General features: G+C 38.7%; 1 protein-coding gene and 2 long non-coding RNA genes across 12 annotated transcripts; 2 read left to right on the top strand and 1 right to left on the bottom strand.

Moving 5' to 3' along the window:
• Positions 1-14,880: 14,880 nt before the first annotated feature.
• On the bottom strand, positions 14,881-20,566 carry LOC310896131. Its single transcript, XR_014581212.1, has 4 exons — positions 20,530-20,566; positions 17,048-17,097; positions 15,340-15,401; positions 14,881-15,250 (listed from the first exon to the last, which is right to left on the bottom strand). It is a non-coding gene; the product is annotated as an uncharacterized lncRNA (long non-coding RNA).
• A 32-nt stretch (positions 20,567-20,598) lies between these two features.
• LOC310896132 lies at positions 20,599-35,686 on the top strand. The gene is made up of 3 exons (XR_014581213.1): positions 20,599-20,899; positions 26,540-26,668; positions 29,407-35,686. It is a non-coding gene; the product is annotated as an uncharacterized lncRNA (long non-coding RNA).
• An 11,187-nt stretch (positions 35,687-46,873) lies between these two features.
• LOC310896583 (uncharacterized protein) lies at positions 46,874-60,870 on the top strand. 10 transcript variants are annotated; one of them, XM_083828980.1, is made up of 6 exons: positions 46,874-49,109; positions 52,125-52,288; positions 55,148-55,240; positions 57,061-57,130; positions 57,625-57,702; positions 57,798-60,870. In XM_083828980.1, exons 2-6 carry the CDS (start codon positions 52,150-52,152, stop codon positions 57,946-57,948), a joined length of 531 nt encoding a protein of 176 aa, XP_083685106.1. In that variant the 5' UTR covers positions 46,874-49,109; positions 52,125-52,149; the 3' UTR covers positions 57,949-60,870. The 10 variants fall into 10 exon arrangements, 3 of the variants coding, with proteins under 3 accessions (XP_083685106.1, XP_083685107.1, XP_083685105.1); XR_014581635.1 differs by lacking the exons at positions 46,874-49,109; positions 57,798-60,870 and adding exons at positions 50,347-50,503; positions 54,689-54,772 and having other exon boundaries at positions 57,625-57,708; XM_083828981.1 differs by lacking the exon at positions 46,874-49,109 and adding an exon at positions 51,104-51,521 and having other exon boundaries at positions 58,382-60,870.
• The last annotated feature ends 11,219 nt before the right edge of the window (positions 60,871-72,089 follow it).

Genomic DNA, 72,089 nt, shown 5'->3' with positions numbered 1-72,089 from the left:
AGTCTGAAGACTTTGAGAAAGAGTTTGTTTAACAAAACTTAGAAGAAAGATAATATAATATTAAAATGCTGTTCTCTAATTATTTTTCTATTGCATTCTATGCCATTATATGAAGCAGCTTCAGCTATTTATCTTAATAATAATTTGTTTATTGTGTAATGCTATGAAGAGATGTGTTTTCCTGCATCCTCCTGGGCCTTTACAATTTCAACAGCAATTCCTTACCAATATCATTCTGTGGGAAGCTACCACATGACTGCTGCACCAGCACATATAACCTGAAGTATTCTTAAAAACAATCAGCCTGAGTTAGTTAAAATACTTTAGTAAGTAGTGTAAGCAACCTTGCTTAGTTTTGCCATACATGTACCACCGAGCCCTGACTGAAGTGATGAGAACAGCCTTCATCAGTGGGAATAATATGTAGCTGGTAGGTGTGGTCTTAGACTGCAGCTGCTGTTCCTATGTGAACATCTGTTTACAGACTATGTCTACTTGTGTTCAAGGAGCCCCTGTTCAGTAAATAAGTCTTATTATTGTTTTGGGGTTTTTCATTTGTTCTAGAAAACTGAGTTCAACTCATGGGTCAGTTTGTTGATGTGCCAACTCGCCAGGCTCTGGCACACTTCACTATTACAATTTTTATGGCCATGTAATGTACACTTCTAAATCAAACTAACAGTAGAGTAATTAATCATTTGTATGCCTGTTAGATCAGGACAGGATTAACATGAAAGAGTAGTGGGGGAAAAAAAAGAAAAAAAGCCTTTGTTTTTTAGTTTAGTTTTGCATCCTTTTGTATCGAATATTTCCACATTCATCTATTTTCTTCAGTCTTTTTAGTAAACTGTGCCTGATGAAGACAATGTTTTTCTCCCCTCAAATTATTTTGACTCATATTTTGCTTTTAGAAGCCTGTCCTCTGGGAAGCAAACTTGTCATTAGTAACAGTCCTGCTGCTGTATTCCACCCTGCAGAAAAGCTCAGTCCAGCATTTGTAATCAGAATCTTTGCTCCTCCTGGGTAACAGGAGAACCATCATTCTGCCTCATCAATCACAACTCGTAAAGTACATTAACTCTGATTTAAAAAATTGTTTGGCTTTTCCACGATAATATAAATACATATATATATATATATATATCAGTTTCATAGAACTCAAATAAATAAATCAGTAATGTTTGTTGGTTTTGTTTTTTATTCTACTTTATGATTAGCTTTTTGTTTAATTTTATTTTTATAGTAGATAGCATAGGTTGTTGGATATTTATTTTGTGTTTCTGTATGATGTGTTTTTACAATACAGATACTAAGCAACTGTTTCTTCTAGAATTTTATTGATATCTTGTAATAATGAATAAATTTCAAAAAATAACAATGTATATATATGTATATAAATGTGTGTGTGTATGACATCTACTGTACTAGATTAAAGATTTACCTAATCTAGTATTCTTTTGATGAAAATGACCCATACTAGTTTAGTTAAAAAATCATCATATATCATTATTTTTCATATAATCATTTCCCTACTACATCTCCTGACTTCTAACAACATGTAACTTATGGCCTTTCTTGGATAAAAAGTACATCTGGATTAGGTGCTGCACCCGGTTCAGGGCAATCCCAGACATGAGTACAGACAGGGAGAAGAACATATTGAGAGCAGCCCTGCAGAGGAGTTCTGGTGGATGAAAAGCTTGACATGAGCTGGCAGTGCGTGCTGGAATCCTAGAAGGCCAACTGCATCCTGGGCTGCATCAACAGAGGAGTGGCCAGCAGGGCGAGGGAGGTGATTGTCCCCCTCTGCTCTGCCCTGGTGAGGCCCCCCCTGGAGTCCTGCATCCAGGTCTGGGGTCAAGAAGGGCACAAGAAGGATGTGGACCTGTTAGGGCAGGTCCAGAGAGGAGAGCTACGAAGTTGATCAGAGAGATGGAGCACCTCTCCTGTGAAGAAAGGCTGAGAGAGCTGTTCAGCCTGAAGGAGAGACCTCTCCAGGGAGATCTCATTGCAGCTTTTCAATACTTAAAGGGGACTTATAAAAGAGACGTGGAACAACTTTTTGCTCTGGCAGATAACGATAGAAAAAGGGAGAATGGTTTTAAATTAATGGAGGGGAGATTTAGATTAGATGTTAGAAGGGAATTTTCTCTCAGTTTTTCAGGGTAGATCTAGCTTTTTTTCTGGTGCAATTTGATTTTCCATTACTTATGGTGAGAAGATGTTAGACAGAAGAGATTATCTCCTAAGAATTTATGTGGCATTTTACATCTCTCCATTGTCAGTAGGAAAAACTTAAAGGGTGGAGTTGGGTAGGTTAGATAATTTCTAAAATTTTGCCTAGAATTTTGTTGAGGTACTGTGAATGCTGATAAAGTTTTATTACATTTTAAGCTGTGTCTCATAAAATGGGTTTCAGATACATGCAGCTTGCTGGTGTTATTACGATATAAATAATGTAAATGGTACAACATAATATTAAATAATCTAAATAAGAGTGAAATGAGTGCTACTTCTTAATATTGATTCTTTCTACTTTAAATGCATTGAAGTACAGTGGAAATATTTACTATATTTGAAGTGACCAGCATTGGTATACAGGTTATTCTATACTGCTGATGGTTATGTGGAGTAAAGATGATTTACGATTAAGTACAGTAACTGGGGTTCCAGAAGCAGTTAAGATAAAAATACACAGAACACAGTGCATGTTAATTTACCACAGATGTCAGTGGAATATATTGGCCTAGGCAGATTTCAGTGTTGCTTTGATTAGACAGTTTATGGCATGCAAAGTAGCTCCATTTGAAGCTGAACTGATTATCACTACAGCACACTGCAGTGTTGTCTGAAATTTGGTGTTTTTCTTCTGTGACTATGTTTGTCTCACTTGTTGTTTTACGTTCTTGTAAACTGGGGTGTAACAGTTGCACTTTCAAGCTTTCTCCACAATCGTAAAAGGTAGAAATATATTCACTTAAGAAAAATAAATAAAATACCTGTACTCCTAGACACCTAGACAACATTTTGTATTCTCATATGCAAATCCTCACCACTAGCTTCTTCTAAGCTAGTGATCACACAAATTTACAAAGGTCTAATTGAGATTAATAGTAAAAATATGAAGTTATGTTACTTTTTTTTTTTTTTATTACACTATAATTCCAGTAGGTGTTTGAAACCAGTATGTTCTCCTCATTTACATTGTCTGCTTTGGCTTCCCAGAGTAGAAGGAGTCTTTGATTCCTCTCATAATACTGTATTTTCAAAATGCAGCTGAAAAGTATACGGTCTGGTTTCATTCCTCCTAGTTTGGGAGACAGAATGATTAAATCAAACGGAGCTGGGACTGAACAGAAGTTTACACTGAAACGGAAATAAAACTTTGCTATTTTACCATGACTCTCACTAACCAAACCAACAACTTGGCTGTACACAGAACAGTGGGAAGCTGCTAAATTCTATAGCATCAGGGTAGCTTATAAACTGTGATATGAGTCTGATTAAATAGATGAAAATATCAGAGTCACTGAACTTTACCAGGATGAAAGTCTCAATTAAACCTTTAACATCATCAATATTTCTGGTTTCTCATCTGGGTGATTGCACTCATAATGTAGGGCAAGATTCATATATTATTAACTAATTAATTAGTTTCTACCGTATGTGAAAACCTTTGGCATGAAACATCTCTTTAGCTATTAAAAGTGACTGAAAGTACAGCTAAAGGACAAAGGGGAAGTGTGCTCAAAGTGAGTCTCACTCTCCCTTACCTCTGTCATTATTATAGCTCATATCAAGTTCAATTTTCATGAGTATTATACAATGAAAAATCCATATAGTACAATGTGGAAAACTCCCTTTGGGCTTAAATTTACTGCTACCTTTTATATTCACTTTTAAAAGAAGTCAAGCATAAGGTTTATTCACGTAGGTCCCTCAGCATCCATAATAGGTAGATGGCAGAGATCACATTTAACTCTTGGTTACACATGTACAAGATTTCTGACTTCAGTAGAATATTGTATATGAATATGAAATCAAAACATGTCTCAAAATTTACTCTTCACTTTTGTCCTGGTTTCAGCTAGAATAGAGTTAATTTTCCTCCTAGTAGCTGGTAGGGTGCTATGTTTTGGTTTAGCATGAGAAGAATGTTGATAACATGCTGATGTTTTAAGTGTTGCAGAGCAGTGCTTACACTAAGCCAAGGACTTTCCAGCTTCTCGTTCTGTCCTGCCAGTGGGCAGGCTAGGGGTGCAGCGGGAGCTGGGAGGGGACAGACCCAGGACAGCTGACCCAAACTGGCCAAAGGGGTATTCCATACCATCTGATGTCATGCTAAACAATATATAGGGGTGGCTAGCTGGGATGGGGGGGGGGCAGCTGCTCAGGGATAGGCTGGGCATCGGTCAGTGGGTGGTGACCAATTGCATTGTGCATCACTTGTTTTGTACACATTATTATTAGTACTATTATTATTACTATTATTATTATTATTTTCCTGTCTTAACAAACTGTCTTTATCTCAGCCCACAGGCTTCACTTTCCCGTTTCTCTCCCCCATCCCGGAGAGCAAGGTGGGGGGAGTGTGCAAATGGCTGTGTGGTGCTTAGCTGCCAGCTGGCATAAAACCACAACAGTCCTTTTGGCCAGTGGAGATGCCAGGGATTGAACCCAGGGCCTCATACATGCAAAGCATATGCTCTACCACTGAGCTACACCCCCCTGCCCCTTTTACAGAGCCCACCACCACTGTGACTGCTTGCCGTGCCTTGTACTGGAGTTCTAGCCTGTTTGACACTGCAGCACTCAGCGGTGGAGTGACTTCATTCAGGCCACGATAGTCCACTGTTAGTCTCCACTCACCATTAGACTTTCACACTGGCCATACGGGACTATTAAAAGGTGAATGAGTCTTGCTGATTGCTCCTTGGTTCTCCAGTTGGCGATTTAGCTTATGGATGGGAATCAGGGAGTCTCGGTTGGTGCGATATTGCCGCCGGTGCACAGTTGTGGTAGCAATTGGCACCTGCTGTTCTTTGACCCTCAGCAACCCCACAACAGAAGGGTCATCCGAGAGACCGGGCAAGGTAGGCAACTATTTAATGTCCTCTGTCTCTAAGGCAGCTACGCCAAAAGCCCACCGGAACCCTTTTGGGTCCTTGAAATATCCTCTTCTAAGATAGTCTATGCCAATGATGCACAGAGCATCCGGGCCAGTCACAATACGGTGTTTTTGCCACTCATTCCCAGTTAGACTCACTTCAGCCTCCAATACAGTTAACTGCTGGGATCCCCCCATCACCCCATAAATACAGATGGGCTCTGGCCCTTTATAGCTTGATGGCATTACAGTACACTGTGCACCGGTGTCTACCAAAGCCTTATACTTCTGTGCATCTGACGTGCCAGGCCATCAAATCCACGCAGTCCAATAAACTCGATTGTCCCTTTCCTCCCCCTGGCTGGAGGCAGGGCCCCTCTAATCTTGGTCAGAATCTTCATTTCCGTGTCTGAAGGACTGCCTGCTGGAAGTTGGAGCAGCAAGCTTCTCAGAGAACCCCTTTTTCCCCATTGTTTTTCCTTGCCACTCACATACCCGTGCCTCTAGGGTCGAGGTAGATTTTCCATCCCATTTTCTCATGTCCTCTCCATGGTCACACATACCCCTGATAGCTGAGACACTGGTTTGTACAGGTGGGGAGGAAAATAATCTCTCTTCAAGTTGGTGGGCCTTTTCAGAAAGTTTCTCCAAAGTATTCTCTTTTAGTTGGTGGACACTGGTTTGTTCAGGTGGGGAGGAAGATAAATTCTCTTCAAGTTGGTGGAACTTTTGATAAAGTTTCTCCACAGCTGTGACACAGGCCTGTAGGGAAGAGGAGAGACTTTCTTCGTACTGCCGGAGTTTTCTAATCAATTCATCCACTGTGGGTTCCTCATGTTCTTTCCAAGCCATTACTGCCAATGAGCTGGCATATGATGATGGTGCACTCCGTACAAACTTCTGCCACATGGGTCACGTACACTTGACTTTATCTGGATCTGTGGATATTTGTTCGTTGTCTAGGTCCCTATAAATCACCTTCCGTATGGCTAATTCACTCGGGTACTGGATTCCCTTCTCCATAGTGGTCCACTTGCCTGGTAGACATACAAGTTCTTCCTTGAAGGGATACCTTTCCTCCACAGCTGACATGAGATGCCTCCAGAGGCTGTAAGGTGGTGTTCCATCTCCAATTGTTTTGTCAATGCCTGCATCTCTAGGAAGGGATCCCAGCCGCCTGGCTTCCCTGCCCTCTAATTCCAGACAATTGGCTCTGGTGTCCCAGCACCGGAGCAGCCAGGTGACAAGCTGCTCACCTATACATCGACCAAAATCTTTTCGCACATCTTGTAGCTCACGCTGGTATAGGTTTCGGGTAGTTACTGTTGCTTTTCTGACATATTCATCTTCATCCTCCTGTTCCTCTGATGGCCTGGCCTCGTTTTCCCTGTACTTAGTCTTAGCAGAAGTTTCTCTGCGTTCTAAAGGACCTGAATCTCTATACCATATTTTCACACTGTCTACAGGGGCAACTTGCACTGCTACAGCTTGTTTCTCTGACCCAGCCACAGGGCCTGCCACAGGGGTTGGAATACACTCTGCAGGGGCAACTTGCACTTCTACAGCTCGTTTCTACGATCCAGCCACAGGGCCTGTCACAGGAGCTGGAACAACCACTGGGCCCATCACAGGAGCTGGAATGACCGCTGGGCCTGTCACAGGAGCTGGAACAACCACTGGGCCCATCACAGGAACTGGAATGACCGCTGGGCCTGTCACAGGAGCTGGAACAACCACTGGGCCCATCACAGGAGCTGGAATGACCGCTGGGCCTGTCACAGGAGCTGGAACAACCACTGGGCCCATCACAGGGGTTGGAGTGGCCACAGCAGCTGAAGTGGCCACAGGAGCTGGAGGGGCCACAGGAGCTGGAGAGGCCACAGGAGCTGGAGAGGCCACGGGAGCTGGAGTGGCTGCAGGGGCTGGAGCGGCCACAGGGGTTGGAGCGGCTGCAGGGTCCATCGTAGCGGTTGGAGTGGCTGCAGGGGTTGGAGTGGCCGCAGTGTCTGTCACTAAGTTTATAGTAGCATCAATTGCAGCTTGATAGGCATAGGCCAGACCCCAGCATGCTGCAGTGATTTGTATCTCTTTGGAATTGCCAAAGTAATGGCACCCCTTTTTCAAGCATTCTACCATTTTTTTTAGGATTTTGCAGTTGTTCAGGGGTGAATTTGCAAAACACTGGAGGTGCCCACTGCTCTAGGAACCTGCCCATATCCTTCACACCCTCCCTGCCACTCACAATTATTCCGCCTCAGGACAGATCTCTGTGTGAGATTCCTAAGCAGCTGTTTAACCTTAAACAAAATCTGATGTGCATTCAGGAGACATAAATAACAACATGCTGGTCTGAGTATCCAAAGGATATTCAACATCTTGAAGAACTATCGAAATTAGCTCAGAGGATAAGGGGGGGTGAAGGAGAAAGAGAGAGTGAACAAGTAGGAAAAAATATCTCCCCCTCTCCCCTCCACAGATTGGCTCCCTGAAGATAAAAGGCAATTGGTGTAATTGTTAATAGTTTCCAAGATATGGTTTCCAAAGTATAGAGTCGACGTCAGTGCTGAGTACACATACCAGGTTAGTCTCATGACCAGCAATTTCATCATATCATAAGCCAGTGTTACACCGCACAGTACCATAACAATCTTAAACTGGGGCCCGGAAAGGATAAACAGCGCGACAGGGAGCACATACAGAAAGTAACGTGCTATAAAACTCTATTTGGAAAACAAGCACAGCAGACTTGAGATCAAAGCAATCAACATTGTGACTAGCAACTATTAAACAGGTCTAATACTTATACCAATTTTAGTTTAACACACTCTGGTCAGATCTGTCATTATCTCAACCCTTCGTGCCCCACGTTGGGCACCAAAGGGACTGTTGTGGTTTTATCCCGGCTGGCAGCTAAGCACCACACAGCCGTTCACTCACTCTCCCCCCTCCCTCCCTGGGATGGGGGAGAGAAACAGGAAAGTGAAGCCTGTGGGTTGAGATTTCATTTTGAGTTTACTAAGACAGGATAATAATAATAATAATAATAATAATAATAATAATAATAATAATAATAAATAATTGGTCTGTCCCCTCCCAGCTCCTGCTGCACCCCTAGCCTGCCCACCAGCAGGACAGAGCGAGAAGCTGGAAAGTCCTTGGCTTAGTGTAAGCACTGCTCTGCAACACTTAAAACATCAGCATGTTATCAGCACTCTTCTCATCCTAATCCAAAACATAGCACCCTACCAGCTACTAGGAGGAAAATTAACTCTATCCTAGCTGACACCAGGACAACTTTCTATGTCTCCTCTCTGGAGGAAGAAGAGAAGCAGGCATACCAAGTCATTTTTGCAAGTTACACAAACAAAGACTCATTTGAACAGCAATGGCCCTCTCTATAGAGAAAAGCTTGCATGCTAAGAGAGCAAGTTTTAATTTTGAAGTGTCCCTCTGTTAAAAACGATATTTCAGTGGAAGTAAAATGATAATTTGTGATGGTATTTTTTAGTAGTGCAATAAAACTTTTCTCTTTGTGAAAGTATTCCAAAAAACTATTTTTTTTTTAAATCTCTGTTTAGGACCCTAGGCCTGTTTTTGTACAGCTTTATCTCTGCAGTACATAGAGTGACAAAGATCTATATATTGCTGTGCAAAAATTGACAGAAATGATATATACAAACTCTGCCTGTACACAGAGTGCTCACATTTCAATGTTGTGTGTGTGTATGCGAAGTATTAGAACAGCCTGGAGCCGTATGCTCTTAGAGATAACAAATTTATACATGTGCTCAAACAATTAAGCAGGACTGGTATCCTTATCATATCCCGTCTGGAGCATGTTGTCTGTGCAAGGCACTGAGTATACTGAACATTGATTACTTCCTAACATAAGCAAAGCAATATGCAAAAGCTAGAACTGAGTCCTACTAATCTGTGGTTGATGCAATTTATTCATGATACTATTTTAGAAGCAGTATCTGAAATCACAATCTAGCACTGAGATTGCTGATGCAGAAGTAATATGTACAAATAGGAACTTTATAGGTAAAACTGAAGATCAAGGTGAAATATTTGGAAAAGCTCCTCTTAGCATTGTTCTACCAATGCATTTTCTCATTGTTGTAGTAAAATGAAAATAACTCTTAATCAGCAGTGGGTAGAATATAGACAACTGGAAGTTTTCATTTAAAACTTATGGTTGTCAGTAAATGAAAGATTTTTCCAGCATATGTTTTCCTTGAGGAAAAAAAAAAAAAAAAAAGGTTTTGAAAAAGAAAGCAAATGGTAAAGGCAGCTTTGAAAGTGGAAAAGTTTGAAAGATCAAACTCAATCATGGTAAACCAAATCCTGAAGATGTAAAAGAAAAAATAATAATAATTCAAGTATAGAATTCACAAAATGGAAAAAAAAAAACCACAATGGTGACATTTTAAATTTTTTAATGAAAGAGATTTTCAATTTGTTCAGGCAGCTTTACTATTTTTCTGAAAAGCAGAAAATGCATTGACATTAAAAGCAACTGATTTATATAAACTTTCCTTCATGATTATTAAAAAAACCACAGACCACACTGGAAAACTATAGACAAACAGGAAAACCTATCACTTCCCGTATGTTTCGAAAGCCTCCAGGGGTTTATTGCCCTTTCTGAAAACACCATAATCAAGAATAACTTGATAACTAAACTTCTGTCTTGGTACCATTGCCTTAAAATTTATTAAGTTGCTTTGCAGACCTGATACCCTGTAGGGCTCAATTTTATAGCTTTTTTTTTTTTTTTTTTTTTTTCTGAGCGGTTATAAAGATTTACAATATTACATCGCAAAATACATGTCCAAACATTTGTTGTATTAACTGTATGGAAAATAACAAGCAGGATGTCATAAAGCTGGCAGAGAAAACATATACATGTTTTTTCTTGCCTTATACAAGATACAAAAAAATTTACAATGAGAATGTTTCATATCTGTGAAGCATGTGTTACTTTTTTTTTTTTTTCATGTACAACCAATATAATAGTATTTAGTGCGTTTGAGAATTCTTCAGCAGAATAAACCAATGGAATATCTCTATGTATAGTTTGGTATTTGTAATATGTTCAGTCTCATGCCCTTAAATTTGATGCTGTCTGAACCCTTTAAATCCACATGAACAGGAAAATGTTGAAGGCATAATATAGATAGATATAGAATATATAGATATATATATATATATAGATATATATATAGATATAGAATATATATGCAGTAGATTTTTAACTCTGCTAAATCTCACTGGGGGTTAGGTATCTTGGTGTCATTTGAAGCTTTAAAAAACATCCCTTTAGGCTCCCAAATTAAAAAAATCTCAGTTTTAAACAGGATGAAGAACTTGCAGTTCTTGTTTAATAAATTAGTTTCATTAGACTACCAGTGCAATAGCTTTTTGCGTGTTTTTCCTCTATGACACCATCCTTTACACTTATCCCCATTTATATAATTGTCATCAAGGGATGCTTTGAGTTCACAACATTTAAAAAGTAAGGTTAAATAATAGTTAATATAGAAAAGGTAAAAAGGAGAAAAAGAAAAAAAAGGAAAATGTACAAGGAGCAGGTCTTCTCAAACATTCCGGTAGGGCTGGTGTAATTCCTAAATACAAGTAAACAAAAAAATAACATATAAATATGAATAATGCTATAGTACTTTTTTAGGTAGCCAGACAAACTGTTTGTCAGAAAAAGGTCTTTGAATTTTGTTCTTCCTTTGGCCCTTTGGAAATAACAGGAAGAACAGACTCCATTGGATTGCTTCTCCTTCAGCTCCTGTAGCAGACCTGAAAAAAATTGCTTTAGGAACGAAATGTTCAGAGGGACTGTAGGACACCACTAGCTCCTGAAACAAAGAAAAGGTAGCTTCTGTCCATGTAAGATGATAATATTTTATATACATATATATATATATAAGGTTATTACAATGTATACAAGATGTACATACTCATATTTTAAAACAGATTGTCAGTACTGAAATTCCCTTGATTCAAAGAAGGCATTACACATTGTGACCCCTCTTTATCTGTCTACAGGATCCAGGCTACTCCTAGAGCATGTTTGAATTAGCTTGCATGTCAAATGAACAGGACCAATGAAAAGCAGTGAGAGTTTTATCCTCTTTTCAGTGATTACAGAGAAAGCAAGATTTTTAACTCAGTCTTAAAGTCTAGAAGAAAAAACTTGCCACACTGCTCTACATCAATACATTTAGTCAATATGTGGACATGTACTATGTAGATGCAAGAATGAAATGTAATTGTGTTTTATCTCTATACTAAATAGTATGTGATACTGGCTTTTAAATTAAAATAAATATACAAACACTATGTAAGTTTATAGCCTAAACTAGAGATAGCAGAAAACAAATGAGATAATAGATCTTATCTACCAAAAAAGGAAATATTTAGTTCCACCCACAGTTGAAACAATATTCTCTTCCACTCACTTCATGGGGAATAAAGAACAAGTAAAAATCCCTTTTGTGTTTGGAATTATTCATTTTTTTGCCCTGAGTTGAAATATTACTTAATCTTTGTTCTTCCACAAAGAAATCCATACCATAAAATATAATTAGAACTAGCTCTTGTCCGTGAGAAATAAGATATGCAGAATAACTTCATCTGAGTTTATTGGAAAGCTAGATGCAGAACTGTTTCTAATTTCCGTGAAAAAAAAAAAAAAAAAAAAAAAAAAAAAGCCACCCTGCATTGGGGTAAAAAAAATCCTTTAAAAAATCTTTTTTTTTTTTTTTTTCCAGAATAACAAAACTCTACAATTTCATTTTTGGAAAAACAAAAAAATAAGCAAACTTCCTTCCTTCCTTCCTTCCTTCCTTCCTTCCTTCCTTCCTTCCTTCCTTCCTTCCTTCCTTCCTTCCTTCCTTCCTTCCTTCCTTCCTTCCTTCCTTCCTTCCCTTTCCTTTCCTTTCCTTTCCTTTCCTTTCCTTTCCTTTCCTTTCCTTTCCTTTCCTTTCCTTTCCTTTCCTTTCCTTTCCTTTCCTTTCCTTTCCTTTCCTTTCCTTTCCTTTCCTTTCCTTTCCTTTCCTTTCCTTTCCTTTCCTTTCCTTTCCTTTCCTTTCCTTTCCTTTCCTTTCCTTTCCTTTCCTTTCCTTTCCTTTCCTTTCCTTTCCTTTCCTTTCCTTTCCTTTCCTTTTTCCTTTCCTTTCCTTTTCTCTTTTTTCCCCCCTCCATTCTTGAAATACACCTATATTAACAGAACCATAACTCTCCTGAAGGTGTGGTGCTTATAAGCACATCAGTTGCTTATGATATTATTTTGTGTCTTTTGGTTTAGAGATATGGAAGAAAGAGGATGTGTGCAGTGCATTATTAAAACAATATTTTAATGAGATATTTTATTTAATTGTCACCAATCTTAAAAAGGTGTCTACTTTTCTTTCTTCTCCCTTCCAAGCTTGATGATCAGGCAGCCGTAGCATTAGGGTGGAAGAAACATTTTTTGCCTTTATTCTAGATCTTTCCAAGGCTTAGCCCAGGACAACCAGGAAGGCTACCTTAACTTGTTTGCTATGAATATGCATAATACAGAAGTGCTGGGATGCTTATTTGATTTAAGCAAAAATCTCTCTACCTTAAATAATTACTCATCTGATTATAACACTACTCAGACATCAGAGAGTTATCTGTGTGCTCTCTTGTGCCAGAAAGATTCAGAAAATAATTGTTTGTATTTTCCTTCCTTATTTTCATTTTCATTTTATTTCTGATGTTTTCTCATATTGAATCCTATTAGATAGTTGTCAGCTTTTTATAGATATATAAGCACAAGACTATCAGGGAGGTCAGAAAATATATTGCTGTTCAACCTACCACATAAATATGTGTTGAAGCCTTGTCATCACTGGGACTCAAACATACTTGTATGCTAAGTACTTAAAAGGTTTGCAGAACAGAGGCTTTAGTAGGAAACATATAGCTCTTCTGACAGACCTCATTACTCTACCAAACTACTTAGTTATCTGACAAACTGCGATAATTCATGACTGAAAAACATGTGACAGAAACAAACTCAGAGTGGTAAACTTATTTCATGAAATATAGTAAAAAATTGAGGTGATAAGAAGAAAACATATCTCCAAGGCTTTGACTATTCATAAAAGCCTAAATAACCAACTGAGCACTTAGCGGTTTATATTGACTGAACTGAATCTCTGAACTTTCAGAAGGTTTTTTTTGTTTGTTTGTTTTTTTCTCCGTATTATTATTACCAGAGAGAAATAGAGAAAAAAAAATATTTAGTGAGCCAGTTCTTTAGTAGATTATTAATGAGAGACAGAATCTTTTAGATCTAGGTCATCAGTTTTCATCTAATCCAGTTTTTACAGATTCATGGATTTCCAGACCAGAAGAACCACTACATATACTCATCCTGCATGACACAAACCATAGAATCTCAACCAATGTCAAGCACTTACTAGCTATTAGAATTAAAGACTAGAGTATAAAGACAATTTTGTTGCTTTACTATGACTATTGAGTTGACTATATTAAACCACCTTTCTTTAGAATAATATTGAATAATAGAGAATTTGTGCACAAATTCTCGTTTGTCCACATTCTGCCATTGTTGTTAACCAGAATGGGTAGTATTAGCCACAGTGCCAAGAGCACATAGAAAATAAACTGCTCAACATTGCAGGTGATTCTTTCTGTTCTAAGTTACAATGGAATCAATTGCCTCTGTTGGAATTTCTTACAAGTGTTGCACTGGCTTTATAATTTGCATTAATCAGAAGAAAGCCTATCAGAGTTCAATAAAAATTGTTCAGAATATTTAAGTGGGAATGTTTTTCATTCAGGAAAGGCAAGTGTCTTTAATATGAAAGCTTTCAGAGGAAAAAGGGAAGGGAAGGGAAGGGAAGGGAAGGGAAGGGAAGGGAAGGGAAGGGAAGGGAAGGGAAGGGAAGGGAAGGGAAGGGAAGGGAAGGGAAGGGAAGGGAAGGGAAGGGAAGGGAAGGGAAGGGAAGGGAAGGGAAGGGAAGGGAAGGGAAGGGAAGGGAAGGGAAGGGAAGGGAAGGGAAGGGAAGGGAAGGGAAGGGAAGGGAAGGGAAGGGAAGGGAAGGGAAGGGAAGGGAAGGGAAGGGAAGGGAAGGGAAGGGAAGGGAAGGGAAGGGAAGGGAAGGGAAGGGAAGGGAAGGGAAGGGAAGGGAAGGGAAGGGAAGGGAAGGGAAGGGAAGGGAAGGGAAGGGAAGGGAAGGGAAGGGAAGGGAAGGGAAGGGAAGGGAAGGGAAGGGAAGGGAAGGGAAGGGAAGGGAAGGGAAGGAAAGGAAAGGAAAGGAAAGGAAAGGAAAGGAAAGGAAAGGAAAGGAAAGGAAAGGAAAGGAAAGGAAAGGAAAGGAAAGGAAAGGAAAGGAAAGGAAAGGAAAGGAAAGGAAAGGAAAGGAAAGGGTCCTTATCTCAACCCTTGAGCCCCTTTCATCGTATTTTCTCCCCGTTCCTCTTTGAGGAGGGGGAGTGAGAGAGCGGTTGTGGTGGAGCTCAGTCACCCACCCAAGTAAAACCACCACAGATATTAAGCTGGAATGATTATTTTAATTTATTTTTTTAATTTTAAAACTGATTGGAGTTGCAAAATACAGGCTTTTGGTAAAACAGGTAAACCAAATCTATGCACACAAATTCTACAAAGAAAAAAAAAAATGACATTTTCATGTTTTCTTTTTTATTTTATTTTATTTTATTTTATTCCTTGCCCCCCCCCCCCCGCCCCCCCCCCCCCCGGAATTCTCAAAACTGTTCTCTACACAATAAATTCATTTCTCTCAATGTCTTTTGCCAGCAAATATGATATCATACATAGACCACAAGTTAGATAATTTCTCTTTATCTGAGATTCATAATTCTGCTAACTCAGAGTTCTACGTAACAATAAAGGAAAGAGAAAAAGATAATGAAATGCAGTTTACAGGCAATTAGTCAGACAGTGAAACTTTGCTTCATTCATACAGTATTACCAGACTGGTTCAATTAAACTCAGCAGCCCACAGGTATTCACAGATTTTTTTCTCCCCTCTTGAAGAGGCAGACATTCTTAATTTCATCAGTTCAGTAGAAAAGGACTTCTTTTGATGGTCTCAGGTGACAACTCTAATGCTATAAAAAGACAATTACATTTTCAGTATATTAATTTCAGGGTAGTGAAAAGGGGGAGGGGATTTAGGACTAAATGATTTCAAAAATACCTTTCAATCCTACTATATATTATTTCTATTTTTTTCAATACAGTATGTAACAGTTGCATAATCTACGAAAAGAAACAGGAGAATTTATGGTTAACTATATTTATATTGCAGTGTATAGTGATATGAACTAAGCAAAAGCTTTTAATATAAACACAGTGTTTATAGAGTAGGAAATTTAACTGTCCTGTTGAGCACATACAACAACAAGAAAATAAATGTAGAGGTGCATTTCATTAATCTTTGAATTTTGCATATTAAACCGTCTTGAGGAATTTTTCAAAAATAAATGTTAAAGTTTGTATTTGTGCATAAGCAAAGGGGAAAAAAAATCACTCTGATTTTTTGTAATTCTGTTTCCTGATCCGATTATTTAAACACATTATTTGCATTAACATTTTGTAGTATGGATGAAAAGGCCCCATTTTGGCATGTGGAAGCACATGTGGGATCTGTTTCTTTCAATCTTTATAATTTAGATGATTTTTCTGAAAGAAGACGTTCATAGTCAATCAGTCCTCCCAGTCCCCTGTGGCTGCAGATAGAGAGTTCAGGGGATATTGCTCTGTGTGTGGATATGTATATCTCTGCTCACAAAAGAGCTGCCATTCCTGAGTGATTTGCAGCACAAGCATCTAAAGAGAAGTCATGATTGCCCAGAGGGTGACTGTGCTATAGTCACACACTACAATGGATAGCCCCCTCTGATTGATGAGTATGATAAGGTGTGTTGGCTGCTGATGATAACGTGCTTCTTAGGACTTCAACAGTTTTATCAGTGACTTAGAAAAATCATTGCTAAAACGGAAATACTATTTACAGTATTGGTCTTAAGAAAGCACTGGGGAATCAGGGGGCTTTTACATTTTTCCAAAATATTAATGCAGGATATTGGATATTTTTGTATTCATTTCTGTTAAAAGATTTATTTGGATTAAGTCCAGAATGAATTGTTTGAGTGCAGAGAAAGGGCTGATATATTGTATCATCACTGTGTTAACTAGGCAGTGACTATATATGCAGTTCCCTTTTTTTCCTTTTTTTTTTTTCTTTTTCTTTTTGATTAAGAAAAGAATTGCCCCACAGGTGTTTCAGTGTGAAGCAATCACACACAATCTGAATACTACATGTATAAATTGAGCAATGTTTTCTTTTATTTTAAAAGTGTTGACATTGATTTCTTAAATATATGTAATGGAAACTACTCATTATTACCCACCATTTATCAGCTATTGCTCATAAACTGCAGAGGCAGCATTCCATAAAACCCATTATGCAGCTACTACAATGCCCCACTGATCTAAAAGTTGAGTGCATCAGCAAAACAGATAGAATATATCTCACTTTCCCACTTTTCAGAAGTTTAAGGGCAAATCCTTCTCTTTACAAATAGGCACAGGTATTAATTTTTAAAATTTGAGAACCTTTCAGATATTCAACAGTTGGACTCAATGATCTTTGCAGGTCCATTCCAACTGAACAAGTCTAATTTCTAATTACTGATTTATTACCTAAAAGTCAAATTTCTTATCATTCTGTAAGTAGTTGTAACACATTAAAAGCCACCAAGTATGAAGCTTTTCATTCTTTAGTGCATCCATGTTTTGTTTATATATAACACAAAGGATAAGCAGAAACTTTGCATGATCCACATTGTCCAGCATAGCAAAAGCTGGAGAAATGTTGTTAACAAGAGATAAGTCCAACATACCCTCACAACGAGCTACTGCTGGATTACTTCAAGAACATTCTTTCCACTTCCTATACCAGAAAAAGGAAGATTTTAATTGTTGTATGAGATGATTCTGCTCGTTTATACCAATAAAAAGGGTTATCATCTTCTGTTCAGATACAGTAGGAACCAGTTCATTTGGTATTTCACACCATACCACAAAACAAACAAGGAAAAACCACACCCAAATACAACAACAACAACAACCAAAAGAAAAAGAAAGCCAAAACCAACCAAAGCCAAAACCAACCAAACAAAAAACACTTAGCCTGTTATATACAAAACTAGTGCTAATAGGTATACCATTTACATGAAGCAGTGAATTTATTACAGACAAAAGATTAATGTTACTAATCTTCTGCTAGGCATACTCTCAAAGTTAGTCTTCTACCTTCTTTGGTAAATAGAGACACTTTGGACCCCACAGAGAATGATTCATTCTACTTGTCTTTGGTGGAAACTGAGATGATGTCTTAAACCTGATGTCTCACAAAAGTTGGGTCAGACAAATCCCAGCAAGATGTTATAGTGATTAAATTGATGTTGTATTTGTGTTTCAGTACAACTGTAAAGTCTCAGACATCCTGGCACACACACACAGATAAGGTGAGAATCAACTGTGTCTTCAAGTGAATCATTGTTATACACCTTACCTATTTTTATGCAGCACAAGGTTTTATTAGTCAATCTGTTGCTGAAGAATATACAGGAATATATTTATGTAGAAGAAGAGAATTATTGCTATTGCACTTCACTTTGAAGATGACTTTCAAGGAAGTCTTAAGGAAGGCAAATCTGTTGAGAGGAAAGATACATTGGAAGGAATAGCCACTTAACGTTTTCCAGAGAATGTTATATATGCAGTGTATGCCACTGGAGTTAAGATGTTTCAGCTTAGAGAAGACTGATGGGAAACCACATGGCATCTTCCTCACAAGGTGAGTTGAGGGACAGGTGCTGATCTCTGCTCTCTGAGGACAGCGACAGGACCCGAGGAAACGGCATGGAGCTGTGACAGGGGAGGGTCAGGCTGGGTGTTAGGGAAAGGTTCTTCACCTAGAAGGTGGTTGGGCACTGGAACAGGCTCCCCAGGGCAGTGGTCATAGCACTGAACCTTCCAAAGTTCAAGAAACATTTGGACAATGCTCTCAGACATAGGTTTAATTTTTAGGTAGTCCCATATGGAGCCATGAGTTGGACTAGATGATCCTTGTGGGTCCCTTCCAACTCAGGATATTCTATGATTTTATTTTCTTCAAATTCATTATTTGATCACATACACTTGAAACAGCAAAGCTGCTTAGTGTACTAATATTATGGCATCGCTAAACATTTACAGTACTATGGTGACCTTTTATGCTGCCATCACACTGACAACTGTCCTGGAAACACTGTTCAGGTCTTAAAAGTGTGCTTCCAGTAGTTCTGCCACTGTTTTAGACGCTTTGTGAATTCAGTAGTCCAAAATAACAAATACAAACCATAGATTTACCTTACTCGTGTTTGATTCCCTATGCAGAAGAAACTATACAGATCTTAATATAGAAACCTAGTCATTTACTATTTGCTGGCATAATTTTACATTGCATTATCAGTGTTGACAGAGGGTGGTAGTATGAACATATGGCAGAATGTTCTTCGATTGTATTAAACTGATCACAAAATCACAACTTGCAGCTGTATTTCCCATCAATTTGAGATAATCTAAGTGTTTATCTCCACTGAAAGAGGGAAGCCTTTGTCCTTGTGATTCCCAGGTGCACGTTCTCACTGCTAACCTTGTTCCAACTCAAGCTATATTTTTTTACCAACTGTGAGCTATTGCTGGTGCCTGGCAGAAAATGAACCATAATCAAAGAAAAACATAGATAGTTTCCTATTCTGAGCTGGTGATCTGAAAGATCCTATGAAGGCCAGGTCTCACATGAGAATGACCATACTTCTAGAAGAAGCAGCAGGTGTAAACAGAGGAAAAAGAAGGAAAGGGAATACATTTTCTCCTTCCCCCCTCCCTTTTTTTTTTTTTTTCAGAAGCAAGTGATCAGATAAATTATCCTACTCATACTCAAGAAACCACAGTTTGAATATAAGAATAGCTAAATTCATGTGAATGAGTTATGTTTATCCATGCTTAACTGTGAAATTATTTGTAGAATATCACCTCTGTCTATTTTTCCTGAATCACCCATTCTGTCCTCAAGATATTAGCTGGAAGATTTCTAGTTTGAGGAATGCAAACAGGAAATATCCACCTGTACTTAGTGCTGCCAATATATACACAGTGGGTGAAGGGAGACCTTTAAGGTAGCTTGAACAAAGCACAAATACAAACAAGGAAGTAATGCAAATGGAGCCACAGAACAACTCAATCCATCTCATGTTCAAGGTCTCATTCAAGGCTGTCTTCAGAATCTAGGGTTACATAAGTTTCTATTTTTCATATGTTTGTTAGTTGTTGGGTATTTTTTGTTTGTTTGGTTTGTTTTTTTTTTGTTTGTTTTCTCTTCTCCCAGATTTTCTACCTTCTTTATCTTTCTATATCATAAGGGTAAATTCAGAACATTCAAAGTTGCAGGAAAGATGTTAGAGTGTAGAATGTAACTCGCTTAACACTTTCTGTTTGAGCTTGCATTATGATTTAATACAGATGCTTGCTGATGCCGACAACTTCTATGTCTGTAGAACAGAATAATTTCTAATTAGCTGAAGGACTGCTTGCACATCTCATAATGCTGTATATTATTATTGCTCTAGGGAAGGATAGGAGATTGGACTCACCTGCACTTAAAAGTTTAGTATAAAATACTAATCTACAATACTTTTGTATTTTATGGTGGATGTCTTCAGAGACTGAAGTATCTCATTTCTCTTGGACAGGTGTTTTGAAATGGAATAATTTGCTCTTAGGAGTTACCTATCCCTTCTTATTGCTATAGCCAAAGCCTCGATTATTGGGTTATATCAGGCACAGCTGATATTATATTATTGGGTTATATTAGAGAATAAGCAAGATGATTCCAGAAAAGTAGGGATCTGTTTGCAGGCACTAATCTTTTGATAGCAGACACAGTAAATGTGATAAAAATTAAAGCTTCTATACCAACAAGCACAATATAGGTAACATGAGTTTTGAGAAATATTAAATAAGTCAGAGCATTCTGCTTTATTTCTATATTCCTTAACTTCCTAGTAAAGCTAGCAAAACAAACAAACAAATAAACAACTGTTGTGGTTTAACCCGGCTGGCAGCTAAACACCACACCGCCGTTCGCTCACCCTCCCCCCTCCCTCTCTGGGATGGGGGAGAGAAACGGGAAAGTGAAGCCTGTGAGTTGAGATAAAGACAGTTTATTAAGACAGGAATATAATAATAACAATAATAATAATAATAGTGATAATGATAATAGTATTAATAATAATAATGTGTAAGAAAACAAGTGATGCACAATGCAATTGCTCACCACCCGCTGACCGATGCCCAGCCTATTCCCGAGCAGCCGGCCCCCCCACCCCGGCCAGCCACCCCTATATATTGTTTAGCATGACGTCAGATGGTATGGAATACCCCTTTGGCCAGTTTGGGTCAGCTGTCCTGGGTCTGTCCCCTCCCAGCTCCTGCTGCACCCCCAGCCTGCTCGCTGGCAGGACAGAGCGAGAAGCCGAAAAGTCCTTGGCCTGGTGTAAACACTGCTCTGCAACAATTAAAACATCAGCATGTTATCAGCGCTCTTCTCATCCTAATCCAAAACATAGCACCCTACCAGCTACTATGAGGGAAAATTAACTCTGTCCTAACTGGAACCAGGACAACAACACACAAAAAGAAGCAAGGTAAGGCATGACTTAATAATTTTATATCATATTAATTCCAAATACTATGTTACTTTGAATGAAATGTAGTCACAGCAAGAAATCCCATTACAACTTCAAGAGCCTTGTATTATAAACTGTTTCTGCTGATTATTGGGAAATATTAGGAATAAATACTTTGTGTGTGTGTATGTGTTTTTAATCGCTCCAAAGTTTGGGTTTGATAGCACTCCCAATGACTCCTCTTGAAGTCTGTGTAATATAATTCCATAGCTGATAGTCTGTTGATTTACAAATTTCCTACAGAAATCAAAATTGACTGACAATATAGATATAAAAAAATGCTATGTATAAAACTGCTACCAAACATCTCTTTTCAGGAGCTTCCTAACAGAGACTTGGTTTATGTTTTTGTTGTTATTTTTTCTAACTTACCACTTTCTGTCTTTCTTCTATACTCAACAGTTTCCAGTGAACTGCTCTCTTCATACATTTCTTTTGCTCTGCAGAACACTGATTTGGCAATTTCATGTGTATGGATAGATATTCAAAAGCCAACTGAAATCAATGGCACACAGAAAATCACCTACTCTTTAACTCTAGAGCCTTAGTCTGTGCTTTATTTCCAGTTAGGCACTAATGAGTGCAAATTCACTCTGTGGAGGCAACCACATGCATCCTGAAAGTCAAGTTTAAATCAATATGGCTCTGGACAGTTGTAGCAGAAGTTGCAGCTTGAAGGTGCAAGCAATTAGTTTGTAAGCACTTGAAGTGACTATCATATTGTGTACTTTGAAGATACCCACAATGGTCTTAGCATATTTGAGAAAATAAGATAAGATGCAAGATAAATGAAAGAGAGACAGACTCAACACTTTTCTGAAATCTTTCCTCAGATTTTACATTTTCAACACACACATACACATGTCACGGGCAGGGATGCCACCCACTAGATCAGATTGCCTAGGGCCCCATCCAACCTGCTCTTTAACACTGGCCCCCTTGGCCTGGTGCATCCACACAATACCACATTCCTGTTAAGTTACTGAATGTCATGAAATTAATGAGTTGCACTAAAGACATATGACAAACAAACTCTTAATATATCATGAAATTAACTTGAAAAATGAAACAGATGAAACTTCTTCAATGAGGTTGTCAAATTTTATTATTGTTTTTTGTTTTTAATAATGGGAGTTAGAATTTGGCAATTCAATAGCACATTGAATTTTATTTTTTTTTCTCTTTCAGAAGCATATTATGATGTGAACAGGAGAGCTGTCATTAAGATAAAATTATCAGATTAATGATACAATAATATATTAAAAGGGATCATTAATTTCTCCCCTCAAAGTCTGAAAGATAAAATAAGATTTACTATAACATTGTTCACTGAGAAGTGCTTTTGTTTTGTGTTGTTTTGTTTTCCCACCGAATATTGTTTTTCTGTGATTTTTATTTCAGAAAAGCATTTACTTTTTAAGTGAAAAACTGTCACATCCTTTGATCATTATCGTAGAAATACAGTTATTCCTGTTTTCTGATTTCCTAAGATAGTATAATTTTCTGTGAGGCCCCTCAGGTAGAAATATTCAAAGAAATTCCAACAAGGTGTCAGTGAAATATTATCAATGTGATTCCTTCCAGTTCATTTCTATTAAGGTTAAAACATTTTTCCTCTTTGATGGATCATGAACTCCCTCCAGTTATTCACAATTCCATCACCTCTGGCCTGAGCAACACAATACTATGAAGAGCTCAGCTGTTACGGTATATTACATTTTGCCACCTTGAAAGCATTGTCTACCCATTCAATCTTTACCTGTTTTATTGCTCTACTCATAGACTATCATATTAAATTCAAGGGCTCTGACATCTTTTTCAAACAAGCCCAAACTTATTGAAAACTACGAAAAATATTTGTAGGTGTTCTTGGCATCTTCAGTCTTCTGCAATAAAAGCTTTTCTTTGCTTGCTTTTTAAAAAGCACTGTTATGCTGGTATAAGTAAGAGAAATAAATCTCATTAAAAAAATAAATCTAAAAAATCTTGTTACTGGGATATAGAAGAAACCCATAATTATTTGATATTCTTCTATATGTGTTGAATTTCTGTTGCTCATAATGATAAAAGCAATTAAATTGTAGATAGAATACTGTAGAGTTTATTCTTATTTCAGTTTAGGACAAACTATATTCCATACAAAATGAATTAATAACAGCACAAGAGCTTAGGATGTATTTTCGTCAGGTATGGAAACCAAAGTTGGTGACTGATAGAAGCTAACACTTTCTGAAGGTGTGAGTGATACGAATGATATTATCGTAGCTGACTGGATGGAATGCAAAGAGTAAGCATATTACTAATCATCATCTCTAGTATCTGACAAGAAGCTTGACATGAACTGGCAATGTAGAGTTTCAGCCCAGAAAGCCAACCGTATCCTGGACTGCATCAAAAGAGAAGTGGCCAGCAGGCTGAGGGAGGTGATTCTCCCTCTCTGCTCTTGTGAGACCCCACCTGGAGTACTGTCTTCAGCTCTGGGGCTCCCAGAAGGACATGGAAGTCCTCCACAAGAAGGGCATGGAATTATTAGAACGAGTCCAGCAGAGGGCCAAAAAGATGATCAAGGGGCTGGAGCACCCCTCTTACAGAGACAGGCTGGGAGAGTTGGGTTTGTTCAGCCTGGAGAAGAGAAGGCTCCAGGGAGACCTTGTAGCAGCTTCCAATACCTAAAGGAGTCCTACAGGAAAGCTGGGGAGGGACTCTTTCAGGGAGTGTAGTGATAGGACAAGGGGGAATGGCTTTAAACTAAAAGAGAGTAGGTTTAGATTAGATATAAGGAGGAAATTCTTTACTGTGAGGGGGTGAGACACTGGTACAGGTTGCCCAGAGAAGCTGTGGGTGCTCCATCCCTAAATGTGTTCAAAGCCAGGTTGGATGGGGTTTTGAGCAACCTGATCTAGTGGAAGATGTTCCTGTCCATGACAGGGTGATTGGAACTAGATGATTTTTAAGGTCCCTCCCAACCCAAACCATTCCATGATTCTGTGATCTGTACAGAATGCAAACACAGAAGACAATCTGGATGGAAATGTCATGTTATGACAGAATTTGGGATGGCTAACTAAAGCTCTCATATAACACTCAGCATGTTTTTTATCTTTTTCTTTCCAGCCAGAATATTGTGCACAATACGAATGAACTTCTGGGAGACAGTTAGCTGGTCTATTTGCATTTTGCAGTTACTTTTTAATGGATTCCTATATTTTCCTCATTTTTAGACTGTCATATGGCATGGATTAAAATACTAACAGGCACATTCATATCAGGTTGAAATCATCAAGCTTAAATAGCAGTTATCAATGAATTACTGTCAAGAAACTAGGAAGATGCTTGATGTTGGTGAGAGATCTATCTTACGTCCAGTGTAATTTAATGGTTTCATTAACAAATTAGATGACTTATCAACCTTGACACCCAACAGTAAGTGCTGCAAACACTTTGGAGGATAAGTTGTGAATTTAAATTGGTACTGATGAATTGAAGAAATAGTCAGAAGTCTTTAAGGTGAAATTCAACACAGCAAAGCAAAAAAAACACTACATACATAAAAAAAAGTATTAAAAAAATACATTGACAAAAGCAACCAGGATGGAAAAAAATATATATATATCTGTGATATAGTGGGCTGGAAGTTAGGTCAAATAAGCAATTACTGCTGCTGAAAAGACAAATAATATTTTCTGACATGCTAGGAAGTGTTTTGCAAACAAAAAAATGAGGTGAGGGATAATTATTCCTCTCCAAATAGTGCAGCTAAAGAACTGTTTCCAGTTTCAGATGTTGTTAGAAATCAGAGGAAAAAATGCGATACAGCAGAGAATAAAACTACAATACAGCAAACAGAACCAATGAATAAGGAATGAAAAACTTGGAGGACTGTGTTTGGTTAAAAAATAGAAGGCTGTGTGCCTGGAAGGGATGGAGAAATGAGTCTCAGAGACTTTATAACAATTTTCTAATATTAAAATGTTTCTTGTAAGGATAGTGACTTTTATGTGTATCCAATCTTTTGATTACCAGAATGAGAAGTTATTATTTTATTTTCAGAAGTGATGGTTTAGTTTAAGTGCTAGAAAAACTTTAAACTTGCTTTAGATGTGTTACTTGAACTTCTCTGGGAGTAAAGATTGGACCCCTCTTTATTTCTGCATTTTTAAAGGTGATTTAGATTTGTACATTTTGCAGGTTGTCTATTTATCATTAAAAGAAATTATACCATAGTGAAAATATACACAGCTTTCTTTATTTACATATAACATCAAATGGGTTAACTATGTATATGCATATTCTCAGTAATGCTAAAGCAAGCTGATAAAGCGAAAAGAATTTTTTTTCCCCAATGATTCTTATAAAAACATAACATTATGAAGTTTTTCTATGCTTTTCATGAGATTTTACTCCAAAATTTATTTTCAGGATAAAATAGAGAAGGAATAAATTTAAAATGTCAAACTAAGTTGTAATAATCTTTTTTTTTTTTTTTAATGCTTATTATTGCATATTTTAGAACCATCTAATAGCTGCTTTAATTTTGGAAATCCATGAAACTGCAGTAAAAAATCTTAACGTAAGGACTGTAAAATAATAACAATAATAAATAATAATATTTCTCTGGAGAACATTTGTGCCAAAAGGAAATGTTTAAAGTTCATAAAGTAAGGCTGACACTGAAAATTTTTCTTCTGTTACAAACTAAGCAACTCAAACACTAATCATTTTAAAATTAATATAAATACTAAAACAAACAAACAAAAACAGGACAGCTTTTTTTTTTAACAAAAGAAAGATTACAAGCAGAAATAAGATATTTGATTGTTTAAATTAAAAACAAAATAAACAAACAAACAAAAAACCAGCAAAATGAAAAAGCAGTTGAAGTGGGAGGCAGGAATACTGAAAAGAACCTCTTGCAGGACTTCAAGACTTGCTTAGGCCATGCTCTATTTTGTATCACTCTTTGGACATGGGATTTAGTATCAGGGACATAGCTTAAAAGAAACAATTCCTGTGCCCAAACCTCTTTTCAGGGATTTTGGAATGGCAAGGAGCATATAATTATGCTAAAATTAGACAAGAATAGGTAAAATAATGATATTTCAAAGGACCATTGGATGATCTCTAATTAATTTCTGCTGGAGGTAAGACATCGGCACCTGTGTATATCTGCTGTATACATCTGCCTATCAGCTCCTGGCTCCTTTTCTCAAAGGGTGCTGTGATCTCACTGGTCATGTGAGCATGCATGCACTTATCAAGCAAGACTAATTCTGAAGTAAAAGCAGGTTGCTGAGGTCTGTGTGCTGACAAATTTTTAATATTTCCAAGGGTGGAGATTTCCCAGCCTCTTTGGGAAACCTGCTACAGTGCTTAACAACTACCACTGTGATTTTTTTTCTTTATATCTAATAGAATTTCAGTTACTTCAATGCATTGACCTTGTTATTTTGTTGTGTGACCATGCTACACAAGGAACTTGCCTCCAATATCTCTCAGTCATCCTTGATCCACTCAAGAGTTCTTTCGGGTTAACTGTGTGCCCTAGAGATGAAGGGAAAAGCTTACTTACCAAATTTCCACACCTTTTTCTGTTTTAAGAGAAAAGCAGAGATGTTCCCAGGAACTTGTTACGCCTACGGTGAGTCAGAGACCTGAGGAGTGATGGACGGATACTGCATTTTTGGATTTGTGTAGGATCTGATGCCATTTTTCCCCAGTTAAATCACAGTAAGTAGTGCTTTCCCTGAGGGAAGAATGGGTGAATGAATGATGGGTGAATGGAAAAACTTAGTCCTCCCTCAGGCTTATATGCTAGGTAAATTTCCTTGAATGGACTTGCAAAAAGCCAGTTTACTTCACATACCCTAGTTCTGGCGTCTTTACAAGCTAATTTTCACTATGCATTTCTCTTTTTCTCTGCCAAATATATTTACAAAACAGCATGTTGTTCTCAGTCTAAGCAGTATTCAAACACTACTTCACAAGTTGTCAAAAGCCTAGTCAGGCACTAAGAAAACCCAAACTCACATAATTAAGTTAAACTCAGAGCAAATGTTGTCAGTCTGTGTTTAGACTGAAGTTTGCTGCCTTTTTCAGATAGGAATGGACTGAAAGTTTGCTCTATTTTCAATTATACCAGTTGGTCCAAAAACAAAGACCAACTTTGTATTTCCTCATAAACATATATGTTTATATGTAAACATATATACACACATATATATATTTCCTTATAAATCTTGCTTCAACAAAGAAAACAAAATCATTGTAGAGTCAGATATTAGCCAGACTGACAAAAACCTGAAAATTATCAGTAATGCCTTTCTGCTATCCAAAAGTTGCAAAAATGAACTCTGGCTAAAAGATTAAAAGTCTGTTCTCCTGTTTGTTTCCCCATCGTCTGTTCTTCCCATTTCCCCATCACCTTCTAGCCAAGGTTTGAGTAGCACTTGTTGATAAAGCTAACTTAGTGGATTTGTGTAGTGGGTCTACATAGCAAGGTTTTGGTAGGAGGGGGCTGCATGGCATCTGTAAGAAGAACCCAGCAGCTGCCCGGTGTCAGATAAGAGACAGTTTCAGCTGGCTCCAAAAGGCACCAGCCACTGGCCCGAGCTAAGCCAATGAGCAATGCTGGTTGGCCCTGTGGAAGAGCAGATTAAAGGAAGAAGAAAAAACAAACAAACAAACAAAAAAACCCACAAACAAACAAACAAAAAAATGCTGTGCAACAGCAGCTGGGAGAGTGAGGACTGAGAAGTGGCCCTGCAGATCCTAAGATCAGTGCAGCAGGAGGGCAGGAGGTGCTCCTGGCACACAGAAGTTCCACTGCAGCCTGTGGAGAGGCCCCTGGTGGAGCAGGCTGTCCCCCTGCAGCCCATGGGTCCCACACGGAGCAGATCTCCACGCTGCAGCCCGTGGAGGAGCCCCCGGTGGAGCAGGTGGATGTGGCCTGGAGGAGGCTGCGGCCCACGGAGAGCCCCCGCAGGAGCAGGCCCTGGGCCGGAGCTGCAGCCCGTGGAGAGGAGCCCACGCAGGAGCAGGGGGTCTGGGGGGAGCTGCCGCCCATGGGGGACCCGTGCTGGAGCAGTTTGCTCCTGGGGGATGGACCCCGTGGTACGGAGCCATGTTGGAGCAATTGTTGAAGAGCTGCTGCAGCCTGTGGGCAGCCCCCGCAGGCTCAGTTTGGGAAGGATGGCATGCTGTGGGAGGGACCCCACGTGGAGCAGGGGCAGAGAGTGACCGTGAAGGAGCGGTGGAGGTGAAGCGTTAGGGACTAACCACAGCCCTCATTCCCCTGTGCTGCTCAGGGGGAAGAGATGGAAGAGGGTGGATTGGAGTATAGTCCAAAGCTGGGAAAACTTGTGGATTTCAACTCTGTGTGCTTAATGGTGGGGCACACAGGGCCCGAAGCTACAGACAACAGGGGGAAGGTGTTTTTAGTTTGTTTTCTTTGTCTCTAACTTCTCTAGCTTGTTAGTGATAGATTTCTGTAATCTCCCTACTCTGAGTCTGTTTTGCCCATGACGATAATTTTTGAGTGATGTCCCTGTCTTATCTCAGCCCTTGAGCCCTTTTCTTCATATTTTCTCCCTCTTTCCCATTGAGGAGGTAAAGTGAGAGAGAGAAGTTCTGGTGGAGCTCAGCTGCCCAGCTGCGTAAAACCAACAGTTTCAGTGTCTGGATTTCTCTGAGTGCAGAAGACTCAATTAAAATGTGTCAGACACTAGGCTAGTGCAGATTTTAAGCTAGCGCATACAGATTTTTTTTCTAATCTTTCTAAAAAAAACTTTCATATTAATAGAACTGGGTTTCTAGCACATTCATCTACTGCTTGCTGTGTTGCAAAGGTAAATTCTAGTCAAATTTCTAGTTTATGAAATAAAGGAGGGTCTGTTTCATGTCAGCACAGGATATATTCTCTACCACTTAGGTTCCATTAGTGGTCAGAACCTAAAAGCACAAGAAAATGAAGAACACGTTAAGCTTTTTCTTCCCCAGCCTATCAGCAGAAGAATCCTGGACAAATTCCTGTGCAAAGGAGTTGCCACAATACCTGGAATAAGTTGCAGTTAGCTATTTTTTTTTTCAGCCGTGTAGAAGTGCCTGCTCTATGGCTTTTTATTCATTTCTTCCTTCTCCTTCTTCCTTCTTCCTTCTTCCTTCTTCCTTCTCCTTCTCCTTCTCCTTCTCCTTCTCCTTCTCCTTCTCCTTCTCCTTCTCCTTCTCCTTCTCCTTCTCCTTCTCCTTTTCTTCTTCTTCTTCTTTTCTTCTTCTTCTTGTCTTCTTCTTCTTCTTTTCTTCTGCTTCTTCTTTTCTTCTGCTTCTTCTTCTTCTTCTTCTTCTGCTTCTTCTTTTCTTCTTCTTCTTCTTCCTATTTATTACTATTACTACTTTCTTCTATCACATTTTCCCATAATGGAAATAGTAGGGGAAATTATTCCCCTGAAAAATAACCTCTTTGGTTTCAGATTGTTTACAGACTGGTCTAATTCACCCTACGAATGCAGAGACATGCATACTATACACTGGAAGAGGAGGAAAGACATAGAGAGGTCCTGGGGAGCGTCAACTTCTGCTGTGGAAACTAAAGTACAGAGGGTGTATTTAATAAATAAATAAATAAAAATCACAAACCACACAAATGAATATAAATACTGAGGTACTTTTACTGTTTACTCATGATCTGTGGAATTATTTGTAACCGGTACTATAAGAAATAGACATAAACTTTCTCAAAAACAAACAAACAAAGCCATGCCTCCCATAATGCTTCTTTACTGTTTTCCTGACTTGGTATAACATTTACAATGTAAAGCTCCTGGGAATGTTAAGAAATTTCACTTTATTAATATGAGGCATATAGGACTCTCACTATATGAAATCTTTTGGACTCCCCAGGGGTGAGAAAGGATCAAAACAGTCCCTCTGTAAACCAGAGGTATTAATAATTTATTAATTTTTGTATTATGTTATATTAAGACCAGCATTATTTATGTATTGTAATGATACATCGTGAAATCTGTACTGATGGTATTCTGTCACGCGTTGTAAATACACCAGAACACTATAGAGAAAACATGCAATGCATGGGTATGAAAGTTATGAAAGGTATGCAGTCTGAGTGCAGGGCACAGGCAGCCATTCCATTAACTACATCTTTGGATGATGGAGTTCCTTCCACATCCAGTCAGGTTGCATCTGTTCTGGAGTGAGCTAACCAATCTGGACACAATTAATATATTTTTTTTTGTTAGTCTCTTGAGGGGAGTTGTGCAGAAGTTACTGACCATTCCGTATCCACTCAGGAGAAATAATTCTATTAATGGATACTGTACCTGTCTCACAAGAACTAGCAGTTCTTCAGGCATCTGTCCCATGGCACCATCAGGATAGTGTGTTTCAGTAAGAGAGAAAGACATCGAACCGAGATACTGAGTAGGTAACATCAATAGAACCACTTGACTTGAAAGTGACCATAGAATTACACTTTCCTCAAGCCTATTTGCTAGTGGAAGTAATGTGGATACACATTTTTTTTATGTACAATATGTAAAATAGACTTTTTTTTTTCCCTACATTACAAAGTTTTCAGCAATATCTTTGAAAGGAATTAGTGTATCTCATCTTCTCTGAGAAACTTCTTTTATCCTGAAAGAAACCTTACCTATGAGAAATTGCAGCTAGTATTAGGTTGCATTGTCAATCTCATTAGACATAGTTCTCATTTCAGTTTGACTTACAGTATGATAAATCAGAAGCAGCTTCTTTAAAACAAAGAAAGACCTTGAGTCATGTCAAACCTAGTGAGCAAGTCCTATGCAAATGCCATCAAGCTTTTGCAATGCTCAACTGATAAACAGTGTGTGGATCACAGTCTACCATTTTTATTCTGGGCTTTAAAAGAGGTACAGGCAGTGAAATTACTGTTCCATTTGCGCCAGGCCTCCTGCATAAAACTATAATTCAGAAGACTTGATTTTTATATCTCCTTGTATCTGTGTATGTTTATTGCTTCTATTTTACTTGGTTAAAATCTCTACCACCTTCCATATATTGTGTGCCAGCACACATATGAAGTTATTTCTAATATTGAATTAGTCCTATATCCTTTAATAATAGGATGCTAATAACGTTTTGGTTTACTGTTATCCTTAAGATTTACTTTTTTATTTTTATTTTATTTATATGTACATCTTAAACTGCATTACTTATCAAATTGTTTCAATGGTAGAATAGCACAAATACTGATTTGAATATACTCCAAGGAACACTGCTTAGGAGAAAACCTCCTTGAAATGTAAGAAACAGTATGAAAAAATGCATATACAATATTTGATAACAAATGAGAGCATCCAGATCTAAGTGGAAGGATGTCATCATTTTCGGATTGATTTTTAAATGACTTTGGTTGTTGCCAGTTATCCTGGTTTAATTCTTTGTTTGATAAGAAGTTCTGAGAGTGAAAACATGCTTTGAATATTTATTGCAATTTAAGTTGCTAAAGAAACATATTTAATCTCAAAAATGCAAATTCTATATAAAATATTTACATTTCATTAAATAAGGTGAATTCTCATACTTCTTTAATTTTCTTGTCTTTTTTTTTTTTTTCTTGAAGAATGAGATAAAGAAAACCCCAATAAATATTATATTTTCTTTTTTAAATCCTTCTGGCCTTCTCTGATTTAAAGTATTCCATGACATCATCGGCTACAACTGTTTTATGCAGTATGTGACTGCCTGAATACCATAATTAAGAGGGGTAGGCTACTTTCAAATGAAAAGAAACAAGAACCTTTTTGCAACACATTCCCCAAAGCTTTTATTAAAGAAAAACCTGTTTCATTTACACTGGTACAAATGTGTGGACATCTAGAGTGGCTATATCTATTGGATTTTGTAGGTCATAAAATTATTTTCTCCTCCTGATTTTTCTGAGCTCTATTCTCAGTTCCATAAATGCCTTCAAGTTGCTCCATACATTTTGTAAATACCTGTTATTTTTAATTATAATTTTCATGTCTGCAGTCCTTTAGAGACCTACTCTGGAACCAGGGCCTAATGGAGTACCTATAAACAAGACACTATTGGAAACAGAGACATGGTCTTAAAGGTCTTAAAACTGAAGGTGTCAATCTTGCAATGAATTACGCATGCCTTTAACTTTATGTGTCAAGAATAAAACCACTATAATGTCCTGTCAGCTAGGAATGGGGAAAAAAATCTCACTCCCAGCTAACACTTGTGGTTGAATAACTTACTGTAGACTCAGCTCTCCTGGCAGAGCTCAATATATGTCATGGGAAAACATGTCACACTTATGCAGACAGAAAAACACTTCTGTTTGTTGCTGCTGAATTTCCATTTAAAAGTGTTGGCAACTTGCTCATAACAATTTAATTTCACGTTTGCTTTCAATTACGAAAAATGTGAACAATATAACAATGTTAACATTTAATTGCAATTTTTTTATTATTTTTTTTTAAGCTTGATGTGACTTCTGACTTTTATCTTTCCTATAGGAATGCCATTCTATGAAAATATGCACTTAAAAATAACATGACATTTATGAAATATGTATCATTTTAACAATGAATAGTAATTTTCACAATTTTCAATGTAATTTTCACTTGCTGATCAACATTAATATGACAGTAATCGCTAACTACACATTGCAGTTTCATTATATTTCTATGCAATTTATTTATTTATTTATTTATTTATTATGGGAACCATCATGGCCAGGGTTTTTGTTTGCAAGTAGACCATTTAAAATATGAATACCTATCTCTGCCTAAAAATACGCAGTGATTTAACAATAAAAACTCAGTCCTTGGAAGTGGTTTAGAAATAATCTGCAGATAAAACTGATATTTAAAGAATAGAAATTTACTGAAATTATTCCTAATGTTACAAGTCAAAATTCCCTCTTTTCCAAAGAGCTCTTCAAAATCCTCATGAGCCCTAACTCCTCCATTAAGTAACGTTGTTGTAAGTCAGCTTCTTTAGTTTCCTGGTTAGGTCCTTAGTGGCTGGTCTGTCTATGAGTATTTGGTTTGATCCCATTTTGTTCCATGTAACTTCCTATTCTCATATAGTCATAGGCTCTGAGTCTAACTCTCAGTGGAACAGTAAGATACAAACAGGATGACTTTAATGTGTTTTTTAATATACATTCATATGTATATAAGCATGTATGTCTCTATATTTACTGTGATATGAAAGATACAAGATTGTATGTGTACCATAGTCTTCAAATATGACAATTTGGTAGGGAAGATTGTTAAAGCCCAAAACCCCAGCAGAATTTTGTCCCAGTTTTGGAATAACTCTGAAGTAAACTAAGTCTTCCACATACATATTTCTGATATTTTAGTACTTGTGGCCTAGTACAGCACTTGCAATTTTTTGTGTGTGGTCAGCTGTCAGATAAATTGTAGACAGTAGATCTTTGCCTCAATTAGATCAACACATAAGTATTGAACTAGTAAAAAAATCAAGTACTTTTTTTTTTTTTTTTTGGATTCCCTCACAGTTTAAATTCTGTTTAAATTTGGCCTTGGGAATCATTGGTTGAGGAAAATGGTCTTTGGTCAAATTTTTGTAGAGCAAGTATTCAGTTTTTACAGAAAGGTCCTAAATACAGACATATATAGAAGATTGTGGAATAGCAAATGCAGATGCAGAAACAAGGACTGCCCACACAAATTGACTCATTATGAAATATATATTTGTCTGAATATCATTGAGCAAGTTGTGGGATTTTTCTTCAAAAAAATTATTTTCCTTTCTATACACACCTATTGTAAATATCTATGTTGCTATGTATCAATCTAACATTTTGGCCTTTCCCTATGTATTTTCAAATATTTGCACTACAAAATAAAAAACAAACAAACAAAAAAAACCCTCTCATTCTTTCCCTAGTATGCTTAAGCATTCAAGCTTCTCACAAATCCTCAGAAAACATAAATCAAGTATTTTTTGTGAGCTGGTATCTGAACCTCCATCTTCATCTTTCTGGTGCCACTATAAAGCCTGAATAACTCTGTAACACTGACCTGCATAAAGTGTTCCCATAAAGTGTTACCTGCTGTGTTTTTCTTCTTCCATTTTATTTTATTTATTTTATTTTATTTTTCATTTTTGAATAATGATTTCGTGACAGCTTCTGTTTTAAGCAGCTTTACTACAGCAATAGGGTGCCCTGGTGGTACCCAGGAGAGACATTTTCATTGTCAATAACTGAAAGATATAATAATAACCTGGTAAGCATCTGCCTGCTCAGTGATATGAGTTGTGTAGTAGCTTTCCTGAAATTGTCCTGACTGGTTACAATCCAATAGCATTTCCTGCAATTGCTGTTGTTACTACTGTCATTATTACTACAGGGTGAAGTTCACCCTGATACAGAGGACAGCACAAGGTCAATTTGTTTTTGAAATCCTGAATCAGGCTTTTCTGACACTGTTAAAGGAGACTTAAATTTTGCACTTTTATGCTTTCTCATTGCATAGAATTGAATGTAGCCCATGCTAGGAATTTTTTAGCATTTTTGATCTGTAAAATGTCCGCTGTGATTTTTTTTTTTTTTTTGGCCCAGGAAGAAGAAAGCAATTAATAAAATTCAGCACTCCATAAAAGCCTATGCAAAACAGCAAGTGGTGTAAATCAGACGTGTAAATCCTATGCAAAATAGTAAGAGGTGTATATCACAGTTAAATCTGGCCCTGGCTGCACTTGAGAGAACAAGTAGTGGAAGTACAGACACAGGGAACTATGAAAGCAAGAAAAAATCCAGCAATTCGGAAACCAGTTCAGCCTCAAACCCATCAAAACAATAGCTTGGAAATTATACTGATATCTCTAAACAGGACATAATAAACACAGCAAGCTCCAGATACAAACTTTTAACTATCTTACTGTCAACTGAGAAACTTTTGCATGCTGCAAGAGTAAAGAGAACTCAATATATTTTTTCTAAAGGGAAAAAAAACCAACCAACCAACCAAAAAAAACCCTACCAATATCAACAATTAATACACACACAAAACAAAATGAATAAGGAAGTGTATATAAATCATTATTAGTAGTACTGGACTGAAATGCTCAGTTACATAAAACAAGTAGAAAGGTAATGCTTTCCCAAATTACACCACTGGCAAAGGCTGACCCCTCTCTCCCACTTTCTCTACACTTCCCATTCTATGAGGCATACTGTTGAAAGCATTGTTTCTGTATTTAAAGAGCGCATAATTTACTCTGTGTATCTATCATCTATTCCAAACAAGCAATATCCTATGAACACACAGTTTTTATAGGTCAATGGCACTGAGTTTGTCCACCCAGATTGCAAAATATGTTTTATGTATGGTATTGCAGTTGTGATTTCTTTTCTTTCCTGAAACAATCTCAGAAATGGTATTACACTGAATTGATATAAAAACAAATATTTGGATACAGTTTGTATTTTACATCATCTTAGTTACTTTAATGTTTTTACTATGAAAGAGTCTAAATTGTATTACTGAAATTGTGTCTAATTCCATTAAGTTTCACCACCAGCTCACCTTCAGTTATTATACCTCATTTAAATTTCATGAATTGACCAATATGCTCAATAATGGAATTTGCATTGTTTGAGTTGCAATTTGGCTTTATGCATTGCTCATGAAAACAACCAAAACCAAAACCAAACCAAACATGAAATCACATAGGTTCTTCAGAAAATGTTAGTTGCTTTTTTTTTTTTTTTTTTGTGGGTTCTTTCTGCTTACTCTGAGATCAAAAATTGTCCATTCTGCTGTATTAAATGTCAACTACAGTGAACTTTTGAGAGAACAGAAATTAACGAAGTCTCAAATACTTCTGTAACTTCTCTAATTAGGTAAGTGTTTAGCCAAATCTAGACAACATGACCAGGAGGTCTTAAGCATATTCCCAGCATATGTATATATTACAGCCTGGACTGCTTGAACTTCTTCAGCTAAACTTAAGTACATTTTGCTCTGTGCTTTTTGACTCGTGATAATTTCTATGGATTAATTTCCATTTTATTTTATTTTATTTTTCATGTATATGATTTTTACAAATTTTGACTGAGTAAAATCAGAGTACCATCAGATTCTAGAGATATTTATCTGAGGTTTGGAATCTTTCTTTTTCACAGTTTTATGTTCATCATTCTACTTTCTATTACCACTGGAAAATAGTAAATCATATATTCATGAGAATGAAATATGTTATGTACTCACGATAGAGAAGAATAGAAACGCTTCTGTTTTCTTAAATGTCAGAGCATACTCTCCATGTTCATATGCAGTTTTTATAGCAAAAGGAATGCATTTCTAACTGTCTCACCTGTAACACATGCTTTTGTTATCTCATTATGACCTTTATGAACTTACTGCCCTCAAACTTATAAGTAAGCAGTATTTACACAGTTACATTAGCTATGATGTCTTGTAAACTTTGTTTTAGTAAGTAATGAAAAAAAAATCGCAAAATTTTATGTTGGGGTAGAGTGGTTACACAGAAAGTGGCATATATAGCAATTTACTGTGTCATGTTGCTAGTTTTTTGCAACATAACTTTACATGTGTTTCTTCTGTTGATCTCTCAGGTCTACTTAAGGTAAGAGGGCTGTGGGTTCTCACTGATTAATAACTGCTTTCTTTCTCTTCAGATGTAAAAAAGTAGACTGTCTTATATGCACAGATATGTTTTTATTTGAAGGTATTATGTGGAGATGAATGAAAGGTGACTAAAATGTTCAATGGGAACATCTGAGGGAAGTTTTCCAAGAGAAAATTTCTCTTTCAGAAAAGTGCATTAATTTATATTTTGAATGATATATTGAAATCATATATTCACATAACAATCACAGATATTTTGAAAGTACAACAAATGAAATAAAACAGTTTTATGTGGTTTCTCATATATATGCTTCACACATGTAGTATGTTAGATCTGGTTTCTGATCTCACCTATAGGTTATAAGATCTGAGTTAGCTATGAAGTCTTCACTGTGATGTCCCTGCCACTGAAGAGTTTTAAGAACAGATTAGGCCACCATTTGCCGGATTGCCATTGCACTTGTGCATCAATATTTCCTGTTTCAGCTACATCTCTGAGGAGCTAAAAGTTCTCCAGAGATTCTGTAAGATCCCCAAATGGCTTTGGGATTATTTTGTGGTAGTGTTTGCAAATAGCCTAATTTAACAGGTTTCAGAGGTGACTGATTTTCCATGTGGTATTTCCATGTGGAAACAGTTCCAAGTTTCCGTCATTTGAAACAGGAACTAAAAATCAAGTTTTGATGACATCTCAGTCAATCAGAGCAAACTGATTATCATTCTTCAAAAGGAGAATTGAGACAAAGGAGGAGGATCTGTATAGGACACATTTCAGCACTGGCAGGGCATCTCTCTGTAACAAACAACCTTACTACTGTGAGAAACAATCTGCAGCCAATAACACCACAGGCTCAGGCGAGGATCTCAGTGAAGTAGCATTTTTATTTGTGATTGCAATGGCAGGCATCCTGCAAGCAGGAGCGCACAGCAAAAGCATATCATAACCTTATATTCCCTATTAGCCAACACATAATTTCTACCCTGTTTTCTCATTGGCTGAGTAGTACAGGTTCACAAACTACTCAACGCTTATTACTATACTATTTATGTACAATTTTATTTGACCAACCATTATTTTCTCCTTTTTTTTCTCTTTCTTTTTTTTTTTTTTCTCTTTTTCCATCTTCTCTTGTGTTTCCTAATTTCACACTGCTGCCTTGTTTTTCTTAGCTGTCCTCCTTATTTTGGGACAGTGGGACATTCCACTGTCCCCTTATCTGCTTAACATGCTCCCCACTGTTATGCCTGCACAACCACTTTCAAATATGCAAGTGAAGTTTTCCACTGCAAAAGCACAACCTTAATTCTCACAATACCATATTCATTACATAAATATTAAGCTGTGGCAAATTAACCAACTAGCCTGGGATACCAAGATCATTATACTTGTACTGAGCTATCATAGAAATTATGAAGTGGAAAGGGTAATCTTTTGAAGCTTATCACTCACTTTTTTACAGGTAACTGTTCTGTGTGACTGTGTGGCTCCTTTAACACCCATATTTAAGACAGAAAAGAAAATATTGATAGAGATGTCATCTTCCAAATTTTCTTCCCACACATTTTGCTAAGAAAAATTGACATAAGATATCAGTCTCCGGAAGGAAGAACAATCAAGCATTTTTCTGATGGCTAATTCTCTAGAGCATGAAATAAAAAAGAGTGTATTAAATTTTATAAAACTGCCTCTAGTTCTAGACTAGGTAACTGTGAGTTGGAGATAGTGGAGATAGCCCAAGGCAAATCCCCTCTGATCATCAGCAGAGCCCTGATTTAGGCTTCAAGTGCTGCATCTGCAAGGTATCAATAACACCATTGGCCTTGATGTATATCTATAAAATTTTAATTGTGTATTTAAACTGCTAAATAATGATCTGCATAACCTTAAGAAGTAGTATCATCTTAGCTCCCAATGCCATCTTCTATGGGACTGTAAGAGACAGTATGTTTTCCAAGCAACTAAGTTTATTTATTAATTGGAAAACAATTCTGAATTATTTCTTCAATGCAATGATGTGAAATATTTCAGATTATAAATGAGCAATTATAATATCACATCAAATGAATTATAGATTTTAACTGGCAGAGAAATAGATTTTTAATTGGCTATTAAGTATTTCAACAAATAATTTCAAGGAGAGACAAATACTGACAGAAAAAAGTAGGTTTTATTCATTCAACAGCATTCCATATTCAGGTAGTATTTTATTTTTTAAGTAACTATTTAGATAAGAATTAGAGACATAAACTGTATGTTCTGGTTAATTTCTATACTGGCTACAATAAATCAGTTTGTTAAAAATCTTAGTAAAATTTGGCAATTCTGGAATGTAGATAAAAACATAGGAAGAGAAAGCAGCCCTGAGTCCTTTAGTAATCCTGATGTGCACATTCATGATTCAGATTAACACATTTACCTTTTAAATATATTTATACAGTATTTTGTCCAGAAGTTAATTTCTTGGAATAAAGTGAAGAGTAATGTATATTTTTTACATTTTACTAGCACTATATTTGTGATAATAGTAGATACAATAATAGCTAAATCATAGAATTATAGAACGGTTTGAGTTGGAAGGGAGCTTAAAATCATCTAATTCCAAACCCTCTGCAAAGAGCAGGGACACCTTCCACCAGACCAGTTTGCTCAAAGACCCATCCAACATGACCTTTAACACTTCCAAAGATGAGGCATCCACAACTTCTCTAGGCAACCTGTTCTAGTGCATCACTGCCTTCATAGTAAAGAAATTCTTCTTTATATCTAATCTCAATCTAGCTTCTTTTAGTTTAAACCTCCCTTGTCCTATCACTCCGCTCCCTGACAAAGAGTCCCTCCCCAGCTTTCCTGTAGGCCCCCTCTAGGTACTGAAAGGCCTTTATAAGGTCTTCCCATAACCTTCTCTTCTCCAGGCTGAACGCCAACTCTCTCAGCCTCTGTTGATAGGAGAGATGCTTCAGCTTTCTGATCATCTTCATGGCCCTCCTCTGGACCCATTCTAATAGGTCAATGGCTTTCTTATGCTGAGAGCACCAGAGGTAAACACAATATTCCAGGTGGAGTCTCATAAGAGTGGAGCAGAGGAGAAGAATCACTTCCCTTGACTTGGGGCCACACTTCTTTTGATGCATCCCAGGATATGATCAACTTTCTGGGCTGCAAGTGCATATTGCCAGCTCACATTCAGTTTTTCATCCACCAGCACCCCCCAACTCCTGCACAGGGATGCTCTCAATACAGTCATCTCCCAGGCTCTATTTGTGCCTAAGATTGCCCCCAGAACAGGTGCAGGACCTTGCACTTGGCCTTGTTGAACTTCATGACATTGGCATGAACTCACCTCTCAAGCGTGTCAAGCTCCTTCTTGATGGCATCCATTCCCTCTAGTATGTCAACCACACCACTTAGCTTGGTGTCATCTGCAAACTTGCTGAGGATGCACTCAATCCCATTGTTCATGTCACTAACAAAGATGTTAAATAATACTGGTCCCAGTACTGACCCCTGAGGGACACCGCTCGCTCACTGCTGATCTTCACCTAGACATTGAGCTGTTGACTGGAACTCCCTGAGTGTGACCATCTACTGTGATACTGTAAAAAGGTCCTATAGATTTCATTGCAAAGCTCCTACCACCTTCACAGATGTATTCCAAATGTCCTGTAAGAGGTAAAATAATATAGCTAGATCCTTAGGTATACTTAGGTATACATGCAGGACCTCCTGTGCAATTTTCCTTGTCTGTGCAGCTAATGAGTCTGAATTTAGTACTCGAAGTAGATGTATGTTAGATGGACTTGCTGAACTTTTGCACAAATGCAAGTCTTCCTATTCACGTCCTGGACAGTTCCTGTATTGCAACATTAATGCAGCATCTATCTAATAGATGACAATGAAAAACTCTGATTGGGTTGTATAGGCTACTTCTTTGATTTAATCTATATATGTATGCCAAGAAACAATGCCAATAATGTTTTTTAAAATGATATTATCACATACTAAAGATATTTTTTTGAAAAAAAAAAAAAAGCTTAATATTTATTAAAGTGTAATTAGTTCTTCCAAGACATTAGGAAAGCTCACTTGGATGTAGAAGTTTACTTCGGGGGATTTTCATGACCTATCTCACAATTCTCCATAGACAGAGAAATCAGGAGAAAGCTTTGAAAAAGATTGTTATTTGACTCATCAGAGTGAATACACCTGTTATTTGTTACATAGATTCAATCTGTTAAATCCCAGCTGATTCTTTAATGTATGAAGTAACTACAATTAAAAACAATCAAACAATCAAACATTTTTTTCCTCATATATATATATATGTATATATATGTAAGAGAGCTTTTATTTGTATTTGACCACTCTTCAGTGAATAATTATTCCCTTTAGGACTAGATTATAATGGTCTCCATATTGGGTTGCAGCTTTAGGTAACATGAGAAATAGGATAGTGCTGTATACAAACAATTGTTCGCAATATTTCACAGTGTAAGCATACTGCATTTGTGCTATGTAATCTACCTACTTAATCTTTACAAGGTGTTATCATCTTTACAGTTCCTGAAAGTCAGTTATCTAAGAGCTAGCCTCTTCCCTTTGAAACACCATCACAGTAGCTGCAAATGGAGGAGGCTGAGGAATTTCAAGCTGAGTTTATATGGGAAAGATTAACAGAAAGTAGTTTCTACGTGGCAACCTTTATCTATGGAAGTATTGTGAATAATCTACAGATCCTTTCTGACATACTAAATCCCTCAGACATACTAAATTTACCTTGGTTGTTTGAGTAAACCCTTGGTTGAAACAAAGTTTGAAATACATTATTGTAAGTATTTGCCACAGTTGCTTCATTGGTTAATTTAAATTTTATACCCTGTGAGCCTGACCCTGTAAGTATTTTGCCTTATTTTAATTTAATTTATGTAAGTAGTCATGAAGAGTTGATTCCAATTTCTTCTTTTCCAAGTGAAATGACAGTCAAGTACAAGTTCTGGCAAGAAATTATACTTTTAAACACGCTAAAACATATTTTCTAGAAATAGCATGTCTATACAAGGAATATTTTGAATATTTTGGCAAGTGTTGTTGTTGTTTATTATTATTTTATTTTTGTTGTTGGTGGTGGTGGCGGTTTTATTTCTATTTTATTATTTATTTATTTATTTATTTATTTGGCACTAGCAAGTGCATTTTTATCTTTTAAGAGAAGGTAAGAGTCATTTTTTACAGGACAATAAGATTTCAAATACTGCTGAATAGATGCCTAGATAGCAAAAAAAAAAAAAAAAGAAAAAAAATTGTCACCCCTTTGTGAGCTTCTACTACTTCAAAGCAAAAATTTTTCTTCTCACAATCCCTTCCCCCATCTGGTAGGAAAGACCTATTTGGAGGTCGATAAATATCTTCATAGAGAAACCAATGTCCTTTTTAATGGAAAGAAGAAGATGATTCAAACACTGAAGTTCCTTAAGCTTGTTCATTGATTGAAGGTTATATTGTATAGATTGAGTATCTCACATGACCTTAGTTAAGTAAGAGAGTACAGAGAGATGGTTTTCAGCACCAAGCCTATGCCAGAAAAACCTACAAGCAATTTTGCATTCTCAGTCTCTGCATCATCCCAGTTACAGGCTGGGATGACATATAAAGTGACCTCCACTGCTCTTCCCTTTCTCCCTATCTCCTAATTTCCATGAAAAAGAAATCAAGAAGTATATTCTTATGCATGTTCTAGAGCTACCTACCCTGGGCAACCTGGGAACCAGGTCACTATGAGTGCCTCAATATATCATAGATAAATGTGTGAGTGTATTTTTACATTGAAGATAGTCTCTTACGATATTCGGAAAGCACCATTTTAAATTCAGATGTACTACTGTAAAGTAATGAAGTCACCTGTTGTAAATGTCAATCAATATCTATTCCAAGGTTAAACTACAACGAGCAGTTCTGTGATAGGAATTCAAAGCACATAATCAATTCACTTCCATTTTGTTTAGTGCACTTCCCCTTCCCAGTGTCTTCTAAAGGCTGTTTATGAGCCACAGTGGAACTTGATATGGACTTACTGTATAACATAAACTCTATCTAGTTGTCGCCATATGTGTATATTTGTGTGTACTCATGTATACATGTAGAAATACCAAGTGTGGTGTGTGAGGTAAGTAGATCTGTAAGTTTTTATTCCATCACTGGTTGATTTATTGCAAACAATTACTGAAATATTAGTACTAATTAGGAAGCATGCAACACTTCATCCTTTAACTATGCTTCTTTTGCTTTGTTTCTCCTAATTCACCTGTAGGTTAATTCTATGTGGAGATGGCTGATGAGAAAATCAGATGAGGTCAGTCGAGCCAGTTGCTACTTTGATGGATAAGCAGCATGGATTTATCACTCTAGCAACATTAATATCATATATGTATATACGTATACATACATATATAGAAATACAGCTTTGTCTTATTCATTACACCATAAGACAGGTCCTCACACAGATGCATATGTATAAACACACAAAGAGAACTCATGGATCCTTCCTAGGACTTTGAAATGAGTAAGTGCCAGGACCTCAAATGAATTGTGTACATGTTCATGTCATGTAATAATTTGTGAAATGACTGTACAAATTTGCATGGAGCAAATTTGAATTCTGATGACAGAAAAATGCAGCTTTGCTTCAGCAGTGAGTGAACACATCTCTAACTGCCTTTGCTCAGCAGAATTCCTCTCTTTCAGAGGGGGTAAGTGGGATCAGATTCTAACCCATCCTCACTACTACAGTTTAACCAGCTCAGAAGTCTATGCTAAGTAGGCAGTTTCCCTTGATATTATGTGAGTTTTTGTTGCAAGGCCAGGTATACCATCACAATATCCTGGAGCACTTTGTTGGGTGCATGGTACAGTGAGGTGCTGTTAGAATCACACTGATTTCCATAAAAAAAAAAAAATCTCAAGAAACTACTTCTCTGGAAGTCATAATATGACCTAATAATCATCATAATCATAATAATCAATGGCAGAACTAAATTATCACGATACACATATCCCTACATGTAATTGCTTTTCCAAGTGCATCCGCATGTAAGAAATGAGTCCTTTATGAATTTTCAGGGTGACACCATGCACTTGTTTCCCTTGAAAGGACTATAAATTTGCTAAATACACCCATATGAATGAACAACAGATAAAAATGGATTCTTTGAGGTAATCTAGGATTGTGCACCCATTTTCAAATTCTATATCTTGACTTTTTAAATCTTTTTTTTTTTTTTTTTATGTTTACAATAATACTATGAGAGAACATCCACACAGGCCACAAATTACAACAGATGCACACCCAATACTCCCTCTACGCAGTGTGGATACAAGTATAACTCATTGAGGCCACTCAAGGCAGCTGAGGGAGCCGCTAGGACCCGGCAGCCCTCGCGAAGGCGGCTCAGAAGATGCGGGCCGAGCCAGCAGCCCACCTGCCGCACAAAGGCAGCCCCTAGGGAGCACGGCGAACAGGGCGGGCAAACAGGGTGTGGTGTGTCAGTCAGGGCATGGCATGGCATGGCAATTGGCATGGCAGTTGGCGCAGGGAGGGTGGAGGTCCATCGCCTCTCCAGAAACCGGCTCACCTACTGGCTACCTCACAGACAGCAAGCCCAACCATGTTCACCACCAGGTGGCAAGCACTCGCTAAAGCGCTTGCCAAAAAGACTGTGGCAACCCAGACCGAGTGCCTGCCCAAAAATGCGGCTGTTCAGGTCTCTGGCTGAAGGGAGTGCCTGAGCTTGTCGCTGCCAATGGTGTGTGACAGAGATACTGTCTGTGTGAGGTGTGAACAGGTGGAGGATCTGATCAGCCTGGTGGCAGAGATCAAGGAGGAGTTGGAGAGATTAAGAACTATCAGGGAGTGTGAGCAGGAATTAGACCCGTGGAGTCACTCCCTGCCACACCTGAGAGAAAGGTACTGGGGCAACACACCCCAAATAATGGTGGACCCCCTGCGCTGTCACTGTTGGGCGGAGGAAGGGGACCTGAGAGATGGAGAGGAATGGAAACAGGTTCCTGCTTGGTGTCGCAGGTGAGCCACCTCCCTACCTGCCTCGCCTCCCCAGGTGCCCTTAATGCAATAGGTTTGAGGCCCTGGAGCTCAAGGGACAGGTTGGTGATGTTGTGGGGGAAGGTCCACACAGGAGGTTATCTAAGGCAAGGAAGTTGACTCCACGCCTCAAGACTTCCTCCAGAAGGAAAGAAGGGTAATGGTTTTAGGCGACTCCCTTCTGAGAGGAACAGAGGGCCCCATATGCTGGCCGGACCCTACCCACAGGGAAGTCTGCTGCCTACCTGGGACCTGTATCAGGGGCATTACAAGGAAACTTCACCCCTCCAATTGTTACCCATTAGTGATAATTCAGGCTGGCAGTGATGAAATTGCTGAGAGAAGCCTGAAAGCTATCAAAAGGGATTTCAGGGGATTAGGGTGGTTAGTGAATGGATTGGAAGCACAGGTGGTGTTTGCTTCTATCCCTTCAGTGACAGGGAGGGATACCGAGCGGACCTGAAAAGCCCAGATAATAAATAAATGGCTGAGAGGCTGGTGCCATGGCAGGAATTTTGTTTTTTTGACCATGGGGAGGTTTACATGGCACCTGGCCTGATGGCTGCAGATTGGTCCCACCAAGGGGAGAAATGGATCAAAGGGAGAAATGGATCCTAGCCCAGGAGCTGGCAGGGCTCATTGAGAGGGCTTTAAATGAGATACGAAGGGGAAAGGGGATGAAATGAGGCTCAGCAGAGATAAGCCTAGGGGAGCAATGCCAGGGTTAGGGGTAAGGGCAATGGTTCAACTGAAGTGCATCTACACCAGTCCACGCAGCATGGGTAACAAACAGGAGGCAATGGAAGCCGTTGTGCGGCAGGCAAACTATGACCTAGTTGCCATCAATGAAACATGGTGGGACTGCTCCCACAATTGGAGTGCTGCAATGGATGGCTACAGGCTCTTCAGAATGGATAGGCAACAAAGGAGGGGCAGTGGCATGGCTCTCTATATTAGAGAGTGTTTTGATGTTGTTGAGCTCAGGGTTGGGAATGATAAGGTGGAGTCCATATGGATAAGGATCAGGGGGATGGCCAACAAGGTGGACATCCTGGTGGGGGTCTTTTATAGACAGCCAAATCAGGATGAAGAGACAGATGAGGCATTCTATAAGCATCTGGTGGAAGTCGTGCAATCGCCAGCTCTTGTTCTCATGGGGGACCTTAACATCCCAGACATATGCTTGAAATACAATACCGTCCTGAGGAAGCAGTCTAGGAAGTTCCTGGAGTGTGTGGAAGACAGCTTCCTGACTCAGCTGGTTAGTGAGCCTACCTGGGGGGTGCCCCGCTAGACCTGCTGTTCACAAACAGAGAACTGGTGGGAGATGTGGTGGTAGGGAGCTGCCTTGGGCAGAGTGACATGGTAGTTCTCTATTCTTCGTGAAGTCAAGAGGGGGGTCAGTAAAATTGCTACCTTGGACTTATGGGGTGCAGACTTTGAATTGTTCAGGACACTGGTAGGGAGGGTCCCTTGGGAGTCAGTCCTGAAGGGCAGAGGGATCCAGGAAGGCTGGACACTCCTTAAGAAGGAAGTCTTACAGGTGCAGGAGCAGGATGTCCCTGTGTGATGTAAGATGGGCCAGCAGGAAAGAAGACTGGTGTGGCTGTATAGGGAACTTTTGCTGTGTGGGAGAAAAAGTGAGTTTATGTCCAGTGGAAGAAGGGGCAGGCAACTTGGGGAGAGTAGAAGGAAGTTGTCAGCATACGCAGAGAAAAAATCAGGAAGGCCAAAGCCCAGCATGAGCTCAACCTGGCCACTATGGTCAAGGATAACAAAACATGTTTTTATAAATATATTAATAGCAAGAGGAGGGCCAAAGAAAATCTCCATTCCTTACTGGATGCAGTGGGGAACATGACTACTGAGGATAAGGAAAAGGATGAAGTTCTTAAAGCCTTCTTTGTATATGTCTTTACTAGCTAGACCACTTATCCTTGGGGTACTCATCCTCCCAAACTGGAAGTCTGGGACGAGGAGCAGAAGAATCCCCCCCTCCCCCCCTCCCCCAACCAGTTCATGCGGAAACAGTTAGAGACCTGCAGCTCCACCTTGACTGTCACAAGTCTATGGGGCCAGGTGGGACACACCCGAGAGTGCTGAGGGAGTCGGTGGATGTGATTGCTGGGCTGCTTTCCATCATCTATCACCAGTCATGGTCATTCAGAGGTCCTGGATGACTGGGGACTTGCTAATGTGATGCCCATCTCTAAGAAGGGTCATAAGGAGGACCTGGCCAACTGCAAGCCTGTCAGCCTGACCTTGGTGCCAGGAAAGGTGAGGGAACAGGTCATCTTGAATGCAATAATGCAATGTATGCAGGACTAATGCAGGATCAGGCACAGTCACCATGGGTTCATGAAAGGCAAGTCCTGCCTGCCTAACTGCATCTCCTTCTATGACCAGATAACCTGCCTGGTGGATGAGGGAAAGGCTGTTGACACAGTCTACGTAGACTTAAGCAAGGCCTTTGACACGGTCTCCCACAGTATTCTCCTGGAGAAGCTGGTAGCCCACGGCTTGGACAAGTACACTCTTTGCTGGGTTAAAAACTGGCTGGACAGCTGGGATTTACCATTTAAAAAAAAAAAAAAAATTAAAAAAAAAAAAGAGAGAGAGAAAGAAAGTGCAGTCAGTGGTGTAAGAGTAAACAACCTCCAAGAGCTCTGGTTTCTGGTTATCTCTTCTGTTCTCTGGATCTAAAGCATAAAAATCTTTGTGTATTAACATGTCAATATTCTTGAGGTTTTTAAGCATGGGGTATGGTTTTCTGCTGTAGTTGGCTTTTGAGTTTGGAACTTTTTCCTTTTGTTAAGTGTCATTTTATTTGAATAACTGTACAGGGAATGCTACAACAATCTCTGCTACTTCAGTCTTCATTTCTGCAAAGATAAGGTCTGAACCTCTCAGTGATTATGCAAATGAATTAACAAGTGGTGTTAAAATTTGTATTTCTTACACATGGAAAAGTTTTCCAAATACTTACCTGTTTCCAAGATCAAAGCCTTAAGGCTGAACATGAAAGGGAATTCATTTGAACTTGCAATGAATTGTCAGGCTTTCCGAGTCTTTTTCAGAGGGGGGTCTCCAGGAAGACACAGGTCTATGCTGTATCAGGAACCATGTTTTCTGTATTTAGAAGGTCTTAACTACTGCCACTGTTACTGAATAAGCTATATGAGAAAATTAATATGTGCAGTATATTAAATAACGACCCTATTTTAATTTGTACATTGTTTGTTGGCAGCAATCCGTGACAGCATTAACTTCAAACATCATTACTGACTATCTCAAACTGACAATGACTGATACTTTGCAGCAGACTGATAGACAGTTATTATAGTGTCTACAGCAATGAGCTCTATTCTCAGTAAAGTTAACAGTGCAATGTTTCTGAAGCTTCTGGAGGTGGAGGGGATATACGCATATATCTGTTTTTTAATCAGATCAGTATTAGGACCCACATTTCATCTCATATCTCATCCCACAAAACATAGAAGACTGTAAGCTTCTTATTATTTCTCAGTCTATTAGGCTAAATGTTTCTTAGTCACATATCTGTAGAAGTGCTACAGATAAAGTTTACCTGAAAGGAAGGCTCAGACAGATGAGACCTCAACTACCTCTGTCTAGTTCTGACTTAATTAGTCTGCTAAAATAAAGAAGTGATAGAGGAACTTTCTTGTGTGACTGTCACTGAGTTTGTTGGTAATAGAAGATGAAATAATACAATATTGCTTAATATGTGTTACATTTGCTATGTACTGTTCCGGGGCTGCGCTTGGAAGATACAAAATATTTGTGCAAGGATAGCAGGGGAGAATGCACCGATTCATGATGAGGAGTAAGGAGGACTAAAAGAATGCTCAATTTGCAAGACATCTAGATAACTGGGGCCTCTTGGACCCTGGGAACTGGATCAAACCAACCTTGCAGTTTGGACTGAGACCAAGGGCTCAGAGAGCATGCGTAAGAAGAAAAGGTTAAAAAGTTCAACTCTAATGAAGACATCTTACTTCATCCTGACGACCACCTGGATGACCACCAGAGAGTAATACGCAAGCGCAGAAGGACTGATAAGATAATTAGCATATGAAGCGGGGCTAGGCGGAGCTAGGAAATGAGTATGCATTGATGTGTTGTGAAACTTAATGCATATGTAATATTTTAGGAGATAAAAGAGAACTGAGTGAACAAATCGGACTAAGTTAGATTTGGGCAGGCATGCCCCTAACTTCCGGCGCCTAATAAAGCACCTTCATATAATCACTTTGTGGATTATGTGTCTTCATGAACGCTAACATTTTGGCGACCCAGATGGGACCTTGTGGGCACTGCTGAGGCGGCTCGGGAACTGATCACGCTCCAGATGGCACCAAGGAGTTTCTCGGGGAGCCATCGGCTGTGACAGACCCCCGCTGCTCACAATATACCTCTGAAAGGGTAAGAAAAAGGTGCTTTCTGGTAATCAGTACCGATCTGGTCTGGGAGCCTGCCAGTCAGACGCAGCGAAAGCCACGCACGATTGTGCTAGGGAATTCCCGTGGTAAGCCTAGGCGCCGTCCGTCAGACAGTCGCGAAAGCGCTGCAGGTTCAGCCTCAGTGGTCTGGTTTTGCTACAGGCTCAGCATCTGTTTCGGTTCGGTAAAAGCTATAGCTGATAATGGAAAACTTAAAGGCAATATAATATTATCTTACAATTAATGTTATTTTGTGAGCGAGAAGTGCAAGGGGCCTCTCTGTGTGATTGCGTGATTGTGTTGTGAGTGAGACGCTGCATCGCTGTGAAGCAAGTGCAGAGTTCTGATCCGCGGTTCCGTATTCTCCGCGAGGGGAGCAGCCAGAGACAAACGAAGTGCATGACAGACCGAAAAGAAATGCTGTTTTATCCAAATGTTGATTGGTGGTGCCCAATATACGGGCCCGGCTGTGCATCTTGTAATCCTATTTCGTTCTTAAATGTTTTGAGTGTGACAAGGAGGAAGGTGGGAGCATTATCTAAGTAACAGTTTAAAAGTTTTGGTATATTCGCGGTGGTGTTTGGTCAGTTTCTCAAGTATTGGGGGAGGGGGGCTGACTGATTGTCAAAGTGGTAGAATGGAGAATCACTTCTTTGGTGGTTCGGGCTTGAGCCTTGGGAATTTGGTAAGAACGGGGAGAACGAATTTATTTAGGCCTCAATACCTTTTACACCCCCATCTTGATGGATACACAGGAGTGATTCCTTGTTTTGTGTAGGCTTACTAACAAAGTGCATGAGAAAAATTAGCATTCGGCTTGAAATTCGGCCTTGTTGAAATGTAAATTTTGTGGAAAAGGTGGTATTGTTTGTCTAGAAGACGGAAGGCTGAGTGCTTCAGGTGTTTTTCCGAAGTCCTGTGGATTTATGATTGGAACAGGGCTCATTAATAACCTGGAATAGTAAAGTTTGTATGTGGAGTTTAATCCCAGAGAATTGGTACATTTGGGAAGAAGATTAGGAAAAGATAGTAAAAATCTGCAATAAAAAGGTTTGTGTGGAAATTGAAACAAGGGACAGTAATTAATATAAATAAATAAAAGGGAATGGGAAATCAAGGAAATGGGTAATATCCAAAACAAAGACGTTTTAAAGAAAGCCTCCTTGGGTGTATATTGGCACATTGGAAGGATATTGTCGGAACGGGGAGGGGGGGGGGGGTGCGGAAAACAAGAGGACTTCCACTAAGTATTGCAATCAATTGTGGCCACTATATAAACTAAATAGCCACTTTATGGATCAATCGACTATAACAGTGTCTTGCAATTAATGTTGTTTTTGAGGAGAGAAGGAAAATAGGATGAAATGTTGTATACTGGTATGTTGTTTCAGCATCTTGGAGGGGAAAGGAATGGAATTAAGTTGGCCCCTGACTGAGCCTTTGGTGTTGGCATTAGAAAAGTACAGGCTGGAGGAAGATAAAGGAAGTGTTAAAACGGTTGTTGAAGGTGTTAAAAGTTGTGTGGCATGTAGTATTTAACAGAACTGTTTGAAGTTGAATGAGCAGGGAAAGAGGATGTAGGAACGTTAATAGTTCCGCCTCAACCCGAGGCTGAGATCTCAAAATCACGGGCGTGAGCCCTCTGGGGCAGAGGGATCATGATGGGTCCAAGAGAGTTGTCATGGAAACAGAAAAGCAGCTAACTCTTAAAACAACCTGAGTTCATGTGTGAGCTCAGATTGCCAATGGGACTGCTCAGGGAACTTTCAACGATTACATTCCCCTGACCGACCCCCCCCCCCCGCCCCCCCCCCCCCCCCCCCCCCCCAAGACCTTTACCATCCCGGAAATTATGTAAATACCAAAATCTGGTTACATTGGGAATTGAGAATCTGTTCCAACAAGGTCCAAAAGAAACCCCTATGAAATTTTTGAATTTTTGGACCAACTTTGAAATGCAATGGAGAGAAAAAAAAAAAGAAAAGAAAAAAAAAAGACAAAAAATGTGGACCTGGCTTCAGAAAACAAACAGAGGCAATTGGCTAGCCTCTTTCTAGTGCAATTGGCCCCTGATACCAGAAAGATATTGTCTTAGGCTGCAGGATAAACTTACAACAGTCAGAAATGACGGGGACCTGGGGCATCTACCCTAGCAGGTCCACTAGTTGAAATAAAGCTAGGAAACGAAGAGAGAGGCTTGAATTTTTTTTTGTTGTTGTTGGTTACGGGAGCGTCTTCCTCTGTGTTAATTAGTCTGTAAATGTAATAGGAGCAACATATTCAGTGTTAATTAGTTTAAAGGGACGATTAGGAACTAAGACAACTACAATAACTGGAGCCACAGGGAAGGAGGAGGAACGGCCATTCTTACAACCCCTTGATTTGCATTTTGGGGGTAAGGAACTAAACCATGAATTTTTGTATGTACCAGAATGCCCGATTCCACTCTTGGGACGGGATCTATTAGCTAAATTAGATGCAACAATAACCTTTGAGGATAGAGAATTAATAATGAAGGTACCTGAGTCCAAAGTAGGACAAATCCTAATGATCAAAGATAAACCCTTTGTTAATATTCCAAGAGAAGTAGAAAATGCAGTTATACCAACAGTATGGGAAACAGATGTACCAGGGAAGTTGAAACTGGCACAACTGGTAAAGGTGGAATTAAAGGAAAGAGCCAAACCTGTTCAAATCAAACAATATTCACTTAAGATAGAAGCTAGGCAGGGGATAGTGAAAATTATTGACAAATTTCTCAAATATCAGATTTTGGAAGAATGTAAATCGGAATACAATACTCCAATTTTTCCAGTAAAGAAGCTGAATGGCGAATATAGATTGGTACAAGATCTTAGAGCAATAAATGAAATAGCGAAGGACATTCACCCGGTAGTGGCTAATCCTTACACATTGTTAACATCTGTGAGAGAGAAATATAAATGGTTTACTGTGATAGATTTAAAGGACGCCTTCTTTTGCATACCTCTTGATAAAGATAGTAGAAAATTGTTTGCCTTCGAATGGGAAAATCCTCAGAGTGGACGAAAGACACAACTAACTTGGACAAGACTCCCACAAAGCTTCAAGAACAGCCCAACCCTCTTTGGAAGCCAGCTGGCCAAGGAACTGGAAATCTGGACAACGCAAGGACAAATACAGGTACCCAGAAGTCAGTGTTTGTTGTTACAATACGTAGATGATATTTTGATTGCCACAGAGAATGAGTCACTCTGCACCTAAATAACCATCGAAATTTTAAATCAGTTGGGAACGGGTGGTTATAAAGTTTCAAAGGAAAAAGCAAAAATAGTTTGCTCAACTGTAACATATTTGGGGTGTGAGATTTCCCAGGGACAAAGAAATCTGGGTGTCAATAGGATAAAAGCTATATGCACCATCCCGGAACCTCAAAATCTCCATGAGCTAAGGGCCTTCTTAGGAATGGCTGGCTGGTGCAGATTATGGATAATGGATTATGGACTCATAGCTAAGCCCCTTTATGAAGCTCAGAAGGCACAGGATTTTATTTGGGGAAAAATACAGAAAGAAGCTTTCAAGAAACTTAAAGACGCCCTAATGAAGTCACCAGCTTTGGGCCTACCAGATTTATCAAAAGATTTCCAGTTATTTGTACATGAAAGACAACGACTAGCACTAGGGGTACTAACCCAGAGACTGGGAAGCTGGAAAAGACCTGTGGGATACTTTTCCAAGCAGTTGGATGCTGTAAGTGCAGGATGGCCCTCATGTTTGCGGGCAGTAGTGGCAACAGTTCTCTTAATCCAGGAAACAAGGAAACATACCTTGGAAAAACGTATTGAAGTTTTCTTATGGTAACAACCGTTTTAGAACAAAAGGGAGGCCTTTTGTTCACCTGTCCTGTAACACAGGTGGAGTAAGAGAGCAGTTGCTGATGGAAAGCCCAGTAACAGCCACTAACTGACCTCAGCTGCAAAAATCAAACAGATTGTCTCCAGCTTCAGGATTAACAAGGCCACTAGAAGTTTATGATGCCAAGTTATATGGAAATAATGAACAGCTGGGAGGATAGCTCCCCAGTATTGGGGTGACACATTCAGAGATTCCCAGTGGTGTAGAGAAGGCCAAACCATGAGCAGCACACTGGGTTAAGCGAGTCAGACTGTCACCCCATCAAAGGATCAGACTGAGTGAGTGCCCTTGTCTCCTGGGGGTCCCTTGCGTGCTGTTTTTCTCCTCTGGGACTGGCTTGGTATAAGTATTCTGTACACGTTGCAGAATAGGAATCTTAGAAATGACTGTCCATCCATGATGCCTATCCCGCCTAAGAAATTTTAAACTGTGTGTCACTGAGTAGTGTGTGGTTTGGTGCTTCTGGCTACACCAGCTCAATTCCCCTGTGATGTGAAATCAAAGGGGAAAAATTTACCTTAAAAAGAACAATGTGAGGCCAAGGCTACAGCACAAAGGTGTAATACTGCTATTCCAGAAGATATTTTTCTGGGATATCATTAGCTCCTTTGTTTCCCTATGATTAGGTGTAAAATCTTTCTCTACAACACATCATCTCCTTGTTGAATTGTTATTCACAAAAATAGAATTAAGTATCAAATAAAAAGAAATAAAATGGCAAGTGCATATTTTAAATATGCAATTCTTAAGCAATTGAAGTATTTCAAATTAAATTATAAAATGAAATCAAATTACTTGTGGCTTTCTCCATTATGCATATTTGCCAGGCAGCCAAAATTGGAATTGTCACTGTTGCGTGCTTTTTCTTTTAGTGGCTGATACCAGGAGTTGCTGTGTTTTAAAGTTTTTGGACTACTCTTAGCTATGGATAGAGGTTTTCTCAGTGACAGTTACTTAGTTAAAATTTATCATCACACATGAATAATATGTAGGTGTTTCTGGACTTTTAATGCTTCTCAACTGCGTTGCTAAGGTTTTTGTTTGTTTGTTTGTTTTGGTAATTCTGTGTAGTGTATGTCTATCACTGAAGATTTTCTGTGTTGTACCAAGTTTGAATTCATTCCTCCAACCTCAGCTTGGTATGTGCAAAGCAGAATATTAAATATGTTGGAAAACTTAAATGAACAATATTTTATCAGGCTTTATGTATTCTCTGCATTTCATTTTACTTACATCTCCAAGATATTACAGGGAAAAAAAAACACATATTTTAAAACTTAGCATTTTTAATATAACAGAAGTAGAAGTGGAAAAGGTAGAAACAGGAAGTTGTATTTAGTGGCACTGAAGTCAAATTGTGTAGTCAGGATTCCCTATGTTCCATTGGCATATTAATTTATCATTAGGAGATAGATTTCAAAACAGAAGGGGGAGTAAGCTCTTTCACTTCTGGTATAGAAAAATGAGTTGAAGGCCACAAAAATTATTGTTTGTTAAAGATTACAGATCTGTTGACCCTTTGTTAAAATACAATTTATCTATAAGCTGGAAATACTTTGATTCTTACTTTGTACAGAGTTTGCATAGTTTATTTCTTCAGATGTTGAATTGTTGCAGTATTCAAATATCAGAAATGTGTACTCCTTTTTCTAAATTCCTTGTTTAAAGGAATTGATTTTTCCCACATCATGTGAGGAAATAATAACCTTGGAAACAGAAAACTGCAAAGGAGAACCTGAAAAAGACCTGATGGTAAGCACCAATATCCAGCTCCATAATTTTGTGTCTATCATAGTATAAAGGAGGTGCTTTTGGGAATGTTATGATAATATTGAAAAATTTTGATTGGCTTATGGTATGATAACTTTCTCAGGGAGAATTCCAGTTCTCATGGTGATTTCATGGAGGAGCAGTTCAGCAAGTATAGTGAAGACAGCTGTATTTATTTATATGGCAACTCATCTTAAACTCTATGTTGCAGTAAAGAAGAAATAGCAATTCATGTCGGTTAGTTTCACACAAAACCACATCTTGGCTATATAAATGGCAGCAACAAATACAATGAACTTTCGCAGTCTGGTAAAGTGAATTTATTACTGTTGCCTATTTATTACATATGTGTTAAAGACCTACAGATCTCATTCAGGATCAGTCCTCATCTGGGCTTATATTGTGTAGACAGACAAGAACAGGCAGTTCTCGCCTCCATAATCTTTCCAGGTAATTATTGTCAAAATATAATCACTATAAAAACATGCTTTTGTGTCCTACTACAAAACACCACTTAAATGAACTTTTACATGTGATGTTAGCATTTTAACTTGAGATTAAATTCTGGTTAGATGAACTTATAAAGAAATCTCTTGTATTAATTTTAGTGAAGGCACAGTTTTAACTTCTCTATGTTTGATACAGGTTCCAGTATTGGAAAGTGGAGCCTGCAGAGTATTATTGGAATTAGTTCTAGTGTTCTAGTGACTTCACTGAGGTGTGAATTACATCCAAAATGCCCTAGCTCACGTGGCACTGTTTGGCTCTGGAAGAATATTGATTTTGATTCTTCTGATCAAGAATGGATTAACTAACCACTTACTGAGGAAAGGAATACATTGTGGCTATGAACTGAGGAAGAAACATTTTATACTCTTTAATTGGTTCTTATTTGTATATGAGCCTATTACTTTTAAGGCAGTTTTTGGAAGCTCTTTGTAATGGCATCCTTAAAATCTCATTTCCTGCGCTCGGACACTGTATCCAAGGACTGCAATTGTTACCTGCAAAACACACACTGTATCTTTACCTTCTCATTGAACTTTTTTTTAGTTAAAGCAGTCCACATCTATTGAATAACTAAGCTTGTTTACCAGACATGTTTATGATATGTAAAAGTTTATTCAGCTGCCTAACAATCTTTTTATAACTGGCTTCTTAATTGTTTGCTTACTATGAGAACAAAACAAAAATCTATTCTGTCTAAATGCAAAACTTTTACTCAAATCTTCCAAATGCCTTTTTCCACGTATGTTCTCTGTCAATGCGTGAAAGTGATATATGGGCATATAATTGTAATCCACACTGCATATGCTCATAGAAATCCACCATAAATAAATAATTTTAAAAGCCATTTTCATTCTACTCTAAATGCAATTCAAAAGACCCATAGCTCTTATATAGTCATTTCTATCCCAAGGACTATCATGGTAAAACCATGAATATTCAGACCTTTAGACACACGCATACGAAGACTTTTAGACATCAGAGCATGTACAATGGAGCCAGCTGGCATAGTGTTAAGTGTTTGTAATATTTAGTCTGAGGTAAAATGAGAGCTTCTTTAGAGTTATTTCTTGTGCAAATATTTACAGAAAATTCTATACTTCCAATGATATTCATATTCTTATTCTTTTTAAGAAATATCTGCAGCTAATGAAGTTATTTAGAATTATGATTGGGATCAAAATGTTAGAACACTGCTTTAAGCACTCTAAACTCAGAATCTTCAGGCTCAAATCATTTTCTGATTTTTGGTTTGTTTTTTAAATAAAAGTGTATCTGATTATTATTTTCACTTTTTATCTTCTTGTGGCAGTCAAAGATGCTGAATAACAACACTGTTGAGTTCTTTATTTGATTTTCTGTTACTCAGGTTCTTATAAAAGTATAGTTACCTTGTTTTACATTCCTACAGCCTCCCCCCTCCCCCCCCATTAAATATTAGAATAGATTATCTATATTTTTATTGGGTGTTTTTTTGTTTGTTTGTTTGTTTGTTTTCCAAAGTTACGTTGCTCACAATACATTCTCTATTTAAGTGTATCTCCTAAGGCCAAAAGTCATTAATACTAACCTTTTAATGAAACTGTCAGTCTCTTAACTGTGTATTTTCCTGAAAAATAGTTTGCACTTTACCTTTAACACCTAGGTGATTATGCTTTTATAAATATACACTTTTCAGGAAAGGTAAGACAGTACTGTTTGCATTTGTGGTCTTTTTTGATGTTTCTTTATGCACTCTTAGTATTGTTTTATGCTTGTCATAGTTCTTCCTTGCGTAGTTGTGATGATGGGTGTGACTGAGAAAGATAACGAAACCCTAACACCTGTCAGAACGTGAGTTATATTGCTAAAATTCATATTTTGTGTGTTTTTAATGTGTTTGCATGCCATCAAACTACTAAGGCTGAGTTACAGAAATGTAGCTCACACATTTACATGTTATCAGGGTTTAATGTTGTTTCTCTTTATAGTAATCCTTATTAAAAATAAAATAATAAAACAGTGAGAGTTTTTCTAGAGAAACTTTAATTCTAAGTAATTACTATGAGTAACTCCAGTGGAATTGATGACGTATCACTGAAATAAATGAGCAGTTCACCATCAGTATAAGTGTACATAACACTGCGAAGTTTCCTTATAAAAAAGGAATTTGGAGTTAGTCTTAATCCACTGAAAATAATATGAAATAAGAAAAATATATTTTCAAACCCATAAAAAGTCTATTTCCTAGTACTAGTTACTTCAATGAATTGTTCAAGACTTACTGAAGGCTTTAGCAGAAATGTCAGCATTGAATATAGAATTGCTTTCCCCTCCCTCTTGCCTAGGAGCAGTGTTCAACAGTGCTTCAGAAAGAGCTTATCTTCCAGAGTTTCAATACTTCTAATTTACTTGCTGAAGAGAAGGTAAAACTTGAAAGTAGACCAACTGCCTCTGAAGAATTTGTTGCCTGTAGTTAATTAAATGGGAGAGGAGTCCACAGAATTTTTCTTTCGCACAGGTTTTATATGAACTATGAATGGCCGTGGGTAACTGAGTTTCAAAAGCAGACAGTCTTGTTTCTGCCCCCTCTGGATGCTTCAAGTTATGGCACTTTAAAATCACAAGAAATGCTTTCACATCAAGTTTTTCTATATAAAATGCTAAACTAATATTGCAAATTTGACACTGGATTTGACTTTTAAAGTAGAAATGTTGCTTGAAAGTAACCCTGAATCCTTTGCACTAAAACACATATTTTCTCATTTAATCATTAGTTTTCAATGAAAACTGTTCCTTATATCAGACTCTCCTAGTTACACATAAAATTCTGTAACCAAGAAAACTATGAAAAATGTTATAGCAGCTTGTCCTAAGTTCAAAAAAAATCAAATTTTCTTCTAGAATTATAGAAACAAACAAAGAAGTTAAGGGTTCTGTAGTGGGTTTACGTGGGAAGGTTTTGGTAGCAGCGGGCCATAGGGGTGGCTTCTGTGAGAAGGCTCTAGAAGCTGCCCCATGTTTGGTAAGGGCCCCACTGCTGACCAGAGCTGAGCCAATAGGTGATGTTGTTTTTCCGCCTCTGTGAGAGCATATTTAAAACAGGGAAAAAAAAAACGCTGCGCCACACAGCAGCTGGGAGAGTGAGAGGAGTGAGGAACAGCCTTGCAGGCGCCAAGGCCAGTGAAGAAGGAGGGGGAGAGGTGCTCCAGGCGCCAGAGCAGAAGTCCCCTGCGGCCTGGGGTGAGGACCATGGTGAAGCAGGCTGTCCCCCTGCAGCCCATGGAGTACCACGGTGGAGCAGGGTTCCACGCTGCAGCCTGTGGAAGAGACCACAGTGGAGCAGGTGGACCTGCACTGATGGAGACTGCGGCCTGTGGAAGACCCCTGCCGGAGCAGATTCCGTGCCAGACCTGTAGCCTGTGGAAAGGAGACCACGCAGGAGCAGGTGGCCTGGCAGGAGCTGCTGCCCGTGGGGGATCCAGGTTGGAGCAGTTTGCTCCTGAGGGATGGACCCCGTGGCATGGACCCATATCTGGAGCAGTTCTTGAAGAGCTGCTGCCTGTGGGCAGCCCACGCCCGATCAGTTCAGCAAGGACTGCATCCCGTGGGAGGGACCCCACAGCACAGGGGACAAGAGTGACCGAGAAGGAGCGGCGGAGAAGAAGCGCTATAGACTGACCATAACCCCAATTTCGCCGTTCCCCTGCGCCGCTCGAGGGGAGGAGGTGGAAGATGGTGGATGGGGGGGAAGGTGCTTTTAGTCTCTTTCCTTTGTTTCTCACTTCTCTAGCTTCTTAGTAATAGGTAATAAATCTTACTATCTCCCTATGCTGAGTCTGTTTTGCCCGTCACGATAATTACTGTGCAATCTCCTTGTCCTTATCTCAACCCTTGAGCCCTTTTCATCGTATTTTCTCCCCGTTCCTCTTTGAGGAGGGGGAGTGAGAGCGTGGTTGTGGTGGAGCTCTGCCGCCCACTCGAGTAAAACCACCACAGGCTCATAAGACTGTGCTTTTTAAAAACTTGTTTTTAACTAAACATTGTATTCACCTATTTCATTATTTAATTGGAACATCCATTGCATGAGTAAAATTCTGCTTAACATCTTATGCTTACTGTGAGGACAGTAGTTCTTTATTTTTCTCTTGATGACTTTCCTTTTCCTTTCAATTCTTGTTAGAAACATAAGTTGCCCTCAAGATGGCCCCATGGCAAAACAGACCCAGAAATGCCATGGTTCTGAAAGTCTTGGAAGCCATGAATAGATGCTTGCCTACTTGTTGACATGGTTTTGGCTGGGACAGATAATTTTCTTCATATAGCCTCACACAAAACAGTATTTGCATTTCTGATGAGAGCAGTGGGATAACACACCAATGTTTTTAGTTGTTGCCGAGCAGGGCTTACACAGAACCAAGGACTTTTCTGCTTCTCACGCTTCCCTGCCAGCAAGGAGACTGGAGGTGCACGAGGAGTTGGGAGGGGACACAGCCAGGACAGCTGACCCAGGCTGACAAAAAGGATATTGGAAAGAGTTAAAGACTTGCTGCTCCACCTGGACTGTCACAAGTCCATGGGGCCAGACGGGATCCATCCGAGGATGCTGAGGGAGTTGGCAGATGTGATTGCTGGGCTGCTTTCCATCATCTATCTGTGGTCATGGCCATCCAGAGAGGTTCTGGATGACTGGGGACTTGCTAATGTGATGCACATCTCTAAGAAGGGTTGTAAGGAGGACCCAGGGAAGTACAGGACTGCCAGCCTGACCTCAGTGCCAGGAAAGGTGAAGGAACAGGTCATCTTGAGTGCAATCACACAGCATATGCTGGGCAAGCAGGGGATATGGCCCAGTCAGCATGGGTTCATGAAGGACAAGTCCTCCCTGACTAACCGTATCTTCTTCTAAGACTGGGTAACTGCCTGGTGGATGAGGGAAAGGCTGTTGACGTATTCTACCTTGACTTCAGCAAAGCCTTTGACACGGTCTCCCACAGTATTCTCCTGAAGAAGCTGGAAGCCCACGTCTTGGACAGGTACACTCTTCAATGGGGTTAAAACTGGCTGGACAGCCGGGCCCAAAGAGTGGTGGTGAATGGAGTGAAATCCAGTTGGCGACCACCGGTCAGGAGTGGTGCTGCCAAGCGGTTGGTATTGGGACCCATCCTCTTTAATATCTTTATTTATAATTTGGAAGAGGGAATTCAGTGCACCCTCAATAAGTTTGCAGATGACACCAAGTTGTGGCAGTAAGTATCGATCTGCTGGAGGGTAGGAAGGTCCTGCAGAGGGACCTGGGCAGGATGGGTTGATGGGCAGAGGCCAATGGGACGAGGTTTTACATGGCTAAGTGCTGGGTCCTGAACTTAGGCCACAACAACCCCATGCAGTGCTACAGGCTTGGGGCAGAGTGGCTGGAAAGCTGTGCAGAGGAAAAGGATCTGGGGGTGTTGGTCAATGCTCACCTGAATGTGAGCCGTCAGTGTGCCCAGGTGGCCAAGAAAGCCAACAGCATCCTGGCTTGTATCAGGAATAGCATAGTCAGCAGGATCAGGGAGGTGATCGTTCCCTTGTACTCTGCTCTGGTGAGGCTGCATCTCAAGTTCAGTTTTGGGCCCCTCACTCCAAGAAAGACACTGAAGCCCTGGAGCCTGTCCAGAGAAGAGCTACAAACCCGGTGAAGGGTCTGGAACACAAGTCTTATGAGGAGACGTAGATGGAACTGGGGTTGTTTAGTCTGGAGAAGAGGAGGCTCAGGGGAGACCTTATTGCTCTCTACAAGTACCTGAAAGGAAGTTGTGGGGAGCCGCCTCTTCTTGCAGATAAGTAGTGATAGGACAAGACGGAATGGCCTCAAGTTGCACCAAGGGAGGTTCAGGTTGGAAATCTGGAGAAATTTATTCTCAGAAATTGTGGTTAGGCATTGGAACAGGTTGTCCAAGGAGGTGGTGGATCCACCATCCCTGGGGATGTTCAAGGAAAGACTGGATGTGGTGCTTCGGGACATGCTTTAGTGAATGATATTGGTGGTAGGGTGCTGTTTGGACAAGATGATCTTGGAGGTCTTTTCCAACCTTAATGATTCTGTGATTCCATACCATGGTGGCATCATGCTCAGCAATAACAGCTGGGGTAAAGAAGGAGGAAGTGAAGGACATTAGGAGTTGATGTCATTTGTCTTCAGAAGGAAGCTTTTTTTTTTTTTTTTTTTTAAGAAAAGAAAAATGAAATTCTCAGACTTTCATTTCTATTTTAAATTGGTGTATGTGTGACATGTATTCCTTAAATAATGTTTTGCCAGAGGACTGAGAAGTGATTATTTGAGTCTGCTCCTTCTTGAGCTTTTCCCATTGATTGCAATGGGAGTTCAGATAAGCCCTTAATACACAACATTTTCTTTCGTAGAAGAGCATCTGCAGTTAGGTCATTTAATCTATTCTAACACTAATTTAGGGTTATTTCCCCACAGTAAACGCACTGGCTAGTTTAGTTTGAAAAATCACAAAAAGATTTCACTTGAAAACTCCTTAAGATTGTTTTTAAGCCTAATACATTGTACCACATAAATTTAATGATTTTATTGCAAAATGTTGTTAAAGAGAGAGAGGGGGAGAGAGAGAGAGAGAGAAAAAATAGAAAAGAAGTCCTTTCCCTCAGATTTCCTGAGGCTTGATTCATACTCTTTATAAACCTATCCTGCTTGAAATTCTGCTATCCTCAAGATAGTTATTTTTTTATACGTGTTCCATTACTTTATGATATAGAAATTGGATTTAACAGATCCCAACTACCTGTCTTTCTTCTTTAAAATATCGTTATCAGGTTGGCCTCTTATAGGTGTTCTTCTTTTTCATAATTTTCCAAAAATAACTACTACCAATGATTACTTAGTCATTGTGCTCTGATTTCTCAAATATATTTGGAAGCAAAATTGGGTTGCCTCTTGCCTATTGAGAAAGAATGTGCTCCTAACTGACTGGTAGTGCTATACTTTTCTCTCAAAGTAGATGTAATCAAAAAAAAAACGATGAGAAAGATTTATGATTAATGAAATAAAAATAAACAATATACTTGTTATGTTTCTGACCATTTTAATCTACACACACACACAAAATCTAACAAATTTTAAAACTAAGACAAATGTATCCATTATAATACTTACAGGGAAAAGCATTTTAGCTGAGTATACATTTTTCAGATATGAAGTTCTTGGCTGTGATATCATTTAAGAGGACATATCCAAAACAAACTTCACCAAGTCATATGTAACTGTGGGCTTCATCAATCTGTAATTTAAACATTTATGTCAACTTTTTTTCTTCTGCTTTTTTCTGATTCCCTAATAAAAGTCTATGTTCTTAAAGTTCTTTACTATCTGCATCTTTATGGCCTCTTGAATAATTTAATCCTTAGATAAAAATGTATACTCCCCATTTTTTGCTTTCCTGATTCTGCTGCACATTTTAAAACTGTATCCAGTGTCTCTGAAAACAATGGGGATTTTAGCACTGATTTCAAAGATGTAGAATACTTATGATACCCTCAAACATACTTGATCCTCATTAGAAAGCAAATCATTTTAAAATAAAATACTCATGCTCATATGTTCAAGAGAATACACAAGTGGTAACGAAGCATGCCCTTAATTCACTTGGAAGAAAACGTATCCGTGTAAAGTATTAAAAGACTCGTTAAAGGACAGATGAGTGATGCTTTGGATGAAGGCAGGCAGCCTGTCAGGAAAACCCATGAGGGTGGTCTGCAGGCCCCCTCATGTGCACTTTCAGATTGCATGATTTACCGTGGCACCATGGAGTTCTGTGTATGTAAGTAAGTGGTAAGAACATCTCACAAAACTTCAACTGTTTAGAAGTTAGATGTCAAGTTAAAGCTATTTATCTGGTATTTCTCCATAGTCAAGATAGATACATCTAGAATGTGACCCATCCCAGGTCAGATTAATTGTACCTGTCAGTCCTACTCTGTTGAGAATAGATGGTGTCTTAATAACAAAACCAGATGATTATTTTTCAGACAGTAAATATTAGATTAAATGACTCCTACCTCGAAGTTAACATTCCCTGGCAGCCTGTTTAGCCTTCAGTTCTACACGTGAAAATTGCACATATATGAATAGGAGACCTGTATCTGATGGTCCAGTTCTGCATGTGGAATGAGGGTCTTTCATGGCCCAAAAGATTGGTTTCACTATTTCAGATTTGTAGATTATTCAGTTTAAATGATTTTAGATTCTTGAGCTCAGTTCAAAGCACCTGATTCTAGGTGCAGATTCTACAATGTGCTTAAAGTTTCAGATAAATTAAAGCTGTATTCTAGTACTGTATATTGTAGGTGGTTAAAACTTCCTGATTATATAAGAATTGCACAGTTTAAATGTTAATTTAGTCTTTTTTTTTTATAATATATATATACTTAGTTTGAATTAATTAATCTTGTTCCTTGGGCTAAACACTTGATTGTTATTGATATGGATGATCAGATTTATGATATCTTTGGGGATGTATGATAAATCAATTTATGGTCACAAACTAAGTGAATTTCTAGCCAGGAATCAGGAGCAGACTTTTCACAGTGAGAATAATAAAGCATTGAAATGTATCGTCCAGAGAAGTTAATGAAATCCTTGGAGGCTTTCATGACACTACTGAATAAAGACCTGAGCAACCTGCTCTGAATTCTATGCTGTCCCTCTTGTGAACAGGAATTTGCAACTAGGTAAACTCCCTGGCCTGAATGATTCTGTGATAGTATGATTTCCCCTCTGGATGCAAATATTGGCATGCTGAGATAGCTTTGCAAACTCTTATAGAGAGCTGAGACAGACCTGCTATTTGCAGAGCATGTAATTGCTGATGACACATGGATCAGTTCTCAAGGGAACTGGAGGTTGTGAACTCCAGCCAGAGGTAAGAATTTCACTGCAGCATTGTCTGGCGTGTTCTGTATGCAATGCCAAACAGAGACAGAATCTCCCTGGGTGTTAGATTAATCCATGTAAAAAAGAGGAATTTAAATTTAATGATAGAATATAGGAAAACTTTTTAAAATAGAATTAAAGCAGGGAAGATCGGTGGAATGAGAAAATAAAGGTCTATGGTAAGCAGACTTCTTACAAACAGGCAACTGGACCAAATGTAAATACAACTTAGCCATACCGAACATAACAGAGAATCTCAGTAGCTTGAAATACAATAACCAAAAATACTACTTTAAAATTAAGGCTATGTATGATCAACGACCCAACCAGGATGTTGAAAATGGTTCTGAGATGGTAAGAGAGAAAAGCATAATCATAATAGGAGACTTCAGTTATTCATACATAGACGGGGTTAATGTTATGTTATAAAACATTACATTAAAAAAAAATCAAATGCTCTTTGGAGCAATTTGCTTCTAACAAATCACAGAAATGAAATCTTCTTTTGAAATGTTCTTGAGAAAGACACAATACCTGATTCAAGAATTATTGTAATACTGACCTCAGTGATTTCTTTAAGTAAAAAGAAAAAAATAATGTCAACAATTTAACAGAAAAATGTTTTATTTATTTAAAAAGAGAAATGCTCTAAGAGTGCAGAAAGCAGTTCAAAAGATTACCTAAAAAAAAAAAAAAAAGAAAGATAAAATATTTTCAGGGTGCGTGATATAAGGCTTTAGGATAAAAGAGAAAAATGAAGAGATTTGGCCATGGCCATCTGCACAGCATGGGTAACCAGAAGAATAAAGCAGTAGGTTGTAGAATGTTTTCTTCCTAAAGTTAAAGTCTTCTCCACTGAAAGTAGAATTTCAAAAAAAATACCCAACAACAAACAACAAAACTAAAGAAATGAACAAACAAATAAACAAAAACACCTAAAGAACAGCTTGTGAAAATCATTGTAATAAAAGGCTTTCCAAGTGCCCTGCCTGGAAGTCAGATGACTGTCAGAAAGTTAGTGGAGCTCAAAATTGTCAAGGTGTACAGTGAACTTCCAATGATATTAAAACCATACGACCATAACAGACATTATTAGTGAGGTAAGTCTGAGGAACTTTTTCTAACTGAAACAAAACAGATGGACATAAACAAAAACAATTTCCCAGAAACAGGGACTATTCACCCAAGTGTTCTAAAGAAATTCAAATCTGACATCAACAGTTTTTGTTTTATAACCTAGCCTTCAAAAGAGCATGAGGAATAGAACAAAAACAAACAAACAAACAAAAAGCTATATTAATTTCAAAAAAGACTTTCTGTGTTGAAAAAAAAATCTATAGAAATCATATTAAAGAATGGAAGTAGAAGACACATGGTTAAACAAGAATAAATATCTTTCAGATGGAAATCACACATTATAAATCTATTAAAATTAGTTAAGATAAGCAGAGAAGATATTGATGGAATTAAAAAAAAAATATATAATAAAAAGAGACCTCTTCATTGCATACATTCACTAAAAGTTACTAAAGAAACCATGATGGGATAGAAGGGAAAATGTTCTAGTGGATTTTGTTAGTAACTGTTAAAATGTAGAAAAAATGAAACAGGAATATATATATTTTTTCACTATAAAAGTGTCCTTACCAGTGGGGTCTCACACTTTCTCTTTCTTGTGCTCTTCAGTATCTTTGCAAGTGGTCTGGTAAAGATAATGAACACTGAGGTGACAGAGGTTTCTGATGAAACAGTTATGGGATGATTTTGAATAGAGTAAGATAAATGTACCTAAAATGAACAGTTGAAAGATCTTATGATACTAAGGATAAAATTAATCTAATCTAAATTTAGCTGTCTATAAGTTTGACATCCAGCCTAAACTTGGCAGTTAAGTTTCCAGTATGGTGTGTGGGGAAAAAAAAAAAAAAAAAAGTACTTTAGAAAGATGATATATCCATTTCTGCTTACAGAAAGATGAACTACTTTCTTTACTGTTTATAGGTAAATCTTGGATAATTATCATAGGTCTGATATTTTACATTTTTACAGCTTTGAGAGGAAACCTATACAAATAATCTGGACAATGAATACCCAGATAAAATTCAATGCAAATAAATGCTAAGTAATGCATACGAGCAGTATAACACTATCTTTAAATTTAGCAATGAGTGTATGAATATATACTAAATTATGTGTACTAATATATTCAGAAAACAGATTTCAAATTCACACAATTTACATGGATGGTTCTTTAAAATAAGTACATAAGTGACAAGGAGAAGTAAAAAAATGCAGTGGAGAGTAGGAATTATCAGAAATGAAATACATTTAAAAAAACATAAAAGTATAATCACTAGGTAAATCAAAATCATATTTTTTTTTCCAAAACATAAGCTAAATATATTAGGGAAAAAAAAAAAAAGAAAAACAAAAAAAGAAAAACAAAACCAAAAAAAAAAAAAACAATGGTTCAGATGCTCAGATGCATAAACAGATGGATAACTGCCAACTTCAAAAGGGATACAAAGTTTGAAGAATCATATCTGGATGTTTTCACACAGCCCTGAAAATTTCTTATTTAACAGTCTGACAGCTCTTACACTTTTAACTCCATTTTACAAGCATTTTTTTACTGACTGTGTATAGTTGCATAAATGTGGATATTCTTTCTGCACTGAACACTATGAGCACAAGTATTTTTTTCTTAATAGAAATGTAATGATATCTCTTTGGACATTGTTTTTTGCTGTTATTATTAGGCAAATAAGCTGGTTGACTGGCAAGAAAATGACCTCATAAGTCCTTGTTTCTTGTCAGTATAATTTTGGCAAAATAGAATTATTAGATCACTGGATTTTTATTACTAATATATTTTCTTAATCCATGTTTCTTTCTGTGATTGGTTTACTCCACTGGGCAGGCGAGTTCCACCTTAGTCACTCTTTCACTCCACCTCCTCAAAGGGAAAGGGGGAGATAATACAATGAAAAGGGTTCGAGGGTTGAGATAAGGACAGGGAGATCACTCAGCAATTATTGTGATGGGCAAAACAGACTCGGTGTAGGGAGCTTACAGATATTTATTACCTATTACTAATAAGCTAGAGAAGTAAGAAACAAAGAAAACAAACTAAAAACACCTTCCCCCCATCCACTGTCTTCCACCTCTATCCCCCGAGCAGCACAGGTGAATGGAGGGCGTGGGGGGGTGGGGTGGAAGGGGGGCTGCGGTCAGTCTATAGCACTTTGCCTCCCCCGCTCCTTCACGGTCACTCTCTCCCCCTGCTCCACGCGGGGTTCCTCCTACAGGATGTCGTCCTTCCCAAACTGATCGTGCATGCACTTCCCACAGGCAGCAGCTCTTCAAGAACTGCTCCCACACGGCTCCGTACCACGGGGTCCATCCCCCAGGAGCAAACTGCTCCAGCACGGGTCCCCCACGGGCGGCAGCTCCCCCCAGACCCCCTGCTCCTGCGTGGGCTCCTCTCCATGGGCTGCAGCTCCGGCCCGGGGCCTGCTCCTGCGGGGGCTCTCCATGGGCCGCAGCCTCCTCCAGGCCACATCCACCTGCTCCACCAGGGGCTCCTCCACGGGCTGCAGCCTGGAGATCTGCTCCATGTGGGACCCATGGGCTTCAGGGGGACAGCTTGCACCACTAGGGGCCTCAGGGTGCAGGGGAACTTCAGCTCCAGTGCCTGAAGCACCTCCTACCCTTCTTCTACAATGACCTTTGGGTCTGCAGGGCTTGTTCTCACTCCTTACTCTGCTGTTGCACAGCAGTTTTTGTTGTTGTTTTTTGTTTGTTTGTTTTTCTCCTTTCTTAAATCTGCAGTCACAGAGGCACAAACAACATTGTGTGTTGGCCTTCCTCTGGCCAGCAGCATGTCCCTTTGGAGCCAGCTGAAACTGGCCCCTATATAACATGGGGCAGCTTCTAGGTTCTTCTCACAGATGCCATGCCTGCAGCCCCTCCCTACCAAAACCTTGCAGCGTAAACCCACTACACTTAACTACTTTGGTGAGCCTTAAGACTATTTCTTAAGTATGTATTCTTCACTTTAAGGCGTACTCCCCTCTTTACAAAAGTGGCCACTGCTTCAAAATGAAATTTCATGTTCAATTCTTAATCGTATATACTTTCAAATAAATTTACTGTCTTATGGCTTTGTCATGAGTTTGCTTTTTCCTCCTGATTTGTATTTCAGATCAAATTAAATACCTGATATGAAGCATATGAAATCAAACCCGAAGTCTTCTAATAGGAATAATGAAATTGCTGGAAAACTTTGATGAAAAAGTCATAGTAGGAAGAATGCTAAAAGTACAGAGGAAGGTTGAAAGTTGGCTACACATGGAGAGCCTACTTCAGTAGTTTGACTTCAAAGAATCACTGCACTGCTTTACACTTGTATTTTTAAATTCTTGTAGTTGCGCACCATCTTTGGCAATGGTTAAAGGAGTGCAAATATAGTTCATTCATCACAAGAAATGCTTATTCTAAGTGATGGTAGGCATTATTCATTAGATACTGCAAAAAGATTTTGATAGCAAAAGCGTATGCTTTGGCTGATATTTCTAGAATTAAGTAGCCTCAAGGGATTTGATTGAAAATGTCAGCTGAGGTATGACAGATAGCTTGTAAAAACATTAGCAGTGTTTAAGGTTCTACCACTGTTAGTTATGTTTTAATTAAAACTCTCCATAGATAATGCCTGACATATTATTTAAAGATGATTCCTGAAATTTTAGAGATGAAATTTTTCTTCTGGGAAGTTACATATGTTTTAGATTTGTCCTAGTATTGGAATGCAACAAATAGAAAAGATAAACTAAGTAAATTTTATGAAAGTTGATTTGTCTGCTATTACACAGGGTTACTTCCTATTGTCCAAACACAATATTTGTTATTGCCTACTTGTATTCAAAAATTCAAAAAGATATTACTGAGGTTCTAGGAAGAGGATGACTGTTATTTCATATATTTTAGAAGCTTTAAAAAAGATCCTAAGCAAAAAGTGTTTTGAAAACCTCCTTTAGAATTCTTATAAGAAAGTCTGGTGTTATTTATTTATTTATTTATTTATTTGCATCCATGTGATATCTGAAGAGTATAAAACTATAAACACCCACAACAAGAAGAGAAATATTAAAGCCCACAGCCTATACCCCTTAATAATTTCCTCTGGAAATCTTTAATTCATATATGATATGAACTACACACACAGTTGCAACACTGCCAGATATTTCTACTATTAATTTATATTAAGTTATATAGAATATTTCTAATATTTTTCATATTAGTGGAAAACACAGTTCAGCTTTATGTCATATATTTGTGAATGAAATAAATGCCAAGAAAAAGAACTAGATTAGAAGTAGAAGCATGAAAACATTGAAAGTAAAGCTTACTATATCTATGGAGTGGATTTCAAAATACTGGTTAATTCCAATGCTCGTCAATTTATTTCTCAGGTAACAGCAAGACAAAATATGTCATATATATTTCATATGTTCTTACTCACAAGTGACTTAATATTTTCTTAGAACAATGTTATTAGTTCAGATGGTTTCTTTCAAGTTTGTGTCTGTTCATCAGCTTTGTCGTCTGCATCATCATACAACAGCCATTCTTCTGCCAGACAGAGATTGTGCTTAAAAGTAAAATTGCTTTGCACTAACACTACTAGGGATAAATAGCAGATAGCAGTAGCAGCTGTTAGGATACTCTATTTCTTCCTGGTGGGGAAATGACTGCTACCATGCTGCTAGCTAGACTGACAGAAAAAGAAAAGAAGCAAAATAGCTTGCATTCCTCTGATCTATTTTCAAAGGGGTCAAAACCTCAAATTGAGTACTTTGCTAATATATTTTGCCATTCATTTGGCATTCTATTTTGAGTTGTTGAAAATATTGGTGAAACTTTGCTCACTTTGAAATTAAACAGATACTGCAATTAAATGCAAGTTTAACCTGAAGCAGGTAGGCTAAAGCTCAGTGATAGTCTCAATTCCTAACTTATAACTAGAAAGCTAGAATATATAAAAATATATATACACATATTAAAGAAGATTTCATATATTGTTCATTTGTCCCACAGAAAGAAATCTGGCAACTTAAAGTTAGTCAGAAATCCCCTACAGTTCAGGTGGAAACAGTTAGAGACCTGCTGCTCCACCTGGACTGTCACAAGTTCATGGGGCCAGATGGGATCCACCCTAGGGTGCTGAGGGAGTTAGCAGATGTGATTTCTGGGCCGCTTTCCATCATTTATCAGTAGTCACGGTCATCCGGAGAGGTTCTGGATGACTGGGGACTTGCTAATGTGATGCACATCTCTAAGAAGGGTTGTAAGGAGGACCCAGGGAAGTACAGGACTGCCAGCCTGACCTCAGTGCCAGGAAAGGTGAAGGAACAGGTCATCTTGAGTGCAATCACACAGCATATGCTGGGCAAGCAGGGGATATGGCCCAGTCAGCATGGGTTCATGAAGGACAAGTCCTCCCTGACTAACCGTATCTTCTTCTAAGACTGGGTAACTGCCTGGTGGATGAGGGAAAGGCTGTTGACGTATTCTACCTTGACTTCAGCAAAGCCTTTGACACGGTCTCCCACAGTATTCTCCTGAAGAAGCTGGAAGCCCACGTCTTGGACAGGTACACTCTTCAATGGGGTTAAAACTGGCTGGACAGCCGGGCCCAAAGAGTGGTGGTGAATGGAGTGAAATCCAGTTGGCGACCACCGGTCAGGAGTGGTGCTGCCAAGCGGTTGGTATTGGGACCCATCCTCTTTAATATCTTTATTTATAATTTGGAAGAGGGAATTCAGTGCACCCTCAATAAGTTTGCAGATGACACCAAGTTGTGGCAGTAAGTATCGATCTGCTGGAGGGTAGGAAGGTCCTGCAGAGGGACCTGGGCAGGATGGGTTGATGGGCAGAGGCCAATGGGACGAGGTTTTACATGGCTAAGTGCTGGGTCCTGAACTTAGGCCACAACAACCCCATGCAGTGCTACAGGCTTGGGGCAGAGTGGCTGGAAAGCTGTGCAGAGGAAAAGGATCTGGGGGTGTTGGTCAATGCTCACCTGAATGTGAGCCGTCAGTGTGCCCAGGTGGCCAAGAAAGCCAACAGCATCCTGGCTTGTATCAGGAATAGCATAGTCAGCAGGATCAGGGAGGTGATCGTTCCCTTGTACTCTGCTCTGGTGAGGCTGCATCTCAAGTTCAGTTTTGGGCCCCTCACTCCAAGAAAGACACTGAAGCCCTGGAGCCTGTCCAGAGAAGAGCTACAAACCTGGTGAAGGGTCTGGAACACAAGTCTTATGAGGAGACGTAGATGGAACTGGGGTTGTTTAGTCTGGAGAAGAGGAGGCTCAGGGGAGACCTTATTGCTCTCTACAAGTACCTGAAAGGAAGTTGTGGGGAGCCGCCTCTTCTTGCAGATAAGTAGTGATAGGACAAGACGGAATGGCCTCAAGTTGCACCAAGGGAGGTTCAGGTTGGAAATCTGGAGAAATTTATTCTCAGAAATTGTGGTTAGGCATTGGAACAGGTTGCCCAAGGAGGTGGTGGATCCACCATCCCTGGGGATGTTCAAGGAAAGGTTGGACAGGGTGCTCAGGAACATGCTTTAGTGAATGATATTGGTGGTAGGGTGATGTTTGGACAAGATGATCTTGGAGATCTTTTCCAACCTGATTGTTGATGATTCTATGATTCTGTTTTTCTATGAAAATGCAATTCTCTTTTATGTAAAAGGGTATGGCATAGTTCAAGAGCATAATATTTACAACAGTTGTGTCAAAGGACCACATACAATGCAGTCCTCACCTCTTTTATTCCAGTCCCTTTTCCACCTTTAGTTGAGCAAAGATCGTGG

The sequence above is a fragment of the Anser anser genome (assembly GCF_964211835.1).
Source record: "Anser anser genome assembly, chromosome: 3".
Classification (NCBI taxonomy): domain Eukaryota; kingdom Metazoa; phylum Chordata; class Aves; order Anseriformes; family Anatidae; genus Anser; species Anser anser.
This window is presented reverse-complemented; position numbering and strand designations above follow the sequence as displayed.

What these genes read in the sequence shown, in the direction of transcription:
- LOC310896583 (XM_083828980.1), top strand. Translation starts at nt 52,150, where the DNA reads ATGGGAAAATCCTCAGAGTGGACGAAAGACACAACTAACTTGGACAAG. An exon ending in CAACGCAAGGACAAATACAG is followed by an intron (nt 52,289 to 55,147) that starts GTACCCAGAAGT and finishes TATGTGTTAAAG; the next exon opens with ACCTACAGATCTCATTCAGG. An exon ending in ACCCTAACACCTGTCAGAAC is followed by an intron (nt 57,131 to 57,624) that starts GTGAGTTATATT and finishes CCTCTTGCCTAG; the next exon opens with GAGCAGTGTTCAACAGTGCT.